Raw genomic sequence first — 60,948 nt, 5'->3', positions numbered from 1 at the left:
TGGAGTGTGTTGCAGGCATCAAACTTTTTTGTAGTTTTGTCTGATGAATAATTAAATCTGGAAATGAGGTTTGTATTTTATTGAAAATGATCTAAAGCTTTGCTTAGATTTCAAAGAAAATGCAAAACTCAGATCAGTTTGGATTTTCAAACTTTTGGGTTTAAGTCAAGATGGAAATCAGGATCAGAGATGGAAATTATTTCCCTTTACTGGTGGTTTGCATTTTAGGCAAGTTCAGAATTAAATAAAAAGACACATCAACACAGTTTAGAGATCTTAAAGAAACTGTGGCACGGTCTTTAACTTTCAGATCTTCTCATCACAGGTATGTTTTTAGATTAAATATTAACGTTTTTATTATGCATTAGCAATTCAGAAAGTGAAGTAAAGACACTCGGCATATGAAGGAATTGTTTTAAGGCTACTGAAAAAGTAACTTAGGTGATTAATTTCTTTGATTTCTTGGATTAATTTTAGTTGCTTTATTCCACACATTATTTTACAGTGTTGATAAATTCACTTTTATTAAGTACAAGCCCTTTGTGTGAAGTAAAATGTAGTTTTGCTTTGATTTATTATTTTCATGAAATTAGTTTAAGGTAAATTAAGTGTATATTAAAGCTTTACACACATTTATCTTTGTATTTGGGAAGGTAAGTGTTACCTGAAAACAAGACGAAGTGGCATGACATTTTTATAAACCGTTTGTATTAAAACATGGGCAAATAAATCTTACTTTTAAAACATTTAATAAATGATTTAGTTTTATTATCTTAATTCATTTGGAGCTCATCTGATGATAAAAGTATCAGCTACATGAACATTACTGACTAAAAAAAGCAGATTGAGGAGGGAAGTTGTGGTGGAGTCGCACTATTTTGAGCTCTTCAAATGGGGTCACTGGCCAAACAAGGTTGAAACCCTCAGTTTTATTCTTATAAAATTCTGGCTTCAGGAACTTGTTATTCAGTACACTGCCTTAAAAAGTAGTATTTTATTATTATTATTTTTATTATTATTATTATTAGTAGTAGTAGTAGCAGTGTTAGTAGTATTGCCAAGTTCTGTGTTTTTTTTATGACTACAAACTTTGGTGTAACACATTGGATTGTTTTTATTAATACACATCAGCTAATAACTTCCCTACCTCAGAGTGACCGTTGGTATGGCATTCCCCTTTGTAGCAAACCGAGGAGCAAACTGAGCTAGGCAGTGTGGCTGTAGTTTTATATTTTCTTCAGTTTGTGATTAGATGAATCGAGCGCCCAGATATATTCAGTCTATTTTATTCCTAGGTGGGTTTGTATTTTTCTTCAGCTCTGTGCTTTTTATTAGTCAAATCCTGTCAAATTTCGAAAGCTCATTTGATTTTCACTTTGTTCTGTGGACAGTCTGTACCACCATGCTTGAGCTCACAAAGACAAGTAACTAAAACAGCCAATGCACAAATTATTGACTCTCAGCGTAATGACTCAACAGGGCATTGTTTTTTCACTTGTCATTTTGACTGTATATGGCTTCATTCTAACTCTAGTTAACATTATTTTTATTCTATACTAATTTATTTTTACTTAATATAACTTAATTTAGACTTTACAGTCTAAGTAGTAGTGCAGCTTTGATATATTCAATATCATTTTCATGTTCACACATGCTGTATTTTTTATCATCCATTATGTTATGATTTCTAGTCATACAATTTATTGTACATTTAATTATTGATTCATGTTAAAGTTATCAAAATGATAATCAGCGAATCTGATGTAAAGCTTTCTCTGTAGAACCCCACTTTATAAAACAGGCTTAATGAGCAGCCTGAACAGAGAAAATTTCAGTTAAGATTAAAGATCTCTCTCACTAACCGCTTATCCAATTAGGGTCGTTGGTGGCTCACAGTAGCAAGGCACACAGTAACACCCTGGATGGGATGGCAGTCTATTGCAGGGTAGACACAGATACAGACACAGACACAGACAAACACACAGACACACACACAGCAATTCAGTGTCTCCTATTAACCTGACTGCATGTTTTTGGACTGTGGGAGGAAACCGGAAACATATAAATTTTATACTTTAAATGTCACAAAATATATTTTCTGCCATAACTTTTAATAAAGCTATTTAAATAAATTATGAATGTCTGGGATTTTCAGACGCTGCTCAAAGAATTTACATTTAAATTTAAAAGGTACATGTAGTTTCTGTTGAAATGAAGAAAACAGGTACTTTGCATACAATTTCAATTCAAAGTTTATTCATTTCAGCTCTTCTCACATGCACGAGCTTAGTTTTACTGTGGTGTCTATAAAAGAGGGAAGGTTTATTTAAATCATGTTATACGTGGCACATGAACCTTTGGTACCATGCAGTGTCACTGATCTCTCTTTTCACTGGTTAATATTTGCTATCATTGGTGGACGGAGAAGATGTTTTGGGTCAGTGCAGAGATGGTTTGAGCATGTGCAGTGGAGGGATGAGAGTTCTGTGAGGAGAAAGGTGCTGAGGAGGAGAGGAAGGACAAAAAGTAGATTTATGGATGTCGTGAGGAAGGACATGTAGGTGGCTGGGGTGAGAGAGGAGGATGTTCAGGGCGGGGCACGACGGAGACGGATGATCCACAGTGGTGGCAGGAGCAGCCAAAGTCTAATTAACAAAAAGTGTCATTTCTGTTCCATGGGTTTTGTATTTTACTGCATTACCATACATATGTGTTTATTCCACAGAATTAAAAGTGAACATTAAAAGCACCTCTGGTCAAATGCAGTACCTATGTTGTTGTTTTCTGAAGTAAAAGAAAGTACTTTGACATGTGTATGGTGGCATATGCAAATGTTTAGGCTGGATTTTCATTGTCCTGATGTCATGGCAGTTATTCAGTTCTGAGTGGATGGTGAGAGGAGGAGAACACGTCAACACTATAATAAGTTCTGGAATAAAATATTGGTATGAAACATCTTAACATCCTAACATTACACAAAGCTATTATTTTTCTATAATGTCAGTGTTTTAATGACAGCTCGTAGAACGTCTGGATCTGAATTTGAGATAAATTGATGAATAGAAATTCTTGTACACTACACTAAACCTTATATGCCTTATCTAACTATTATCGGCTCAGGGGGCTTTGTGGCCCTTCACTTGATAAATCTTTCTTGTCATCAACCACTTTAACCTGGTCAGGGTTGCGGTGGGTCAAAGATCAGCGATGCCCCCCCATCACCGCTTTGCCGGCAACTTTGTTGAGGAAGCATTTCAGCACGCAGGTGGTTCCCACAGGGACGCAATTCAAACGCGCACCTCAAACAAGTAGTTCTCCATCAAAACAGTGCAGTAATATACTCAACATAAGTTTCAACCACCAACACAATTACACAAGAAGTACAGTACTACTACTACTTAGTGCTACTAACTACTACTTACTGCTACTGCTACGTCGTGGCGCATTACGAGTAAAGGCACCAACGGGCTCTACACGTTCCAGTGTTGCCAAATTGGGCGGATTTTGTTGAAAAACAATTTAATAGCAGTTAAATAACACTTCTATTTAAAAGAAAATATTCCGTTTTAAGAAGCTCCAGCATTGTAGAAGGCTATTAAAAGTAAAGTCAATTTTCATTGCTGATTTGGCTTAATAGTGTTGGTCAGTCTGTGTCATATTGTTAAAAGAAAATTAACATTTGTTTTCACGCTAGCATGTTCTGGGGTTCAATTGAGTGTCATCATTACACACAAGTTGGCAGCCAAATGTTATATGTTATGGGGTTTTTTTCAGTCACTTGCTCTGTAAAGCTGAATATCAATATTGAAACTGAAGCGCATTTAAAAAAGCATCAAAGCTTTTTTGAAAAATTATGAGGCCGACCTTAAAAAGTAGATCAGGATGACCTGTAGACTAAAACAGTAGATCTCAAGCCATGAAAGTGTGTAAACCCCTGGTCTAGATTTACAGAATGGAGAGGTATTTGACAGGGATGAAAATAAATGTGATAAGACTTGAACTCTCACAAATGACTTTTTTTTGGCACAGATTCAACTTTATCTCTTTTTGCAAATGTAATTTCCTTTTTTTAAATAGCGGACTGGTTAAAGGTGCAGTTTAGTGATGGCAAAACTGGTTTGATAAAGTCACGTACAACAGAAATGACTGATATAAAGGTCAAAGGAACATTAATGATCTGTAAAGTTATATCAACAAAGTTAAAACTGGCCTATTTTTGTCAGCTTTTTTGAGGGGGGGGTGGCGTGACAAAAAAAGTTTGAGAACCACTGCACTAGAGGAACTGTGCCATGTGCTCAGTGCTTCCATGTTGCTCTATGAATGGCAGATAGAAGAAGAAATTAAAATTCCTGCACCTAGTACCTGTTTGTTTTATTAAAACTCTGGACAATTTGACAATAAATGAATCAAGTAACCTGAATTCACTGTTTCTTTAATTTTCTGTTCTTTCTTTTTTCCTCCACAGTTTCTCATCAGTCATGAAGCTGAATCTTTTATCAATCCTCCTACTGAATGGTAAGAACCTTGTAAAGAAATTCAGTAGTAAAAGGAATTTTACATCACAACTAACACAGCAGTTTGTAAAACTCAGAGAGCTTTGTATGTTTCTCCAACTACAAGGTGAAAAGACGTAGCCGGTATTAATACACGTATCGGGGGCATGATAATCTCAGCAAGTCATGACCTCAGCTTTAAAACATCAGGAAATTCAGTCAAGTACTGTTACTGCATCTGTTGTGGTTTTTCAAACCTTCAATTCTTTTAAATCAGTGATTCTGCTAATTAGTGCTGAACATTTTCCTCAACTGAAGCTGTGGCTTTTAACCTCTGACAAAACTTTCAAGAGTCTCATATCTGGCTAATCTCTTACCCCACTGAGTGTCCTTGGCCTCTAGGCCCTGTGTCTTTAGTTTTATTTTGCCCTTATTAGGCATGTTCAATTATTACGAGCTCTATAAAGTATATTTTATCTTATTTTATGCAGTCTTCTTCTTTTTTGCATTACATTGACTGATCAGTGTATATACTGATCGGTTTTAATATTTTGATAACAGGTTTTGCTTCAGTCGTCCTGTCTGTCCAGCCGGTTGCTCCAACTTTCTATTTAATAAAGCAAGCACTGACATGGCCACTTGCAAGAAGCTACTGCAAAGCGATGTACACCGACTTGGCTCCAGTCAAGACCTACAATGATGTGTTGAAGATCAAGCAAATAGCTGCAAGCCAAAATTGGCCATATCCCAGTTGGATTGGCCTGTACAACGACATCGACAGCTGGCGCTGGTCCTTTCATGACCTCTCACTGTCTGCTATAACTCTCCGAAAATGGAAAACAGGAGAGCCTAATAATTTGAAGGGAATTGAACAATGTGGTGTAATAAACAGTTTGGGGATTTGGGCTGATTATCCATGCAGCGAATTGAAGCCCTTCATCTGCTACAATGGTGAGTCAAATTCTTTTGATTTTATGATTCAGATATAATTTATCAGACTTTGATTTTTCTGTACTTAGAGTTTCCATAAATTTGACATGCCCAGGTTGCCTCAAGTCAAAAGTTTTCTTTAAATTTGTGATTGACGTGTTTCATGTCACTGGATTTCAGTTTCCTGATTTGTGTCATTTCACAGCTGTTCCTTTTCTTTTAATAAATGATTATAGCACTTAAATTATATTACAGAATTATCATCAGTATATGGCCAAAGTATTATTTCTTTCTATCAATTGATCACATGATCAAATACTTTTTTTTTTTTTTACAGCTGAGTACCCTGGAGATAGCAGGTTTGTTGGCATCACCAGTCCTCAGTTGAACTGGACCGATGCTCAGACCTACTGCAGAAGTTTTCACACAGATTTGGCCACAGCGCTCGACGAAACAGAAAACAATCTTTTACAGCAGGTAGCATCAGGTCAAGGCAACTCTTGGTTTGGTCTTTACAGGGACGCTTGGACTTGGTCTGATCACACCAAAGCTCAGAACATCTACTGGACTCCTGGACAGCCTGATAATTATTATAAAGTTGAGAACTGTGGAAGGTTTGTGGGAGGATTGCTTGATGATGAGAACTGCACATCTGCACATTATTTCTTCTGCCACTACAGTGAGTAGTTTTTTTAGCTTTGTTGTTACTGCTGCAAATCCTTTATAGTAACATTTATAGATCAGCTAAAAATGCTAAAAATTGATGTAAAAATCTGTTTAACAAAGTGTTGGAGAGTGTAAACTCTTAGCTCATTACTGCTTTTGGTTTTATTATGAAGATATGAGTGAATCAACTTCAAGTAATTTAATCTGTATAATCTCTTTAATTTAAAATTACCAAATTATTTTAATACAACCCCAAATCAGAAAAAGTTGGGACAACATGGAAAATGCTAATAATAAAAAAAAAAAAAAGTTTGTTACATTTACTTTGACTTTTATTTGATTACAGACAGGATGAACCTGAGATATCTCATGTTTTTGTCTGCATGGTCAACTTAATTTCATTTATTAATAAACATCCATTCCTGCATTGAAATGAAGTTGAGCAGACAGAACAAATATCAATTTGCTTCTAGAGTATAACGAGTTAAACAGTCATAACTCAGAGAATCAGCTCATTTGTGTGATATATTGTATGATTATCCAGAATGTAAATGAACCACTAGTAGAGGGATCTCACATGACTGCCCTTCTGTCATTTCATACTAGAGTCATTTAAAAAATACTGAATGATTTGTGTTTATATATTTTCTTCCTCAGTTCCACCAATAAAAATAAAAATGGTGAAGCTGCAGGTAACGTCTGATCAGAATGTTTTTGATGCTGCTGTACAGTCGTCAATTTTGGCAAAGGTGAGTCTCATCGGGGCTCTAAAACATTGTGTGTTTTGTATTACGCCGTTGTAAAGTGACTATGCCAATATATAAATCAAATTTATTATTAACATTTTTAAAATCCTGCTTCTTTTCTTTAGATTGTGCAGAAGCTGGAGGAACATGACATGTTGAAGAACACCACAGTGACATGGAGGGTTCAGCCTGATGGAAACATTTTCTACAAGAAAAATGATGATCTGTAACTCGTACATTTCTTTTTCACGTAACACTGGTACATAACTGACCTTTATGTAGAACACATCCATCATGTCATGTGGCTTTTTATTTAGTGCAGTAATTAATGTTAATGTTCTTAATACTAATAAACAAACACTAATACTACATGGATACTAATGTAAGACATTCTGTATCTTTTGATGTCTATAGAAATAAATTAGCACAGATAAGCAGAGGTGCTGCATAATGTCACTACAACTTGCAGTCTTATCCAACTGAAAACCAGAAAGAGAGTGAATAAAGGATTTTGGAGGGTTTTCTAGCATGCTTTCTGTTGGGTCCCTGCTTTACTGTGGAACTGCTGTAACTCTAACCTCAAGTTGTTATAAAGAACCTGTTAATGAAGATAAGTAGCTGTATGGAGCAATAAGAAAATGTTAATAAAGCACTGAGTGCACTGTGATTAAAGGTTGATTTAAGTAGACTTAGAAACGTCTAAGAAATAAAAACGTGTTTAACCGAACATTCTGTCTGTGATTGTGCACACGTCTTGTAAACACTATATGGTCGAAAATGACCACGTCTACCTTCCATTTCATCCCAATAATGTTCTGTTGTGTCGAGGTCTGGTCTTTGTTTAGGCCACTGGATTTCTGAACATCAGATTTATTGAACCATGACTTTACAGACTCTGCTTTGTGCACAGGGGTACAGAGTCGTGCTGGCACAGAAAACCCGCTGGCACAGAAAACCCGCTGCCACAAAGTTGGAAGCATACAAACCATACTAAAATAATGGTTCTGTCCTTCTGCCATTAACATTCTACTTGTTTTTTTATTATTTTAATGAGTTAGCAAGACAGACATCAGGAGTCAGTAAAACTGCACTCTAAAAAATAAAACATTGGGTCAACAAAAAAAATTAAGGCAACATTTTGCTATATTTTTTTGAGTTATGCCAATTGCTCGTAGAATTACGTTGACCCAACACAATATTTTAAATTACACAAACTTAATAACTGTCAACATGAACAGATATTGTTGATGTTATTTAAAAATGCTTTTTACTGAATTATGAAAAGCTAATCCACCAAACCTATAATATTGTGTTGGATCAATGTAATTCTACCAGCAGTTGGCATAACTCAAAAAGACTAATGCAAAATGTTGCGCTTTTTTTGTTGGCCCAATGTTTTATTTAATATTCATTTAACTTAAAAGTTGTTAATTTTAAATAAAACATTGGGTCAACAAAAAAAATCGAGGCAACATTTTGCATTAGTCTTTTTAAGTTATGCCAACATGACCCAACATCCTGTAGCCTAATATCTCTAAACATTAATTTGAATGTTTGTTAGCATTGCACTGAATTTGCTGAATGTAAAACAATTTAAACAATAATACAAGAACATGGAAACATGAATTATTACCAAAAATCATTTATTACAGAACACATCTACTTTTAACAAATCCCATTAATGGACAACAATAAAAACTATGAAAAAACAAATTCCACATATCAGTCTGTAAAATTAGTATTTGAAAAATGATATGCATTAAACAAATGAGTAATGTTTATTGTTTAGTTCATTTTTTACCCAAAACGCAAACACGTAATAATTAGCTAGCCAACCTTAGCATAGTTGTTGGCTACTTTTGCTACACAAACATCGCAAAATAGACTAGACAAAAAATAAGTTTTTAACAGCTCACCAGGGAAATTTTATGTCAATGGAAATATTTTAATCCATGCAAAAGTCAAGTTTTACTCAGTTTATAACACCAAAAGGTGTGTCGGTCTATATGCCAGGCTGAAGAAAAGCTGGCTAGCTAGCTAGCCAATTTGCATAGCACTCAAACTCTCTCTTTCCCGCTCTCTCGCTCTTGTAGTTTGTGCCTACCGACCTGCACCTGCAAAGCGGGCAAATTATTCAAATCACAAAAGTGAAATCTGTAGATATATAGGTCCAAAAATGTTTGTAACGGTTAGAACGCTCGCCTTGCTTGTGAAAAACTCGCTCCACAATGAAGAAAGCGCGGCTTGAGAACACAGACCGTTTCTGTCCGTGTGGGCGGGGCAAATTCAAACTACTGAGAAAATTAAGTCGTACAATGTATGTATTTTATCGTACAATGTAAGCTGAATTTTGTTCTTTATTGTTTAATCAAATATCTTAAGTTCAGGTGATTCATTATAGTGTGTTGAAACAACACTTATAATTTGTGTGTTATCAGAACTCAATAAAATAAAAACTGCAAGTAAAAAATTTTGTAATATAATGTAACTTGATTTTTTATCATACAGCAGTGCATATATTTAAGTATTGGCTAAAGGCCATCTGAATTACTTTTTAGAGTGTGTTAAATGCTTGATAACATTCTTATAATGACATTTAAAGCGTTCATATATGTGTAGAAAATACTTAGTTCCATAAAACACCTTGACGGTGTGGCTTGGACACATCGTCAGTGATGAACCCAGGGTTCATCAGACACCCTCACCTGGGCGACCCAACCGAGGGTGAGCAGTCCCCGGTTTGTGTCCAAGCAGCGCGCTACTCCATACATCTCCCCTCTTGATCCACAGCCACCTTGAGGCTTTTTCGGCAGCCTCACTCATGTTTCTGGTGGCGTTCTAGCAACCCTTTTATGCCAAGGAGCTTGAATGCCCGGTGCACAGATTGCCCCAGGAAACCCCTGCAGCCCACCTCAATTGGTTCGCAGCGGGCTCGCCAGCCACTCTCTCTACAGGCCTCTACCAGCTCCAGGTATTTGGCCTTCTTATGCTCGTGGGCCTCCTCCATCCGGTCTTCCCAGGGGACTGTAAGCTCCAGCAGCACTACTTGCTTAGTGGACTCAGATGTTAAGACCATGTCAGGCCTGAGTAACGTCCTTGCAATGCGCTCTGGAAACTTCAGCTGCCTCCCAAGGTCCACTTTCAACTGCCAGTCATGGGCTGTGGCTAATAGCCCAGTCGAGACCTTGTGTGCTGCCTGAGGTTTCTCCCCTGCCCTGATGAAGGTGATGTTGTGCCTTGCTGGGAGCTGATGTTTCCTCTGCTGGATTCCAGTACAGATGGCGTCAGCTACTGCCTTCAGCACCTGGTCATGGCGCCAGGTGTACCTCCCCTCTCCCAGGGCTTTAGGCAGCAGCTACCCGTGCACAGTGGACATACTGGTGTTTCTGCTAGCCCCCAGCAATGCTGCTTAGGCTCTTCGGCAGGCTCAGCCACCTGCGCAAGTACTGGCTGATGTTGCGCTCGAGGCCCTCCACGATGGTTATTGGGACTTTGTATTTCAACAGTGGCCACAGGAGTCTCGGCAGGATACCATGTTGATATATCCATGCCTTGAACTTTCCTGGGAGACCTGACTTATCCACTGCTGATAGCCAGTTTTTCAGCTCCGCTTGCGTTGACTGGACTGCTGCCTTGTCTCTCAGAGTGCTGTCGAAGGTCTTCCCCAGACTCTTGACAGGCTTCTCCGACACTGATGGAATGAGGACTCCCTTTAAGTTGAAGCGATACTTCTCCACCACTCTACCTTTCCTCAGGACCAGAGACCTGGATTTGGCTGGCTTGAACATCATTCTCGCCCATGTGATGATCCTTTCTAGTCCCCCAGGAGCCAGCGGCATCCTGTCACTGTTGTTGCTGTGACTGTTAGGTCGTCCATGAAGGCTCGAATCGGAGGTTGGCGAATGGCCGATCTGGACAGGGGGCCCCTACATTCCACTTCTGCTGCTTTGACCATCATGTTCATCGCTAGGGCAAACAACACCACTGATATGGTGCAACCAGTGATGATACTCTTCTCTAATCGATGCCATGCTGATGTTATTGTCCCAGAGGAGAATCTCAGACTAAAACTGCTGTAATAGTCCCAAATGAGTTCGTTGATCTTCTCTGGTACGTGGTATGTTGTCAAAGCTGTTGACACAAGCTTGTGAGGAATGGATCCATAGGCATTGGCAAGATCAAGCCAAATGACTGCCAGGTCCCCTCGGTTTTCCCTTGCCTCCCGTATCAACTGCGTGACCACTGCTGTGTGTTCTAAACAGCCTGGCATGCCTGGGACTCCTCCCTTCTGCACTGATGTGTCAATATAGGAATTCCTCAGGAGGTACTCAGTTAGCCGGTTAGCAAGAATCTTGAAAAAGATCTTGCCTTCCACGCTGAGCAAGGAGATGGTGCGGAACTGTGAGATATTACTTGCGTTCTCCTCCTTGGGTATCCAGACACCTTCAGCACATCGCCACTGCTTCGCTATCTTCCCCCTCCGCCATACTACCTTGATGAGTCTCCACAGCCTCTCAAGGAGTCTCGGGCAATGTTTGTAGACCTTGTATGGTACTCCACTCGGTCCTGGGGCTGCGCTGGTCCAAGCAGCTCTCACTACGTCCCTGACTTCTGTCAGGGTGGGCTCTTTAATGTTGAACTGGGTGGAGGGTTCTGGTGGTATAATCAGCTCTCTACAGAGGGGCAGATCTTCCTCTCTCCTGCTGTCACTGTATGTGTCACGGAGATGTTGATTTATCTCCTCTTCTGGGCAGGCCAGGGTCCCGTTCCGCTTCTGCCCTAGCAGCTGTTTAGTGAATCCAAAAGGATTTGCTATGAAAGCAGCGCGCTTGCGAGCCCTCTCTCTGCCCCTTTTCCTGTGGCACTCAGCACGTCGGAGGGAAATAAGCTTCTGTCTTAGGATGTTCCTGAGCTCTGTAAGGGCTGGCCTTTCCTCCTCTCTTGCCTTCCTGTATTGCTGTTTTAGGGCCTTCATTTCTTTCCTGAGCCGGGCGATCCTGCTCTCACGCTGGTTTGGCCTTGCGGTGTTCTTGGCCTTTGGTTGTTTAATGCCAAATCTCTCAGCGCCAATACTGATGATTAGAGAAGACATCAGCTGGAGTCGCTGATCGACTCCCCCCCCCCTGGATACTGTTTCTAGGGTAGCATCCACGTCTTCATCCAACTGGCGCCACTCAGTCTCCTTATGTGCGGCAGGCCATAAGACCCGACGATGTTCCGATGGTATGCTAGGTGCAGCATGTAGAGCGTGGAGGTTCTGGGCACTGTGGGGTTGCTCCGGGACCTGCTCCTCCTCCGTCTCACCAGGGTCAAAGCTAGACATTGGCTCTGTGCATTGCTCAACTTGCTTCCTCCTTGCGCAGCCCATCCTGGCCTGGAGGATCCTCAGGCCTCTCAGGTTCTTACACACCTTGCCACATAAACCGTCCGTTTGGGACACTTACAATATAGGTAAGTACATTCATTGCAAACTTTACAATTCTGCTTTTGTTTTGTTTTGTTTGTTTGTTTGTTTTATATGAATTTTAACGTCATGTTTTACACTTTGGTTACATTCATGACAGGAACGGTAGTTACTCATTACACAAGGTTCATCAGTTCACAAGGTTATATCGAACACAGTCATGGACAATTTTGTATCCCAAATTCACCTCACTTGCACATCTTTTGACTGTGGGAGGAAACTGGAGCACCCGGAGGAAACCCAAGCAAACATGGGGAGAACATGCAAACTCCGCACAGAAAGGAAGGTTCGAACCCAGGACCTTCTTGCTGTGAGGCAACAGTGCTACCCACTTCGCCACAGTACCACCCCAATTTTGCTTTGGCGTATGTAATTAAATATTTACATTCACACAAGAACTACATGTGCAGTGTACCAGCAGGGTTGTGCAGAGTTGTGCAGTGCTACATGTAGTATAAACCAAGTTAATAAAAATGTATAAACAGAATGATTGACAAATATGTTCCAACCTCTGTGAACGTCTCTGTTTTATAGTTTTACATTTATGTTCTTATTACATCTAATGAAGCACAAAAGTCTGGCATGTTCTCCTATTTTAATGGGTCAGAATACCACTGACCACCAGTCACATCTCACAGTAAAATCAGCTAACGTTAGCCAGAGCTTTGTCTCAAGGGTTTAGACGTTAGCCAGCGTGCTAACCGCAGCTAAAGGTTAGCATGCTAATCGTCCCCTATCTGAATCACGTTCTATGGCTGGACGATTTTTAACCATGGTGACCAAGCTACCTACTGGCAAGCTTGCTCACTGAGGCGACAGACTGAATGACAACCGAAACAACTCTAGTAACAGGACAGATCCATAGATGGCGATATTTTACCAAAAATACACTTAGGGACAATGATTTCTCCAGTCCAGCCAGAGATAGTGAGGAAAACTTTATCTTCGGAAAGAAATTGGTGCCTTTGAGAAAACACCCAGGGTTTGAGCCCCATAAGTCACCCCCTTCCCACTCCAACTCTTTAAAAAACATTGTTTTTCAAGTCACTTTCAACAAGAAGGAGCAGTTGACACTGTAGTATTATTTCTGTCACACTGGTGCTTTGCAACAATGACACTATCAAAGCCATAGCCATGAACTGAACACTGGGGGGCAAATTCACCTTGGTGTGGGATAAATTGGGGTCTCCTGCCATTCTAAAACATTCCTGCCATCAATAACTGATGTTATTCAGCACTGACGAATCCTAATACTATGCAAAGCTAACTGGAATATGTTTATTTATCATTTTTACATCAGTATATTGGGAGGGGGCATTGGGGCATTTTGAGCATATAAAACAGCTTTGTACTGTATACTGTATATTACAGTACATATTTATGTGTTTTCCCTTTATCTCCCAACCTATTCATATCCAAATACCCAGTTATATCTCCCCTAGTGCTGCAGACCCCTACCCTGACCAAGGAGGGCAGTACCTAACACACCCCCTCCGACACGTGTGCAGTTGCCAATTGCTTATTTTCACCTGCATGATGTGCGTTTACACGAGAATCAGTATCGCATATGGAGAGTCACACACTGCTCTTAATTATTTACCATCTCTGTGCAGGAACAATCGACCAGTTAACTACACAAACCAAGGATAACTAATTTAACCAAACCCATATCACCCCTGTCAAAAATCTGGTGATGGTTAAAACTAAACACAGTCCATTTTCTTTCACGTCACTGTAAAGAAATTCCACGTATCAGAACAATTCATTTACATCTTAAATCTTTCCAATTTGTTTGAAAATGGAAATCAGAAATGAAAATTATTCTCAATTACAGGTGGTTTGCATGTGATGTCTGACATGAGCTGAATTCAGCAGATACATCCATTCTGTACAGAGGTGCGACACGATCTTTAACCTTCTAACAGATTTTTAAACCTCAGGTATGTTTTCATATTAATTATTCTATTAAAGGTTTTTTTTTTTTCTGTAGTATCAGTCCAAAATTCTAAGAAAAGTCTGACTGAGTAAGATAAAAAAAAAAAAGTGCATGGCCTATGAAGACATTTTTTAAACTGCTGGCAAAGCAGCTTGGATAATAGTCATGAAGCTCTATAAAAGAATACCAGAGTTTGTAAAGCTTGTATTACGGCAAATTGTGATTCATTTAAAGTTTGTTTTAATACTAACTGTCTACTTTTTAAATACTTTACTGCAAGATTTAACATTACTTAATGACCTGGCTGTATTTACAGTTGTTGTTATTGTGAAAATTTGACAACTAAAATAAAATGAAGCAAAAACCCTCCATATACATGTTTAAACCTTTGACTGGTAGTTTTGAATTAAAGGTGTCTGACTACCGTCAACGTACCTAGTAATTCAGTTTATTGTAGGTGTCTGATTAGTGTGTAAGTGTGTGTATTTAAGAGTAATTCATTGTCTACTTACAGAGCTTATTAGGTGTTTTGTAACTTAAAAAAGTTTATTAATTGTCTCAAACCTTCAATTAAGACAACAGTATTTAGTACAGGGCTCAAAAAAGTACTCAACCCATTCTGGTGTTAATTTAAGATTATTTATGTTTTATTTATGTTATGTTTTTTTTAAAGATTTAGGTTTATTATTTATCCAGGCTTATAAATGCACTTGGTTTAAAACTTAACTTCTTAGTTGTGGAACTCTTGTCATAGAGTATAGAGAGATAATGACACGTGGTTTGCCAAAATTGTTATGGTCTAAGACCAACTGGACAGAAAGATGGAACCACAATGCAGAGAATAAGACTAAGACCAGGTACGGGGCGATAAGTTTATTAACAACAACTATAGCAAATACAAGGGAGGTAAAGGAACTGGTAGAGACTGGATGGGAACAGGGAGCTGACTGGCGAGGCTGGAAACACGGCAAGGGGGCCAGGAGGGCAGAGCCGGACGGACAGGCAGGACGAGACAAGAAGCTGGTCGACTGAATCCGGACAGTCAGGACAGGAAGGTCTTGGCGGCGAGGAACCCAGCTGGGAGGTGGTACCACAGAGTTAAGCAGGAGGTAGGAACTGAAACAGGCAAAAAAAACAAGAGCAGTGAACAAACCAGGAAATACAACAGGCATGGGAGCCTAAAGGTAGATTTAGCATTTCGTGCTTCAGCACAATACCAGCAACATAGCGCAGACGATCTGGCAAGGAGTGGAGAGAAAGCTGCTGTCTTTATGCACTGCTTAACGAGGAGGTAATGAGGATCAGGTGAGAGGTAGCAGTGGCTGGAAGATCTGATTGGTGCTCTGAAGACAACTTGCTCCACCAATCGATCCCTGAAAGCCCGCACACGCCCACACACACACAACACACTCACAGAAAGGGACCGGGGTAAAATAACAAGACTTGGGGAAAATGGAGAGCTAAGGGACGTACTCTAACAAAAATATTCCTCCATTAATGTGTGTTTTAAAATGATAAAATCATGTGTTGAGACATGTTTTAAAAATGTCTATCAACCTATTCACAACTGATTGCTTGTTTAAGGTAGCAAACCTCAACCCTTTTTTTTCTTGTAGTGACTTTGCCCTTTGTTAATGCTCATTATAAAGTCTTATATAAAGTTTAGAACAGGTATTTATAATTATCTCCCAAACAACAGTTTATGAACGGTGCCATTGTTGGAATTTGGAATACTGTGTCTGTAATATTTTTTAAGACTATATGAATTTTTAAGTAATTTTATTTTTTCTTAAATTTCCCAGCTAAATAGTCATGAACCTAAATTATTTTCTCCTCCTGTGTCTGACTGGTAAGAACCAATTTTTAAACGTTTTATTTATTTATTCATTTTCAAATAATTAAGAATTTTTAATTTTACAAATTTATTAAACAAAATGTATTCTTGTATCAGCAATATTTCCACAATTAAGTTTATATGCAAGATTATATTTTATTTAGTTTTATTGTAATTGTATCACCCTTTTATTGGCCAGGTGATGTGTGATACATGTTTTTCATCAGTACATGTTTTTCGTCATGTGCCTTTTACTTAACAATGCTAGTTAAAGCAAACATGGTGCATCTGACCCCAACATGAAGTGCAAAGGGTCAGAATTTTGTTGTGAATAAGATATTTTACATATTTTTACTTTTAGAGGGCTTCTCTTTGCATGCTGTTCTCTAAGCCAAAAACTATGTAAAACTGTTTGACCCTGTGTGCAGTGTCTCCTGCGTTTCAGCAGTTTCCAATTCATTTTAGACCTTTTCGTTAGTGGCTCTTGGAGATCACATGCCCATCCAAACAAATTTTCTCTCAGTAAAGTTAGTTTGTGTTTTCCTCCTGACACGGCAAAGAGACCATTTTTGTATTTTTGTCATGAGTGCAGTTGAACTAGTCCTACTTCACCTCTCAGGTGGCGCAGCGGTAAAAAACACACGCTGCAACCAGAGCTGGATTCCAGATACATGGTATCGAAAGCTGGTTTGAAGCTGGGCGGCTGTATGAGCAACGATTGGCCGGTTGCTCAGTTGGGGGGCGGGACAAAGAACCGGAATATGGGTCTCTCTCTGTCAGAGGCGCCTGCACAGGGATGAGGAAGAGTGCTCTTAGGGTGTGTCTCTTCGCATGCAACGCTGGGTGGCGCCAATGTGCGGGTGGCAAAATGCATCTGGCTTGCTGCTCATATGTCGGAGGGGATATGGGTTAGCTTCAATCTCCTCGGTTAGGGCAGGGTTCGGCATAGACAGAAAGAAAGCACGATGCAAATTGAACAATTGGATGCGCTGAAAGGGAGAGAAAAAAACTAGTCCTACTTAACTAGTCCTATTTACCTAGTCCTATTTAGTTAGTTATATTCACTGATGGTTAATGAGGTGGCCATACCACAAAGTAAAATGACATTATATAAATTTTACACCAGTAGATTTTCAGTGTTTATGTTTCTTACATTTCTGACCGAGCAGATTCTCATTAAACCTCCACTGATCTTGTGAGAGAACTCAAACCTCTAATAGAGTTTTGTTCTCAATAAGGTTTTATAATGATAGATATCCTATTTACAATAACAGCTGTAAAATCGCTGTTAACATTTGCATTTTATTAAATATTTAATCTCCAGAAATCATCCAGTTGAACCTATCACAAGTAGGAGTCTCTCGTGTGAAACTCATCAAGCAGAGCTTGACCTGGTCAGATGCTATAAGCTACTGCAGGCAGAATTATTACGACCTGGCTACAGTGAAGACCTACAGCAGCTTGGTAAAGCTCGGGGGAACAGCTGCACTTGAAGGTATAACAGAACCTATCTGGATTGGACTATATAATGATGTTAACTCATGGCGGTTTTCTTATAATGAGGCTAACATGACTATAAAGAAGTGGGGAACAGTAGAACCTAATAACTGCCATGCAAACGAAGCCTGTGGTACAATAGTTTCAGGAGGAACCTGGGAAGATTATCCATGCACAGAATTAAAACCTTTTATATGCTACAATGGTGAGTAAATATTTACCTTTATCTCTATAAAGCGCTCTTAAAATGTCTAAGAGGTACAAACCTGTTTCCTACTCGTTGCTTCCTACAGGTTTGTTGAGTGGAACTGGCAGGTTTGTTGGAATCCCTTTTCCTTACTTGCCATGGACTGCTGCTCAGATTTTCTGCCGAACGTTTCACACAGATTTGGCCTCTTCAATGGATGAAACCGAAAACAGCATCTTATCTCAGATAGCATAATTCCAGGGTCGCTCTTGGTTTGGTCTGTACAGGGACACTTGGAAGTGGGTGGATGACACCAAAGCTTCATTGCTGACATGGTACCCTGGACAGCCCGATAATTATTATGGTGATGAGGCCTGTGGGAGTATTTGGAGTGGACTACTCAATGAAGAAAGATGCTCGAATCTACACTACTTCTTTTGCCATGTCTGTAAGTTTTGTTAAATACAGTGTATCACAAAAGTGAGTACACCCCTCACATTTCTGCAAATATTTCATTATATCTTTTCATGGGACAACACTATAGACATGAAACTTGGATATAACTTAGAGTAGTCAGTGTACAGCTTGTATAGCAGTGTAGATTTACTGTCTTCTGAAAATAACTCAACACACAGCCATTAATGTCTAAATAGCTGGCAACATAAGTGAGTACACCCCACAGTGAACATGTCCAAATTGTGCCCAAATGTGTCGTTGTCCCTCCCTGGTGTCATGTGTCAAGGTCCCAGGTGTAAATGGGGAGCAGGGCTGTTAAATTTGGTGTTTTGGGTACAATTCTCTCATACTGGCCACTGGACATTCAACATGGCACCTCATGGCAAAGAACTCTCTGAGGATGTGAGAAATAGAATTGTTGCTCTCCACAAAGATGGCCTGGGCTATAAGAAGATTGCTAACACCCTGAAACTGAGCTACAGCATGGTGGCCAAGGTCATACAGCGGTTTTCCAGGACAGGTTCCACTCGGAACAGGCTTCGCCAGGGTCGACCAAAGAAGTTGAGTCCACGTGTTCGGCGTCATATCCAGAGGTTGGCTTTAAAAAATAGACACATGAGTGCTGCCAGCATTGCTGCAGAGGTTGAAGACGTGGGAGGTCAGCCTGTCAGTGCTCAGACCATACGCCGCACACTGCATCAACTCGGTCTGCATGGTCGTCATCCCAGAAGGAAGCTGACGCACAAGAAAGCCCGCAAACAGTTTGCTGAAGACAAGCAGTCCAAGAACATGGATTACTGGAATGCCCTGTGGTCTGACGAGACCAAGATAAACTTGTTTGGCTCAGATGGTGTCCAGCATGTGTGGTGGCGCCCTGGTGAGAAGTACCAAGACAACTGTATCTTGCCTACAGTCAAGCATGGTGGTGGTAGCATCATGGTCTTGGGCTGCATGAGTGTTGCTGGCACTGGGGAGCTGCAGTTCATTGAGGGAAACATGAATTCCAACATGTACTGTGACATTCTGAAACAGAGCATGATCCCCTCCCTTCGAAAACTGGGCCTCATGGCAGTTTTCCAACAGGATAACGACCCCAAACACAACCTCCAAGATGACAACTGCCTTGCTGAGGAAGCTGAAGGTAAAGGTGATGGACTAAACCCAATTGAGAACCTGTGGCGCATCCTCAAGTGGAAGGTGGAGGAGTTCAAGGTGTCTAACATCCACCAGCTCCGTGATGTCATCATGGAGGAGTGGAAGAGGATTCCAGTAGCAACCTGTGCAGCTCTGGTGAATTCCATGCCCAGGAGGGTTAAGGCAGTGCTGGATAATAATGGTGGTCACACAAAATATTGACACTTTGGGCACAATTTGGACATGTTCACTGTGGGGTGTACTCACTTATGTTGCCAGCTATTTAGACATTAATGGCTGTGTGTTGAGTTATTTTCAGAAGACAGTAAATCTACACTGCTATACAAGTTGTACACTGACTACTCTAAGTTATATCCAAGTTTCATGTCTATAGTGTTGTCCCATGAAAAGATATATTGAAATATTTGCAGAAATGTGAGGGGTGTACTCACTTTTGTGATACACTGTATTTACTATTAGTGATTTTTTTGTAAACGTCTTTCCAGTACCTGCAGATGTTTCTGACCTTTTCTTTTTTATTTTAAAATGTCCCCTAGTATGAAAATATCCATATCAATGCCGGTTTCCTCCCACAGTCCAAAGACATGCAAGTGAGGTGAATTGAAGATCCAAAATTGTCCAAGACTGTGTTCGATATAACCTTGTGAACTGATGAATCTTGTGTATCGAGTAACTACTGCTCCTGTCATGAATGTAACCAAAGTGTAAAACATGACGTTAAAATCCTAATAAACAAACAAACCAGGTTCACATTAAACCACATTAAACTAGTTTGTAGAAAGGAATCGGATATGATTTGCTAGCTTAATCATTATTCATGAGAAAAAAACAAAAGAAATGAATTATAATAGAATAATTAGAAGAATGTAAAATGATCATATAAAATCAAAAAGCAGTACAGTGTAAATTCACAATGCCCTGCTTAAATAAAAACAAGACAAAACTAAATTGTTAAATGTTGGGACGAATGCATGTTTGTGCTATTCTTGTCTCGCTTTCTGCCAACTTTTTCAAGTGTTGCAGCCATTAAATTTAAAATTTGTTTACACGGCCGCTCAGGTGACGCAGCGATAAAAACACATCGAATCTCAACTCTGCCTTGCTGGCTGAAGGATGAGCAGCCACGTGAACAACGATTGACCGGTTGTTCAGGTGGGCGGGACTAAGCCAGATATGGGTTTCTCTCTCATGACTGGTGCAATTATGACCTCTGCTGGCTGATTAGAGGTGCCTACACAGAGATGAGGAAAGAGTGCTCTTAGGGAGTGTCTCTCCATACACAACGCTAGGTGGCACAACACTCAACAATGTGTGGGTGATAAGATGCATGCGGCTGCTGCCCAGGTGTCGGAGGGGGCGTGGGTTAGTTTCGATCTCCTCGGTCAGAGCAGGGATCGGCATAGGCAGAGAGGAAGCACGAAGCAATATGTACAGATTTTAAATAACAGATTTTTTACACTTATTTTTTAAATATTCACTTATTTTTAGATTAATACATTTCACAAAGTTGTGTCAGGGGAGTTTAAAACTAAGAATGTGTAACATGACTCACTAAAAAGTGTTTCACTGAAAATTCAGAACAGTTTGGAAATCTTCAAGAGCACCATCTACAGTGTAAATATCATTAAAAGATTTACAGAATCTAACCTAATATTACTTCTTTTGACAGTAAAACAGTACAATCTACACACTGATTAAATTCTGTTAAGTGTTGTTAAACAAATAAATAACCCCACCCCATGTTCTGATTGGTCGCCTCAAGAACCAATCATTTGCGATGATCACTGTTATGACTTGGTCTGGGTCTCTGATTTAGAAAAAGTTTAATCTAAAACTCTATTAGCACTGGATTAGTATCAGTGTGACTACATTACTTCCCATGGAGCGCAATGCATCACAATTGTCCCTGTTCACTGGGTGAGAACCATGGCTGGATTACTGACCGGGCCAGTGGGGCCAGCGCCCAAGGGCCCTTGAGGTCAGGGGGCCCCGGGGGGGCCCTGGCCCAAAACATTTTGCGATGCCTATCAACATTTATGATACAATATATTTTTATTTCTGAGGGCCCTCCATTTTAAGGATCCTCTGACTATTAGGGACTTTGACCCCAGGGCCTCTTGGGGGCCCTAGCCATGCTTTTGGGCCCTAGCCATGCTTTTGGGGGCCCTAGCCATGCTTTTGGGCCCCTTATGAAAATGGATGAGGCGTTGTGGCACTGCTCTGACTTCGACTTCTGGCTATTAGGGGTCCTAGGAAAGAGGGGGGCATATTTTTAAAGGGCCCTGGTTATGAGAGCCTCTACCAGGGGGCCCTAGAGACGAGCAGGGCATACCATTAGAGGGCCCTTGATCACGAGGGCCCCTGCTATGGGGCCCTTGACTTCCATAGAAGTCGTTTACCATGGCTCCTTGACTTTCTAGGGACCTACAAATTGCCAGGCAAGCTACCATATTTCATATTTCATTCAGGATTAGGATGCGCCAAAACCGCCTGAACTCACTGTCACTTCTGGCCATTGAATCAGATTTGGTCGGACAGCTTAATTTTGATGAATTAGTGGATGACTTTGCAAGAAAGAAGAGTAGAAAGAAACTTATATAAAATAGATTCTTGTGTTAGGGTTAGTTATTGACAGGTTGTTTAATGTATTAATTAATTTATGTTTTTGGAGGGGGGGGGTGCCTTTGGGCCCTGGGCAACTCTTTGCCCAGGGGCCCAGACTATCCTTAATCCGTCCTTGGTGAGAACATTTCTGGCTGTCACCAGAAAAAATTTGATTAATCAGGTTTACTAGACGATGCTAAATGCTAAATCTTCTCTTTGTGTTTTTTATAGTTCCACCAGTAAAGATACAAATAATGAAGCTGCAGGTAAAGTCTGATCAGAGCGTGTTTGATCCAGCTGTGCAGTCGTTTATTTTGGCCATGGTAAGTCAATCCAAACTAATATATATCAAAATAAGATTTTTAGCAAATAAATAACATGTTTTATTTTTAATGACAAATAATTTTTCAATTTTATTGAATTAAAATGAAATCTGGTTTTGTTCTTCAGCTCAGACAGAAGCTGGAGGAACACGGCTTGTTGCAGAATGTCACAATAAAATGGAGAGCCGACTCAGACGGAAACATCTTTAAGAAAATCCCACCGACCACCAACCCATTAGACACAGCCAATCAAGTCTGTGTCCACAAACACTTTCTGTAATTTAATGTTAGTCTTTTAGCTTTATTCTTCCTTAAAGATTGACGGAAAAAAACACTTCTTGATATAATGCCATGTTTAGTTTAATGATTTGGAATTATTTATTGTGATAAGTAGATTAGTTAAGACTTTATTGATCCCCTCAGGGAATTTATAGGCAATTGGAAATGGGGGAATTAATTTTACACTACTGCATGACCTTACTGAATTTTAATGAACGTACTTACTTTGCATTAATTTAAGTGCAATATTATGCATTTTATATAGTTTAGATTTTGCTTTTATACAGTTATTGTAAAACTTGACACTTGTAAGAGGTGTGTATTTCAAGGATTTCTGCAACTTTTCTATTTATCTGACTGTAAAACATTGTAGAAGACAATTCATTACCCCCTTTCCCAAATTCATGAAAGTCCCTTTTGTGGTGGTTTTGGATAACATCTAGTTATACCTAGTACCCATGTCATTGTGTGGTAAATATTGTACCTGTTGCATTCCCATCTTACCCACAAGCGTAATCTAGATATTTGCAAAGATGTGAGAACTATCGTTTTTAAAGCTTTTGTTGTGATGGTTACATGATTTCTTTTACATTTAATGTTAAATGAGTACATGAGTAAGTTCATATTCCATGGTAGACTTTCACTATATAAGCAGCCTGAACAGAACAGATTGTAGCAGTTACAATTATAGATACTATAAGAAGTTGCTATTTAAACTATTTTATAAAAAGCTATTTAAAACTCTGGTGTTTTCAGTCTCTTGTTTCAGTTTGCCCTCAGAACAACTCCTTTGTAATTTAATCTCTAGTGCCATCTGATTTAAAATGCAAATGTCGCTAAAAGCCAGGTACTTTGCATGATCTGTTTTAAAGGCCATACGCTTGCTGGACATCCTACTAAAAAAACACGCACATTATTATAAAGTTTCTCTGGTGCTTGGGTGGCACAGCAGTCTCAAATGCTGGCACACAACAGTGGAGTGTTTGAACATGCCAGCTCAAATCCCATTGTTAATAACCCCGTTGATGACATTTGTTGATGTTTGGAAAGTATTATATTACCTTACATGTGAATTGTAAGAACATATTGTTAGGTTTATGATGAACATTTAACTAAAGGCTGCCATATTAATGATGAACTCCTGTTTACAAAATAAAAATAAATGGCAAACCTTTAAGTATAGAAATAACACTATTATACTCTCAATGAGCGCTTTAGTAGGTGTTCCTTTGATAAATTTACACTCCCTGATTTTATTTGTGGATATTCATTTACTGACTGATCTTGCTCAATACACCTGGTCACCCTCCTGAACCATGTTTATCAATCAAAAGGAACATGTTGTGGGACATCCTCAGCACGTCGATGACATTAACATGGAAATGAATCTGTACTGTGTTATTCTGGTGACAAAGTGACTGAATTTACACAGAAACTGATGGGCTACAGTCAGCAAATGGATACTCACAAAGTTTATCTGTGTGGTAGGTGTAGCTTAGAAAATAATCAAATAATGTACAGGTGCAGTAGGTGTATCCAATACTAAGTGCTCAGCAGATGTATTTGCTTTATTAGGTTTATTTATGTTTAATAAATGTAAACTATTAACTGAAATGTTCATGTCGGTATTTTCATGATATTACCTTTAGACAGCAATAATATTATGATTTCTTCACACGTTATATATGCAGCCGGCGTAAAAGGTACACAGGTACTTGCTCTGAAGATAAACGTGTAACTTTGCGACTTATTGATTTGACTGTAATATCCATAAATATGCACAAAACCAAACTCATATCACCCCTGTAAAAATCTGGTGATGGTTAAAACTAAACACATTCCATTTTCTTTCACGTCACTGTAAATAAATTCCACGTATCAGAACAATTCATTTACATGTTAAATCTTTCCAATTTGTTTGAAAATGGAAATCAGAAATGAAAATTATTCTCAATTATAGGTGGTTTGCATAGTACATTTAGCATGAGCTGAATTCAGCAGATACATCCATTGTGTACAGAGGTGCGACACAATCTTTAACCTTCTAACAGATTTTTACACCTCAGGTATGTTTTCATATTAATTATTCTATTGAAGGTTTTTTTTCTGTAGTATCAGTCCAAAATTCAAAGAATTGTTTACTTACAGAGCTTATTAGGTGTTTGGAGACTTCATTAATTGTCTCAATCCTTTTTTATTTTAATTCAAGATTATTATTCCTCAAGTAGTATAAATGCAATTGGTTTAAAAACTATTTCTTAGTTAATTGTTGGTGTTTTTGGCTATGAAGAGTGCTTGTATTACAGCAAAATGGGACTAAAATGCTTTAAATCAAGCAAAAGTATGTTCAAACTTTTGACTGGTAGTGTTGAATTTAAGGTGTTTGTGCATAATTTAGTAAGAATTGAAGTTTTGGGTTCTGTACACAACATTAGGGCTGCACCTAACGATTATTTTTTTTATCATAATATTAAAGGAAGAGCTTGTAAAATTCAAGTAAAGGAATATAGAACACCTTAATTTGTCATATATACATATACAAATGTTCAGTACAACAGGAATGATGTCTTTGCATATTCCAGCTTGTTTCAAAAGTCCTCCACATGTCTTAGCTTGACCCTTAAAGAGAAACATAAAGCAGATCAGAATTACAGTGATAGTGATCATTACTACTGTGTTGTCAGATATCTCATCAGAAAAAGACTAGGCCTCAAATTTAAATTGCTGTGACAGTGACTGTCTCTTTACCTGAAATATAGAATTAATTTTCTACTTAAAAACTAGACTTCAAACTTAAATGGTTATAACTGGGAATTACTTCATTCTGATGTAATATGTAGTTGCGGTCATCATCGATGAAGTGCTAAGAAATAAATAAACCGATTTGCAGGCTGTAGCGACAGACTGTAATGTTTGTTTAAACTTTTCTCTTCCTCCAACGCGACATTAAACAGAAAAATATAAAACGGGTGAAAAACAATCTTACAGAACGCCCGATGCTACATTACGTTACTGCTACAGCAACGATGCAGAAATTACTTTAATTGGTCAATGTATTTTACTAACATAGGGCGATGAAGACAGAGAATCAACTACTAACAGCGACTACTACTAACGTTAGCTACGTTACTACATGTGTTAATAACCCTAATATATAACGCTGGGGTGAAGAATTAAATGTAAACAAACCTACCGGCATGTTTTGCTGATGTGTTGAAAATGCGCTGCAGGATGCTTGTGCTTTAAATTCAGTGCATAAAAGTCGTACTGCTGTAATAAACCATCTTCACTTTGTGAAGTTTACAGAGCAGCACATTGTTGTATCTTTGTGAAAAACACTCCTAAACTTTAGATGCTCATGTGTGAGTGGCCATCTTTGCGACGCATCGATGCACGTTTTTGCAAATCGACGTATTTTCATAATCGATTAAGTCGACGCGTCGCCCCACCCTACACGACATGGAAAAGTTTCATTGTCTCACGCCTAAACAAAGACAGCAGTATTTAATACACTGCTCAAAAAACTGTTCAGTCCATTTATAATAATAAATTATAGCTTATTATAGCAAGTTTATTTCTCTAATCTTACTAATGCAAATGTTTTAAAAACATTAAAAAAGGTTCAGGTTTTGTTTGGTATTTTTTTTTGACATCTTACTTTACTAGACATGAAATGTTCATGCTAAGAAGCAAAAATATAAAGTTAATGTGTATTAAGGAGGTGAAACTTTATACATACACTAATTTATTATTAACACGCTGTACAGAGCTGGTAATGTCTGACACAACAAACGTTTCCTTTCTTTACTAGGTCATTTAAATCAAATTGCTTGTGGTAGTTTGACAAAGTGGTGAGCCTTTATCCATCTATGCTTGCAAATTGTTTTTGTTTTGTTTATCTTGTGTTGCATAATGCTCGCCACCAGGCAATGGCTCCACCTCCCCCCCAACACACACACACACACACACACACATACACACAGAGCAAGGGTTTGCCGAAATATTTAAAAAATGGTGAAATCATGTGTTTAAACTTTTCGTAAAGTGCTGAACTACCAATGTACTCACAACAGGTTTCAGAACAGGTATTTATAATTATCTCCCAAACAACTCACCTTTTTACTACTCACCTTTTTTCATTTCTTTAAAAGCACTTTGGCTTTGGATCTAACAGGTTTTAACAGATTTGTGTTCTTGGACTGGTGTTTACTTAAACTAGAGTAAGGTAATGTTTAGTACGGAAGCACTTCTGTACGTCGCTCTGGATAAGAGTGTCTGCTAATTGCTGCAAATGTAAATGTAAATGTAACTCCTTTTTTGCTGTTTTCAGATAAATATCTGTAAAAGAGAAGCTGCTTTTTCTTGTTATTTACAGTTTACGTACTGTGCCATTTTTGGAATTTGGAATACTGTGTATGTAATACTTAATATGTAAAAGAGATAAGCAAGAAAACTCTGTAAGAAAGCATCAGTTTATATATTACCTAATGCAGTTTCAAATGTTGTAAGACTCTTATGAATTTTTAGGTAAATTGACTTTTTCCTTAAATTCCCTCATGAAGCTGAATCTTCTTCTTCTCGTGTGTCTGACTGGTAAGAACTCATTTCCAAACTTTTTATTTATTTATTCTGAAACAAGAATGTATCATGATATGTGTTTAAGCACCCATCTATTCTAGAAGGTTTAGATATAACATAGCCACTACATAACACTATATGACCTAAAGTATTTAAATGCTCCTTCTAGTTATCGAGCTCTCGTCCAACATCTCTGCCTTTGTAAATTCATTGTTTACTGAATGGGCACAGATTTACACAGACACACTCCAAAATCTTGTGCAAAGCCCTCCCCAAGAGAGCTGAAGGCTATATTAGCCCCAAAGGGGTAGAACAGAAGTTTGATTATTGTTTGGAAAAATCTGAAGTTGAATGTCAAGTGTTTCCTAATTTTGCTGCTTCCTTCTCAACAGTGTTAAAAAATAATTGTTTGTGTTGTAAGGAACCAAAGCTCGTCTGATCCTGTGTGTAGTGTCTCTCATGATTCAGCAGTTTCTGATTCATTTCAGACCTTTTGTTAGTGGCTTTTGGAGAAGACATGAGCATCCAAACAAATTGTGTTTTTCTCCTGACACGGCAAAGAGACCACTGTTTTATTTTATTTATTTATTTTATTTCACTGTTTTATTTTATTTATTTATTTATTTTATTTCACTGTTTTATTTTATTTATTTATTTTATTTCAATGTTTTATTTTATTTATTTATTTTATTTCACTGTTTTATTTTATTTATTTATTTTATTTTACTGATTTATTTTATTCATTTATTTTATTTCACTGTTTTATTTATTTATTTATTTTATTTCACTGTTTTATTTTATTTCACTGTTTTATTTTATTTATTTTATTTCACAGTTTTATTTTATTTCACTGTTTTAATTTTTTTTAATAATGCAGTAAAACTAGTCCCATTTAACTAGTCCCATTTAACTAGACCTAGTTATATTCACTGGTGACTTATGAGGTGACCATACCACAAAGTAAAATGACATTATATAACTTTTACACCACCAGATTTTCAGTGTTTATGTTTCTTACATTTCTGACCGAGCAGATTCTCATTAAACCTCCACTGATCTTGTGAGAGAACTCAAACCTCTAATAGAGTTTTGTTCTCCATAAGGTTTTATAATGATAGATATCCTATTTACAATAACAGCTGTAAAATCGCTGTTAACATTTGCATTTTATTACATTTACATTTTCTGCATTTTATTAAATATTTAATCTCCAGAAATCATCCAGTTGAACCTATCACGAGGGGGAGTCTCTCGTGTGAAACTCATCAAGCAGAGCTTGACCTGGTCAGATGCTATAAGCTACTGCAGGCAGAATTATTATGACCTGGCTACAGTGAAGACCTACAGCAGCTTGGTAAAGCTCGGGGGAACAGCTGCACTTGAAGGTATAACAGAACCTATCTGGATTGGACTGTATAATGATGTTAACACATGGAGGTTTTCTTATAATGACGTTCTCTTGAGTGACATAACTCTAAGGAAGTGGGAAACAGGGGAACCTGATAACTGGCTAGCAATGGAAGCATGTGCATCAGTGGGTTCAGGAGGAACCTGGAAGGATGGTACATGCACAGAATTAAAACCTTTTATATGCTACAATGGTGAGTGTTGTACAATTTTTACACCTTTATCTCTTTAAAGCGCTCTTAAAATGTCTAAGAGGTACAAACCTGTTTCCTACTCGTTGCTTCCTACAGGTTTGTTAAGTGGAACTGACAGATTTGTTGGAATCCCTTTTCCTTACTTGCCATGGACTGCTGCTCAGATTTTCTGCCGAACGTTTCACACAGATTTGGCCTCTTCAATGGATGAAACCGAAAACAGCATCTTAGCTCAGATAGCATCATTCCAGGGTCGTTCTTGGTTTGGTCTGTACAGGGACACTTGGAAGTGGGTGGATGACACCAAAGCTTCATTGCTGACATGGTACCCTGGACAGCCCGATAATTATTATGGTGATGAGGCCTGTGGGAGTATTTGGAATGGACTACTCAATGAAGAAAGATGCTCGAATCTACACTACTTCTTTTGCCATGTCTGTAAGTTTTATATTTACTACTATTGGTAAAATACTTGAACAGCAGCTTTGACCTCACTAGATAACTTTTAGACAACTAAAGACATTCATGGCGTCATGAATGGCCACTTGAAGGCCCATTCACGCTAGAAATTTGCCATTAACGTTGCTTTTGTCGTGACTGGGGATTGACGGGGACTATAATAGATTAAAAAATTTACAAATTCAGCTAAATCCTCTGTTTGTGTTTTGCCTCACACAGTTCCACCAGTAAAGATACAAATAGTGAAGCTGCAGTTGTGGTCTGATCAGAGCGTGTTTGATCCAGCTGTGCAGTCGTCCATTTTGGCCATGGTGAGTCAATCCAAAGTGCACCAAAACCAAGGACCCAAAAGACACAGCTTTACTTGATGATGTATTTTTCCTCTAATGTGAATGAGCTTTCACCACTAATTTCTATGATGCTAATAGTTTTGCCCATATAGTGTGTATTCTGGTATTTTTTGGGTTTCATATGTGAAGTAGATATTCTTAGCAATTAAATAACATATTTTATTTTTATTAATCCATATTTTTTATTTATTTATTAATAATTTTATTTGTAGAAACAATCATTTTTATTGAATTGTTTAGCTCAGCCAGAAGCTGGAGGAACACGGCATGTGGCAGAACATCACAATAAGATGGAGAGCCGACTCAGATGGAAACATCTTTAAGAAGATCCCACCGACCCATTAGACACAGCCAATCAGGTCTGTGTTTGTACCCTGTAGGTTGGGAGCACAGCTGAGAACTAATAATCAGCTTCAAACAAACACTTTCTGTAATTTAATGTTAGTCTTTGAGTCTCTGTGGAGGAAGTTTAACTCCTTTATTCTTTACAGATCATCAGAATAGAAACACTGCAGGTTTTGCATTGTAATACTACGTTTAGTTTATTCATTTAAAATAATTTATTGTAATAGGCTATATAAAATAGGGGAATACATTTATACACTACTGTATGACCTTGCTTTTAAATTGTAATGAACTTACTTTGGTTGCATTAATTTAAGTGCAATATTATGCTTTCTATATAGTTTTGATTTTGCAGTTAACGTAAAACTTTACACTTGTAAGAGGCGTGTATTTAACAGCAGTCAGCAACTGTTCTTTTTTTACTGTAGACTGTAAAAGACACTTCATTACCCCCCATTATTGTCATCGTGTGGTAAATATTGTACCCGTTGGATTCTCATTCTACCCACAAGCTTTTTGATTTTCAATAAAATGAATGTAAGTAACTATACGGGGTTGATTTTACATACTTTTACAGCTGAGTTAGATATATTGCATCAGTATATTAAAGTTTAAAATGTATTTTACAATTTGAAAATGATCTAGATATTTGCTAAAAATGTGAGAACTATCAGTTTGTATCTCACAGCATTTTGGTTCATGTCGAATAAATACTGCATGTGCAATAAAATCAATATTAGTGATAATATTAGTCTTATCACTCATTTGGGCAGCACGGTGGCTAAGTGGGTAGCGCTGTCTCCTCACAGCGAGAAGGTCCTGGGTTCGATCCCCAGGTGGGGAGGTCTGGGTCCTTTCTGTGTGGAGTTTACATGTTCTCCCCGTGTCTGCGTCGGTTTCCTTCCACAGTACAAAAACATGCAACCAGGTTAATTGGAGACACTGAATAGTCCTATAGGTACCTGGCCACTAGGATGCATAAACCAGTGCATTGTAGTGCCGGTCCCAAGCCCGGATAAATAGGGAGGGTCGTGTCAGGAAGGGCATCCAGTGTAAAAACTGAGCCAAATCAAAAATGCGGATCACGATCCACCGGCGACCCCTAACGGGAGCAGCCGAGGACATAGCGAGTCTTATCACTCATTTGTTGTGATTTTAGGTTGTGTTTTTATTTAATGTTTTTCATCATCAGATCATTTAAGTTGTTGCTGTGTAGCTTTTTGAAACTGGCGTCTCTTGTTTCAGTTTGCCCTCAGATGCACCTCTGAACAAGTCCTGTGTAATTGAATCTCTAGTGCCGTCCGATTTAAAATGTAAATGTCGCTAAGAGTCAGGTACTTTACATTTACATTTTCAGCATTTAGCTGACGCTCTTATCCCAAGCGACTTACATTATACAGTACATTATACAAGCAATTGAGGGTTAAGGGCCTTGCTCAAGGGGCCAACAGTGGCAACCTGGCAGTGGTGGGGTTTGAACCAGCAACCTTCTGCTTACTAGTCCAGTACCTTAACCCTAACCTTAAGTGCCCTTACATGATCTGTTAATTCAAAGTTCAAAGTGTGTGTGTGTGTGTGTGTGTGTGTGTGTGTGTGTGTGTGTGTGTGTGTGTGTGTGTGTGTGTGTGTGTTAGTTTCACTCTGGTGCTTAGAAAGTTTAATTAGGTACCTAATCTATTTGGACAAAAGTAATGGTGTTTGAACATGCCAGCTCAAATCTCATTTGTAAAAAACCTCGTTTATGACATTTATTTATGTTTGAAGAGTGTCTGTACTAATAAATGTATGTGGACTCCTGATCATGAACTTGTAGGATTTGTTTGTTTGTTTATTAGGATTTTAATGTCATGTTTTACACTCTTTGGTTACATTCATGACAGGAACGTTAGTTACTTATTACACAAGATTCATCAGTTCACACGGTTATATCAAACACAGTCATGAACAATGTTGCACCTACAATTCACCTCACTTGCATGTCTTTGGACTGTGGGAGGAAACCGACTTTATGGACGTCTTTCATGCACAGGAAAAGGACACAAATTTATCATCAGGAAAAACAAAACAAACTGTGATCTCGCAACACAGAATCAGGATTTGTGTCAAGTCAAGTCATGTCAATTTTATTTATATAGCGCTTTTTACAATAGACATCGTCTCAAAGCAACTTTAAAGAATCCAGGACCAACAGACCAAAAACCACTGTTGAGCAAGCCGAATACACATCTTGTGTAGGTAGTGTAGAGGTTCTGTGAGAGCTACTGCACCGACAGCATCATAACAAACTCTGCAAGATAAACAACAAAAATGCAGTTTCAAAAATGCAGCATCACTTTTATATGCAAGTGAGTGAAATACTGGCGTTTTAAATAATCAGAATGAACAAAAATTGGCATCTATTCTTTATTTGTTCCAAAAAGACTCCAGATTAATGTTAATCAGGTCAACTTTAAAGTGTTAAGCAACTCGGTTCAAATTATGCGCTGTGGACTCATCCTGTCTATAGTCAAAAGCCTTTGACAATTTTAATCACAGATTATAGCCTGTACCTTTGTAAGTATTGTGTGTTGGGGCCGGTTACCATTAAAATCCACAGTGCCGTCTCCATTGAGGTCCATCTCCTTTAGAATTTCCTCCAACTCTCCTTTCTTTAGCTTTTCACCCAGTAACGTCTTAACTGCCTCTTTCAACTCATCCAAGGTTATTTTACCATCACCGTCTGTATCAAACTAACACAAGGTGAGAAACTATTGACTATTAATTCATTTATTCAATCTTTATCTAAGAAAATATTTCATCCAGCGGTCAACAGTTTCCCCAACAGCTTAAACAAAAGTTGGTATAAAAACTACAAAAATATAGTGTTGGCCGCTCAGGTGGCGCAGCGGTAAAGCATACGCTGTTCACCAGAGCTGAGATCTCGAATACATCGTATCCGGCTGAGGCTGAGCGGCCACATGAACAACGATTGGCCTGTTGTTCAGATAAGGGGCGGGATTAAGCCGGATGGGGAGTGCGGTAGATGGTGTGGCTCTCCGTACACAGCGCTGTACTGCACTGCACTCGTCAAGTGTGGGTGATAAGATGTTCGATTGCTGTGCACATGTCGGAGGGGGCGTGGAGCAGCCTCGTCCTCCCCAATCAGGAGCAGGGACCAGCATTAGAGGATGATTGACGGGTAGAAATTGGATGCGCTAAAGTGGGAGAAAAAGGGGAAAAAATGTATAGTGGTGAAATTATCTTACATTTCTCTGTTTTCCCCCAGTAAATTAAGGGAAACATGCTTGTTTAATATCCACTTAAATTATGTCAAATGGTGGCCAACCCCAAATAATTCCTGCAGTATCATTTTAGGCAGAAAGTTTTACAATAAAAGAAGAATTTCTTGAGGGCACTCGAATGGTGCAGCAATAAAATCTTGGTGGTGCCGTCGGCCGGTCGGGCATCTGCATGGACATGATCATCTTGTGTCTAGTAAGGAATGGCTGGAACAGCCTAGCCATTGGGAGGCGCACTTGTCAGTGTGCTTTCAATGCCGCACCCAAACCTGGATAGAAATAGGAGAGTTGGGTCAGGAAGGGCATCCAGCGTGAAAACTGTGCCAGGTCTGGTATGCAAACCAGATCAGCTGTGGTGACGCCTGATCACGTCCTTAAACTCCACAGAGCTTTTGGCGAATGCAAAATCGAAGCACCACCCGAGGAAGTGCGTGTTAAAGTCGCAACTCGCCTGTTTAAAGGAGCACTGAAGTTCTTTCAGTCCCAACATGTGAGCGGTCTCCACCATCATCCTTGGTCCCATCAACTCGCAGAAATCGTCAAAATCCATCAATCCACCCACTGTAGGATGAGCAGAACACATTTCGTTACGTTAACACCCAAACAGACACACGACAGTCACGTGCTGGTCTACACGAACAGAAAAAGGAAGTAAAAATGCAAAACAGCTGGACACTCACACCTCATTTTAATCTGCTGGATGATTTCCAGTAGCTCCATCTCAGTGGGCATGTAACCCATCGACCTCATACATTCTGCAAGGTCTTTGTAATTTAGATACCCGTCCTGATCATAGTCGAACTCTTTAAAGGCCTCCGCTAGCTCTGTACGATAATACAACCAAGAAACACTTTAACACATTAGACCTTCATAAGCAATACATGAGAAATACATAGAGCAATGCTGAAGGCTCAAAACCAATTTTTTTATTTTATTGTAGTTTGATAATGCTCAAGAATATATACAGGTACATGTGAAACATATATATAGACAGCATGGTGACACAACTTATAGAGTAGGGGCCACATAGCAACACAACATTCGTCCTTTCTGTGAGTAGCTTGGCATGTACACCTGTATATTATTTCAGGTTTATTTCTGGTACTTTGGTTTCCCCTCACTTTTAAATACATACAGTACGTGGATTGGCTACTTTAAATCACCCCTAAGATAATGAATGCATGTGAGTAAATGGAGTGTATGTGTGTTGCCCTAATGGACTTGTGCCTTGAGCCTGGTGCTCCTGGGTGGATTGACCCTAAAACACTGTCCTTAAAAGTGTAGTTATGAATGACTGAATATTGGAAAATACAGAGAACATGGCTTGATGTTCTGTATGAGTTAAAGCTGCCTGTAGGAATCCGCCACTGGTAAAAGAAAATATGCATTTTGTGGCTACATGCATTTAAAATGAGACTAGACTAACGTCATGGGTTGCAAGAGCAAGAGGAAATATGGAGGCCATGCGACCAAGTTCAGTAACATTATATCTCTTTTACATTATGTATTAATAAATTGTTTTATGTTTTTAACCCAACAAACTGAAGTTTGTTTCCAATAATTTATTAGTCCCACATTGCAGAAATCCTCTGTGTTTGGCATAAGAGTCTTATAGCTACTGCAGAATTTTTGTTTCAAGAGAAACTACAATGCTTATAAAGGTGTTAATGATAAAAACTAATAAATTAATTTATAATGTTCACTGGTGTGTATGAGGTACTCACCATCTAATTCAGGTTGAGATAATTCTCTCTCCTAATGACAAAATGAACAAATAAAAGTCATTGTTGTCTCTAAACATGAGTTTAACAGTGTCATAATTCATTTATTATTATTAATTTATTGCAGTTACATGTTACATATTCATGGGCGGCACGGTGGCTAAGTGGGTAGCACTGTCCTGGGTTCGATCCCAAGGTGGGGCGGTCCAGGTCCTTTCTGTGCGGAGTTTGCATGTTCTCCCCGTGTCCGCGTGGGTTTCCTCCGGGTGCTCCGGTTACCTCCCACAGTCCAAAAACATGCAGCCAGGCTAATTGGAGACACTGAATTGTCCTATAGGTACCCGGCCGCAAGGATGCATGAATAAGTGCATCGTAGTGCCGGTCCCAAGCCCGGATCAATAGGGAGGGTCGTGTCAGGAAGGGCATCCGGCGTAAAAACTGAGCCAAATCAATAATGTGGATCACGATCCGCCGGCGACCCCTAACGGGAGCAGCCGAGGAAATAGTGTTACATATTTATGAAGGGTGAAAAAATAACAACCTGGTTTTTTAATTATCCATTTCAGCCAATTTACTTGGCTAGCCAGTTTAGCTCATTCATAACAGCCAGACTTGAATCCTACTCTGTGTGTCAAGTAGTTACCCTAAAGTTTCTACAGGAACACCACTTCTAAGGCTGCAGGACTCACAGTAAGATTTAATAACTCCAAAAGAACTGAAGTGAGTCTATGTTGGAGTTAACTTAGTGACACATCATTCAGAAAGTTACAAAAGATCCCAGAAAGAACTGCAGATGCCAGAAGTCTAGACGTCAGCTAGGGTTTGATAAAAATGGGATTGTGGGAGGGTAGCAAAAAGGAAACCACTGCTAATCTGAATCGAAAAAACACATGGAAAAAAACACATGGGAAAAAACACATGGGAAAAAACACATGGGATAAAACACATGGGAAAAAACACATAATATACACATGGGAAAAAACACATGGGAAAAAACACATGGGATAAAACACATGGGAAAAAACACATGGGATAAAACACATGGGAAAAAACACATGGGAAAAAACACATGGGATAAAACACATGGGAAAAAACACATGGGATAAAACACATGGGAAAAAACACATGGGAAAAAACACATGGGATAAAACACATGGGATAAAACACATGGGAAAAAACACATGGGATAAAACACATGGGAAAAAACACATGGGATAAAACACATGGGAAAAAACACATGGGAAAAAACACATGGGATAAAACACATGGGATAAAACACATGGGAAAAAACACATGGGATAAAACACATGGGATAAAACACATGGGAAAAAACACATGGGATAAAACACATGGGATAAAACACATGGGAAAAAACACATGGGATAAAACACATGGGAAAAAACACATGGGATAAAACACATGGGATAAAACACATGGGATAAAACACATGGGAAAAAACACATGGGAAAAAACACATGGGATAAAACACATGGGAAAAAACACATGGGCTTTAGACGCCTGCAATCAAGTCATGAGCCAAACGCTGCATGTTCTGACGTAATTCTCTTTGAGTGTAATTAGCAGAGACATTAAGCGCCGCTAATGAGATTTTATTACAGACCTCTGAGAGGGATTACAGATGAACTCTCTCTGTTTACACGTTGTTGCATAAACACACACTCACACACACACACATTTTTTTTTAAATCAGGGACATTAATCATAATAGAAAGTTAATCTGCCTTTACTGCAGCCACCACTGGTTTGTTGGAAAGATGCATTTTATGAAAGTGGTTTATAGTATGTAGGTGTAGGTAGGTGTGTGTAAGTGTGTGTGTGTGTGTGTGTGTGTGTACCTGTCCAAACACACTGTTAAGAAGGTTGGTGTACATTTTGTTCATGGCCTCCTCACTGGATTGTTTGCTCTTGTTTTTTTGCGGTGTTTTTTGGATGAATTTATGAGCAGCTCCATCAGTTAAGGCACTGTAGAAAATTAAGGTACATGCAGATCTCAGTCATTCGTTATCAAAAGCTAATTCAACATCAGACCTCAGAGGATCTTGGATATTTTTTGGAATTCTCTCACTCTAACAGCTGGCAGAAAACATCGTGTTTTAATATGTCTCATTAAACTAAATTACACTTTCCATTCTACAGTGGGACACGTTTTGTGCTTTGTACTCATAAGTTGTACGTCTTCACACATTGGCCTTGATAACAGAGGAGCTTCTAACACCAGTAAAAGTGGTTTTGTCTTAATTAATGTCTGTGTTATACTACAAATGCAAATGAGTATTCTAGGGATAGAACAATGCTGTAACTGTACCTGTCTGCGGAGGGTGCTCTTTCTGCTTTCTGAGCCATTCTACAGCAAAAAAGGACAACAACTGCATGTACAATTATGAGTCAAAACATTTGGACCAACCTCAGTTTGCATGTTGAATGCAGCAGATATGATCAGCATAAAAACCTGACTGACTTCAAGAGGGGCTGAAGGATTGGGTTGAGGTATCGATAAATAATAATCATAATTCAAACAAACAGAGAAAAGCTAGATTAACATCGGACTAAAGGTCTGCTGTACAAGATAGAAAGAAAGTCTGACTAAAGTCTTGGGCGAATTAAGACAAAAGTGGTTTTCTTATTGGTTTCTTAATTCTTTCCAGCTCTGTTTTTGTTTTTTCTTAAATTGATTCACTAAAGAACAGTGTTCCATGTACTTTTCAGGAATTCCAAGCTTATCAGGCATAACATTATGACCATCTTCCTAATATTGTGTTGGCCCCCTTCTGCTGCCAAAACAGCCCTGGACTGGCAGGGACTCCACTAGACCCCTGAAGGTTTGCTGTGGTATCTGACACCAAGATGTCAGCAGCAGATCCTTGTGAAGTGGGGCCTCCATGGATCAGACTTGTTTGTCCAGCACGTCCCACAGATGCTGGATTGCATTGAGATCTGGGGAATTTGGAGACCAAGTCGACACCTCAAACTCATTGTTGTGCTCCTCAAACCATTCCTGAAGCATTTTTGCTTTGTGGCAGGGCGCATCATCCAGTTGAAAGAGACCACAGGCGCCAGGGAAGCATCTCCATGAAAGGGTGAAGATGGTCTGCAGCAATGCTTAGGTAGGTGCTACGTGACAAAGTAATGTTCACATGGATGGCAGGACACAAGGTTTCCCAGCAGAATATTGCCCAAAATATATCCCACCCACTGCCTAACAGGTGCCGTGATAAAGAGATAATCAGTATTCTTCACTTCACCTGTCAGTGGTCATAATGTTATGCCTATAGTCGGTGTATAACTTTATAAAACTGTCTACACCACCAAATAATTATGTAAAGATTTTTTTCAATGAATGTATAAAGGTTTTTTTGGGTGAATAAGTACAATTACAATTTCCTAAGCTTCCACGATAGTGGTGTCCCTTACGAGTGTATGTACACGCTGGAGTATCGAAAATGTCCATCGTTCCTACCTTCAGCTGATGAAACAGGCCTCAGAGAGAGGAATGAATAATAAAAACGTGATTGTGAGGTTCCTCTTCAGTGCCACTCCACTGAATAACAGATCAAGCTTCTTTTTCTCCTCTCTCTTCCCTGATCCTTACCTCCACATACATCCATCAGGAGGTTAAGAGGTGATTACAGGGATAAATGGGATCAGATCATCATGAGGGGCTGAGGACTCGTGGCTGGTGTGTTAACTTACCGCATTGAGCTCAGTGATTCCGGGGAAGCCGGACCTGCGACTCTGACCAGGTAAAACATGAAAATTAATAAATAATAATAATAATATTAATAATAATAAACACTCAACTGCTTAACTAATAGAACTTGACCGTTCCCCAGCGAATCATCCAAAACAACCCAATCTATATCTAATATATCTATATCTAATCTAGGGCAAGCCGTAGCCTAGTGGTTAAGGTACTGGACTAGTAATCTAACTAATCTACCAGTTGCCATGGTGATGGTGGACGCTGGCGCATTTGGCTGCCGCTACCGTTACCGTATTTTACCGTATTTTACCGTATTTTATTGTATTTTTATCGTTTTTCGTTTTCATCTTTTTACACACCTTGTGGATCTATTTCTTTTATGTTACTTTTGATACTTTTATTTGTGCTTTTGATACTTTTTGTTCTTTCTACTGTACATCGCGTCTGCGGCCGGTGGTGAACGGTGGATGAGTTTTCCTGGGATCGGCACGATGTTGAACTATTCCGTTGACCAGCTGAGGAAGTTCAACAACTGCACTACTCCATCGTGTATTTCAGTCATCAAACAGCTTGGACTCCTTCGCCGGCCTCGTTATATTCACAGGGGCTCCCGGAGAAAGCTTGTTTATCTTCGAAACGGTAACGCTATTCCATCCTTCTGGTCAGCCGTGCGCACTGTCGCTCCGCAAACACGTCATCAGAGCGCTGCTGCCTTGCACACCAGTAGCGGTGTAGTCTCCATGACAACGCTGTCCACGGAGTGGGATAGGAAACGCGGAGTGGACTTAGCAAATCTCCGTTCTCTTCCTCGTTCCTCACAGCCAACTACACAACAATACCACTTGAAAATGGCATTGCTTAATGTTCGTTCACTCAACACAAAAAGTACTGTACTTAGTGAATTTATATCTGACAGTGAACTAGACTTTTTCTGTCTCACTGAAACTTGGCATAAACCCTTGGATTATTTTATGTTAAATCAGACCACGCCAATGGGATACTCGTATATTGATGAACCTCGTATGGAAGGGCGAGGTGGTGGTGTTGCTGCAGTCTATAGGGATGATATTAAAATAACCACTTTGTCTTTTCCTGCTGCTCTTTCTTTTGAACACCTGGCTTTCAAGTTGTCAGGGCCTACTCCTCTGGTCACTGCTGTAGTTTATCGTCCGCCAAAGCCAAACGCTTCCTTTCTCTCTGACTTTTCAGATTTTTTAACCCAGCTTAGTGCCCTCTCATCCTCTGTACTGCTTATGGGTGATTTTAACATCCATATTGATGACAACAACTGTAAATTTGCCAGGGAATTTTTGGAATTGTTACAGTGTTTTAATTTCACACAACATATACATTTTCCAACTCATAAAAAAGGTCATACTCTTGACCTTGTCTGCTCTACTGGTGTCCTAGTTCATCAGCCGTCCAGCCATGACCTTACTGTCTCTGATCATTTGACAATCATCATGGACATTGAGGTCACTAGGCCCATCACTAGAGCTAAACGTAAAATATCCTTCAGGAATCTTCAATATATCTCTCCCTCTGCTTTCTCAGATTCTCTTGTTAAAAAGATGTCTGTCTGTCCTGTACTGTCTAGTAATTCATCTGACCTTGTCGATTACTATAATGACATACTCGCCTCATGTCTTGATGAGCTGGCTCCTTTGAGAACCAAATTTGTTTCATTTAGTCATTCCGCACCATGGTACACAATTGAGCTTCACCAAATGAAATCCCGTAAACGCCAGCTTGAAAGACTTTATAAGAAAACCGGTCTAACAGTACATTATCAGATTTATTCTGATTATCTTCAACATTACAAAGACGCTCTTACGGAAGCCCGATCCACTTACTATTCCGAACTCATACATGCTGGATCAACAAATCCTAAGACTCTCTTTTCCACAATAAATAAACTTCTCAAACCAGTTGACAATACTACCAATTCCTTTACAGTTGACAAGTGTAACTCTTACCTCTCATTTTTTCAAACAAAAGTTGAGAATATCCACAATTTTCTGACAGTTTCCCCTGTCATCTCTGTTTCTCCGCCTATCTCATCTCAATTTATTACCCAGCCTCTGTCTCAGTTCTCACCTGTGTCTCTTTTGGACCTATCTGAGATCTTAACAGGGATGCGAAGCTCCACTTGTGTTTTGGATCCTGCTCCATCAAAACTTGTTAAGGGTTGTTTTCCAGTTATCTCATCACTTATCACAGAGATAATCAATTCCTCTCTTAGTTCTGGCTCAGTCCCTCAATCACTCAAATTGGCTGCTGTTACTCCCATACTTAAAAAACCTGGACTTGACTCTAACATTATGAGTAACTTTCGGCCCATTTCCAATCTTCCATTTCTGTCGAAAATACTGGAACGTGTTGTTGCCTCACAGCTCAAAGATCACCTAAATTCCAATAATCTATTTGAATCATTTCAGTCTGGTTTCCGCCCCCAGCACAGCACTGAGTCAGCCCTCCTCAAAGTCACAAATGACCTTCTTCTTTCCTCAGACTCTGGACAAATTAATATTCTCGTCCTCCTTGATCTTACTGCAGCTTTTGACACCATTAATCACTCCATTCTTCTGTCCCGCCTTGAATCCTCTGTCAACATCACTGGTACTGCCCTTTTGTGGTTAAGGTCATATCTCATAAACAGACAACAGTTTGTTAATATCAACAATTGTAGTTCTGCCATTGCTCCACTGTCCCAAGGCGTTCCCCAAGGCTCAGTGTTAGGTCCCCTTTTGTTTATTCTTTATATGCTCCCCCTTGGTGACATCATACGTCGGCATGGTTTACATTTCCACTGCTATGCTGATGATATTCAGCTTTACATCTCCTCCAAATCCATTAATACTGAACTTCACTCCACTCTGACAAATTGCATCACTGAAATGAAATTGTGGATGAAAGCTAATTTCCTCAAATTAAACTGTGAAAAATCAGATATGATCATCGTAGGTCCTACAACCCTGGCAAAAACCACAAAAAATTTTCAAATTACCATTGATAATGACACTTTGTCTCCGTCTTCTAACATCCGAAATCTTGGTGTAATTTTTGATAGCAACCTCTCTTTTGACCGCCATGTAAATCACATCACCAAAACTGCTTTCTTTCATCTAAAAAACATAGCACGTCTACGTCCATCACTCTCTTTTTCTGCCGCCGAAACCTTGATTCATGCTTTTATTACATCCAGAATTGATTATTGCAATAGCATCCTTTATGGTACATCTAACAAAATCCTAAAAAAACTTCAGTATATCCAGAATTCAGCTGCTCGCCTCCTTACTCATACTCGCTCCCGTGATCATATTACACCTGTTCTACAAAAACTTCATTGGCTTCCCGTTGCTCAACGCATTCAATTCAAAATTCTTCTATTCACTCACAAAGCTCTCCATAATCAGGCCCCATCCTACCTCACCGACCTGCTCCATCAGCACATTCCCTCCCGTAGCCTTCGCTCTTCTGAGGCTAACCTACTGTCCATACCCTCTAGGACCAAGCACCGGACCTGGGGTGACAGGGCCTTTTCCATAGCTGCTCCATCTTTATGGAATGCTCTCCCCAAACACCTACGAGATTGTCCTGACCTGTCCAAATTCAAGTCACTTCTCAAAACTCATCTATTCAGAGTGGCATTTAACTTGTAACAACACAAAATAAATGCTTTTATTTTTGCTATTCTTTTTAATAGTTTTTATACTTAGATCACGACAGAAATGTGAAGTCCTAGATCCTAAAACTTGTAAAGTTTTCAGTTTCCTGATTGCATGTAAATCTGTCCTGTTTCTGTCTAATTTTAAGAAATTGTTCTATATTTGTTGTTCTCTCTCATAATTTAGCTAATTTTTAATGAACTGTCTTATGCTGCTCTCTTTGTTTTTATCTTAATTATTCTTGATGTTGATGTACTATTTTGATTTTGTACTATGATTTGTATGGTGTATGTACGTATTTGTTTTGATTATTTGTCTTATGTAAAGCGTCTTTGAGTATCTTGAAAAGCGCTATATAAATAAAATGTATTATTATTATTAGTAATCAGAAGGTTGCTGGTTCAAGCCTTACAGCTGCCTAGTTGCTGCTGTTGGGCCCTTGAGCAAGGCCCTTAACCCACAGTTGCTCAGACTGTATACTGTAACTGTAATGTAAGTCGCTTTGGATAAAAACGTCTGCTAAATGCCGAAAATGTAAATGCAATGAGTTTCGGCCACAATTGCTAACAGGTGTAATACATCTATCATATTGTTGTCTTTTATGTCTTTTAGTTTAGTGTTTTAATAAGGTGGCCGATGAGTGTGTATATTTACAAGCAACAACTTATTGGGTTTGGGGTTTTGTTATATCCTGCGATGATACCCTCTGCCCACTAGGGCATTGTTAAATCGCTGTGACAACAGTTCACTACAGTGGCGTATTGCTGCCATGCAAAAATATATACAGTAAACATACAACATACAACATAATCTGTTCACGGCGAGTGCTTCCATCTCGCCTAGCTTCCATCCAACAGGTTCTCCCATCCCTGCAGTGAACCTCTGAAGCTCTTTTAGAGTTTTTAGCCTAGTTTTAGCAGACGGCCACTTCTAGGAAGGTTCAAGTGTGTGCCAAGCTTCTTTCATTTCAGAATTATTTAGGTCATCGTGGAACTGGAAACACTCACAGCTTTAGAACTTTAGTTTTAAATCCCTGATCTGATTTATGCTTTATACCACAATTTGCCACCCAATTAAAACTGAGTTCTAGACACATCTCAAGGTAAATTAAAGCAAACGAGATTTTAAATATTTTTTTAGTACATCTACATTATTATGTTTGATAGATTGTAGATTGATGGCTAAGAAGTGCAATTATATTCACAACAAAAAAGTGTGTAAAAAGTCAAGGGGTCTGAATACTTTGTGAATGAAGGGATGGCGGCGCGTTAACACGCAGCGGCCGCTCTGGGGTCGAAAAACGGTGTTTTTTGTTGTTTTGCAGAAAAGTTTGTAACTTTTGTTTAGGACAGTTTTGTTTATAAACGTATGGAAACCACTTTTGACTCGGTTTACAACCGCCATACACTGCTACAATTGAGAAAACAGTCAGAAACCAACCTGCAAGATGATCTGCGGCGAACTCTGCATGAACTCTGCCTACTTCGCGAACCAGGCCTGCAGTCCTCGGAGTTCCCTGAAGCAGGTGACCGGGGGAGGGGGCGCCGCAAGCGGTGCTCGAGGAAGCAGAAGCGTGGAAAGCGAGCCGGGGTCCGTGCTAGGCTAAAAGCTAACCCAAGCCGGCCGGCTCTACCATCGTTATTCCTCGCAAATGCATGCTCTGTGGAGAATAAACTGGACTGTATCAGACTTCAGTGAACTACCCAATGTGAGTACAGGGACTGTTGTGTTTTAATTTTCACTGAAACATGGCTTAGCGACAACGTTCCAGACAGTGCCATTCAGCTAGACGGGCTAGCATCGTATCGCGCCGATAGAAATGCAGCTCAGTCCGGTAAAACACGAGGAGGAGGCGTTTGTGTTTACATTAACACCGAATGGTGCAAGGACTCTGTGCTTGTTGTGGCGTACTGTTCTCCGATGGTGGAATTTGCTATTGTTAGATGCAGACCTTTTTATTTACCACGGGAATTCACCAGCGTGCTTATTGTCGCGGTGTATCTTCCGCCCAGCGCGAACGCGAAGGAAGCATTGAGCGAACTTTACAGAGCCATCAGCGAACTGCAGACCATTCATCCAGACGGACTGTTTATTATCGCTGGGGATTTTAATCATGCAAATCTCAAGTCTGTTCTCCCTAAATTCCATCAGCATGTGGACTTTGCTACGAGAGGAGCGAACACGCTGGATAATGTTTACACAAACATTGCCGGTGCGTACCGGGCGGAGCCCCGCCCCCACCTCGGATACTCAGACCACATCTCTGTAATGCTAATTCCAGCATACAGAGCACTCGTCAGGCGCTCCAGACCTGTACAGAAACAGGTGAAAACCTGGCCAGAAGGATCCATCTCTGCTCTTCAGGACTGTTTTGAGTGCACTGACTGGGACATGTTTAGGGAGGCTGCAACATACGGCGATTACACTGATCTAGAGGAGTACACGACTTCAGTGACCTGCTACATCAGCAAATGCATTGAGGACGTCACTACCACTAGAACCATCACTTCCAGACCCAACCAGAAGCCGTGGATGACTCCAGAGGTGCGTGCACTGCTGAGGGCCCGAGACTCCGCTTTTAAAGCAGGTGACCAGCCGGCTCTGAGAACAGCGAGAGCCAGACTGTCCAGGGTGATCCGAGAAGCAAAGCGCGCACACGGCCAGAACATCCACAGCCACTTCCAGAACAGCGGTGACACACGGCGCTTGTGGCAGGGCATCCAGGCCATCACCAACTACAGGACGACCCCACCCGTCTGTGACAGTGATGCCTCCCTTCCAGATGCGCTGAACGACTTCTACGCTCGGTTCGAGGCGCAGAACAACATGTTGGCGAGGAAGATGATCCCACCTGGTGACGACCAGGTGCTTCGTCTCTCCACAGCGGACGTGAGGAGAACTCTGCACGGAGTCAACCCACGGAAGGCTTCTGGACCAGACAACATTCCTGGCCGAGTGCTCAAAGGATGTGCAGACCAGCTGGCAGATGTATTCACTGACATCTTCAACATCTCCCTGAGCAGCGCCATTGTTCCAACATGCCTCAAGACGACCACCATCGTACCCGTGCCAAAGAAGTCATCTGTGTCATGCTTCAACGACTATCGTCCCGTAGCACTCACGCCTATCATCATGAAGTGCTTCGAGAAACTAGTCATGAGGCATATTAAGACCCTACTGCCTCCCACCATGGACCCACTGCAGTTTGCGTACCGTCCTAACCGCTCAACGGACGACGCCATATCCACTACACTTCACCTGGCTTCTACACACCTGGACAGAAAGAACACTTACGTCAGGATGCTGTTCATAGACTTTAGCTCAGCATTCAACACCATCATTCCTCAGCATCTAATTGGAAAGCTGAGCACGCTGGGCCTGAACACCTCTCTCTGCAACTGGATCCTGGATTTCTTGACTGAGAGACCTCAGTCCGTCCGGATCGGTAAGAACACCTCCAGCACCACCACACTGAGCACCGGCGCTCCCCAAGCCTGTGTGCTCAGTCCACTGCTGTTTACTCTGCTTACGCACGACTGTACAGCAATGCACAGCTCGAATTCCATCGTTAAGTTTGCAGACGACACAACTGTGGTGGGACTCATCAGCAACAACGATGAGTCAGCGTACAGAGAGGAGGTACAACATCTAACGGACTGGTGCCAAGTCAACAACCTGTCTCTGAATGTGGATAAAACCAAAGAGATGGTCATTGACTTTAGAAAGACACTAAGGGACCACTCCCCACTGCACATCGATGGCTCATCTGTTGAGATCGTCAAGAGCACCAAATTTCTCGGTGTTCATCTGGAGGAGAATCTCACCTGGACCCTTAACACCAGTTCCATCACCAAGAAAGCCCAGCAGCGTCTCTACTTTTTGAGAAGACTGAGGAAAGCTCATCTGCCACCCCCCATTCTCACCACGTTCTACAGAGGAACGATCGAGAGCATCCTGAGCGGCTGCATCACTGTCTGGTTCGGAAATTGTACTGCGTCGGACCGCAGGACTCTCCAGCGAGTAGTGAGGACAGCTGAAAAGATCATCGGGGTCGCTCTTCCATCTCTCACGGACATTTTTAACACCCGCTGCATCCGCAAAGCTCTCAGCATTGTGGACGATCCAACCCATCCATCACATGGACTTTTTACTCTGCTCCCGTCTGGGAGACGATACCGCAGCATCCGGACTAACACAACCAGACTGTGTAACAGTTTTATCCCTCAAGCAATCAGACTCCTAAACTCAGTACTGTAACAATTTCCTCCGGAAATTTTCTGCTGCCACACACTGATCTGTATTGACTGTTACTTGCATTTTTGACTATGTTACTTGTATTTTTGCACACCTCCTGGAAATGCACAATAATTTCTGCACCTTACTTGTATTTTGCACCTTATCTACTTTTTAGGCACCTTATCTGCATTGCCAATTTTACGCTGCTAATGTACAACATGTCACTACCTCATGAACCATTGTACCATCTATTCACCATCATGTACTAACACTTGTCTTTAGTCCTGTCTTCTAATTACTTGTTTAGATTAGGGATAATTAGGAATATCTTTTGTAGTTATTTATTATAGATTTTTTGTATTATTGTTGTAATTGCACTGTTTTGTATTGTCTTGCACTTTTTGTACCGTGTTACACCGTGATCCTAGAGGAACGCTGTTTCGTTTCAATATGTACTTGTATGTAGCTGAAATGACAATAAAACCTCTCTGACTCTCTGACTCTGACTCTGAATAATGTACCTTGATATACTCACTAGTGACCACTGTTGCATAATCTGATTATTTTTATACACTGCACTGTTTAAAAGCAGATGAAACATGAACTTTAAGGTAATGTGCTAGATATTTGTGTTGACTTGTGGAGGAAAATAAGGAAAGCTTGTACCTGTGAAAAGCGACAGAGGTTTCGGTAGGAAAATCTATTTAAATAATGCTCTGTAGAAGCTGACGCCTCCAGTATTTGCTGAGATTTACATTAACATTTGTGGCATTTAGTGATTTACAATTATGACCGAACACAATTTGAGCTATTGATAATCAGGGGCCCAGCATTGGCAATGTGGCAGCAATGGGATTTGAACATTCTGATCCATCTGATTACTAGTCCAGTAATTAACGTTGTTCACATTGTCGCATGCATGTAAAGTCACCACATTTACATTCAGTATTTGCATGTTTTATAGGTAAATGCTTTGCGACTTCATGCTCTGTATTCATCAGGTGAAAATTAAGTTGGTGTTAAAGCAGAATGTGGCAACATTTAAGTACTCGGATACAGAGAGGAAGGATCTGAAACATCCATCATTATCATTATCATCAATACATCTGCAGATCACAGGTATGTTTCCATGTTGAAGTCTTTATTACAGCTGAAGTCTAAAGTTGTGGAAAAACACACACGCTTTTAATGGCTGTGCTGGAATTTCAATCATTTCTGTGACATATTGTTTAAATATGTATAATTTACTGGAACAATTTGACTCTGTGCTTGTTTGACGATTTGTTCGGTCAAAGATATACATAAAGCAACTTGTATCATTTACCATTTAAATAAAAATCACTTTATCCTGATCAGGGTTGTGGTGGCTCTGTGTCAGGGTACATTAGTGTTTTCCTGGATTTCTAGGTGGTAAATAATGCACTTGGACACAAAAATGGTCAGAAATGGGAAGAGTGTCGTTCCAAAACATGTCAAACTAGATTTTCCTAGATTTGTTTTTTTCACACAAGATGTTGGTGAGTTGTGAGTTTACAGATTTTATGGTCACTACCACCTTTACTAAATCTCAACGTGTTTAAAATAAAATAAATGTAATTATTAATTAAGTATTTAATTTAATTTAAGTATTTATTTAAGTATTAATTTAAGTATTTATTCCCTTTTGTTTGACACTTTTGTCAGTACATCACAGCTACATCACTAGTGTGATAGTTTTTCGGATACAGAAGGCCAGACTCCAAACAAACGACTGTAATTTGCAAAATGTGCAAAAATACTGACGACAAACAAAAGGTGGCAACACATCAAATTTATTTCATCACCTAAAGCAAAAGCACCCGCATGAGTACGAGGAGTGTCGGTCACTGCGTGAGTCCGAGAATGATGTGAGGCCAAAAAACTGTGTCAGTTAACGAACATAGAATACACAGGTTACCACACAGGTTACCACACAGGTTACCACACAGGTTACCACACAGGTTACCACACAGGTTACCACACTGGTAACCACACAGATTACCACACAGATTACCACACAGGTAACCACACAGATTACCACACAGGTTACCACACAGGTTACCACACAGGTTACCACACAGGTAACCACACAGATTACCACACAGGTAACCACACAGATTACCACACAGGTTACCACACAGGTAACCACACAGGTTACCACACAGGTTACCTTCTGAGAACGTTTAAAACACAAAAGCGCTGAGCGGAACGCATTCCTTCGCGTATGAGCATGTAAACTGAATCACTGAGTCAATGAGTCATAAACAAGTCTTTTCAGAAGAATTATTTATTGGAATCGAATCAGAAAACTGTGCTCTTATCTGTGGTAAAGATTCATTCATTTTGCTCAGTTTGTGGGTAAAACAACTCCGATTCAAGAATACCGGGCGGTGGCCTGCCATTGTACTATAAGTTTACGTTATATCGTATCGTATCGTATATAGCCACTTCTCAAAAGCATATTGAGGTATGAGTTTACGAGGTATGAGGTATCGCCCAGCCCTACTGGAAGTCATGATCAATTTAATGTACATTTAGTAACATTTGTACCTTAGATTTCCTGACTGTCTGCAAAACAAAACTTTAAACTTAAAAAAAGTGTTCTTCTTCCGCTGAATCACCTGATGACATTGTGGCACTAGGTTTTGGTGCTTGGCAGGATTTTTAGCAGACAAGCAAGGGTATCAGTTATTCCCATTTAATAGTAAATAAAAAAACATTTTTAGTGATGTCCACAGTCTAATAAGCTTTAGATTGTCATGGGTTTAAAGGCTACCGCCCAAGGAAGAAGCTCTTGACAGTAGTTAGTTATTGGTCTCAGGAGCAGAAGCTTCTTTCTTGTGCTGGATCCTCTAAGCCCATGTTGATGTAAAGCTTGCTTGATTGTTTACAGTGTTGCTCCTTTGACATTTGACTACCTGGACACATGTCTGTCTCAGCATAAGGAGACAATTTGAATTTTCTTTTTCCAGCCTTGGCAAAATACCACCGTTCAGAAAAACTGAGTAACAATACATGAAGCAACATTTTTTTTTAATTATTCAGGAAACAAAGCTGTTTAACATTTTTAGGTTTTCACAATAAAATATAAACATATAAAAGAAAGAATGGGATGAAATTCCTAACAGCAACTGAAAGACTTGCAAGGTGTAAAAACCGGGTTCATATTTCAGATGTTGGATTAATTAATTCATTTCATTTAACTTTATTCTGTTTTCATCCACAGCTTCTCATCAGCCATGAAGCTAAATCTTTTATCAATACTCATACTGAATGGTAAGAACATTAAGACATTTTGTAGCAGAAGTGATTTTTGCATCATACCCAACCCAGCAGGTTTGCTCATGCAAATAGTTTGTATCTGAAAGTAAACAGAGATAGTTAACAGAATACACTCCTCTGAGAAGGCTGGCCACAAGATTATGGCATATTTCTGTAGATCTTTGTGTCCATTTAGTTAGAAAATCATGAGAAGGCCGTGCTAGCAATAGTTAATCCAATTCCTTCTAAATATCTTCAGTACAGTTGAGGTGAGGGCTCTGTGTAGGCAACTGGAGTTCTTCCACACTTCCAAAACTTTTTAAATCATGTCTTTATGGACCTCAGTTTGTGCACATAACAAGAAAGTGTCTTCCAACACCTTTTAATAATTAAGCAGCAATTCACAAACATTCATTCTAGTAAAAATAATGCAACTACACAGTAAATAAAAATGTTTCGTTTTTGTTTTAAAATTGTGCCACCAGGTTTTGCTCCAGTCGTTCTGTCTGTCCAGTCAGTTGCTCCAACTCTGTATCTTATTAAGCAAGTCATGACATGGCCAAATGCAAGAAGCTACTGCAAAGCGATGTACACCGACTTGGCTCCAGTCAAGACCTACAATGACGTGTTGAAGATCAGAGATGAAGCTGCACGCCAAGGTGTGACATGGCCCATTTGGATTGGCCTGTACAATCAGATCGACAGCTGGCGCTGGTCCTATCATGACTTCTCACTCTCTGCTATAACTCTCCAAAAATGGAAAGCAGGAGAGCCTAATAATTATAATGGAAATGAACAATGTGGTCTAATAAACAGTTTGGGGTTTTGGGGTGATTATCCATGCAGCGAATTGAAGCCCTTCATCTGCTACAATAGTGAGTTAAAGTCTTTTAATCTTATGATGATTCTGACATAATTTATTGGCTTTTAAGTTTTCTACAGATTTTACACGCCCAGTTTACACAGTTCAAGTCAGACATTTAAATACAGCAGTAACTGACTTGTTTTTCATGACTATAATCAGGTTTTTATTTCCTGTTTGATTTCTTTTCACTGTTTCTTTTTCTGTGACTGAAGGATTGGAACTCATCCACCACATACCTAAATTATTGTTTATTTCTGTAAATTGATCACATAGTTGTTGTTTTTTTACAGCTAAGTACCCTGGAGATAGCAGGTTTGTTGGCATCACCAGTCCTCAGTTGAACTGGACTGATGCTCAGACCTACTGCAGAAGTTTTCACACAGATTTGGCCACAGCGCTCGACGAAACAGAAAACAATCTTTTACAGCAGGTGGCATCAGGTCAAGGCAACTCTTGGTTTGGACTTTACAGGGACGGTTGGACTTGGTCTGATCACACCAAAGCTCAGAACATCTACTGGACTCCTGGACAGCCTGATAATTATAATGCAGATGAGAACTGTGGAAGGTTTTATGGAGGATTGCTGGATGATATAAGCTGCACATATGGACATTTTTTCTTCTGTCACTACAGTGAGTTTTTGTTTACTTGTTTATTTGTTAAATCCTTTGTTCGTCACTCCTGTCTACGAAGCTAAATCTGATTATGCTTATGCACTGGTTATTGTGTATTGTAAGAACCATATTCCAAAATTGTTACAGCCAGTAATGTTCAAATAATCACATTTTACTGAGCTGTGTCCAAGGGAGGCAGGGCCGAAGGGATTCCACTGTATAAAGAGTTTGTGGAGTTAAATGTGAGTGAATATAAGTATAATTTTTACATTTATGGCTATTTCTTTGGTTTTAATTTGATTGTGTATTTGCTTTTATACTTAAATATATATATATATATAAGAAATAAAATCTGTAATTTGTTACAGACTAAATTACTTTTAATCTCACAAAAGTGACCAACTCGATTTTATGTTGTATATATAAACAAATGTTTAATTTGATCTCTGCAGCATACTCAAAAAAGTTGGGATGGGGCAAAATAAAAGTGTAATGTAATGTAATGTAATGTCCACACACTGGTGCGCTATTTCTTACATTCGAATTGTTGTGTCACTATTTTATTTTCTAAACTGAGGCTTAGTTTTCAGCCAAAACTCTTTGGGTAACTCTCAAGGGTTAATCAGAGGAGGCAAGTTGAGCCTCAGGTCCCAGTGATGGGATCACATTTCATAATTAGCTTTTCACACTGTTCCATTTTGTGGTGGAGAAATAGGAACATTATGATTAAAAAAAAACTTTAGAAAGACAGAAAAAAAGACATCCTTTATTTGTCATATATACATATACAGTACAATGAAATTCTTTCTTCGCATATCCCAGCTGGTGTTGGAAGCTGGGGTCAGAGCGCAGGATCAGCCAACTTACGGCACCCCTGAAGCAGACAGGGTTAAGGGCCTTGCTCAAGGACCCAGCAGTGGCTACATAGCAGAGCCTGGATTTGAACCGCCAATCTTCCGGTTGATAGCCCAAAGCTCTACCCACTAGGCTACCACAGGCCCACTGTGGTACTGTACTTACTGTACAGTGGTACTTACTGTACTGCTCAGTAAATTTCTTGTCCTCGCTGAGTTGTGGATCTTTCTTGATTAAATTAGATTGTAGGTACAAACAGCAGAAATTAAGCTCCTCCAACAGGTTAATGAGCTTGCACTCCATGATATGCGGAAAGCTCAAAAAGCAGACAGAGCCATGAATGCAGATGAGCCACTGAAACTAATTGCAGTGCCAAAAATTAGATTATTTCTCTTACTAAAAATTACTTCTACGATTACTATTTAAGATGTCTCAGTAGGTCTAGTCACTTTACATTCTTCATGGGTCAAAAGCCTAAATAAAATAAATCTCTTCGTAAACGGCTCAGTAATATTTAAATTCTGACCCTGTTGTGGAGGTGTACTAGTATTCCCCCTGGTGGCTGTAACAAGGTCTAGGTAAACTGTACGGATCACATCTCACAACAAGCTTGATTACTGTACATTTTTGTGGTGTTAAAGCAGAAGCTTTTTTGTTGGCACAAGCTGTACACCCGTCCCAATTATCCATTGATTAGTTTGTGTAGCCGTTGTGTATTCTTTGTATTTTTTCAAGCATTGTTTGTTAGTAGCATCTGTCTGGTTCCATGACTTTGTGTTCTCTATACACGGCGTTGCTTTGCTTTATGTTTCTGGCTCTCCAATCCAGGCACTCCAGTCATTGCCAATCCCAGTTGGCCCACCACTCCTATCTATGTTTGCAGCTGGCCTTTCAGTCCCATCTTTAGTTCTGTTCCAGGTCCCATCTGGCCCTCCAGTCCCGTCACTGGGTCGATGACCCAGCCATCTCTCTACCCCTGTCTCCAGTTCTATCACCAATCCTGGCCAATTTTGCAATACAATCTCCAGTTCATGTTACACTTATACTACAGTATATTATACTACAGTTATTTTATGTCCTTATAGCATGTTTAAAATATACTGAATCATTTTGCCTTCCTCAGTTCCACCAATAAAGAGACAAATCATGAAGCTGCAGGTGACGTCTGATCAGAACGTGTTTGATGCTGTACAGTCGTCAATTTTGATGAAGGTGAGTCTGATATTGGCCTTTTTTTTTTTTTTTTTTTTTTTAACAGCTGATTTTATTACATAAAAACACAGTTAGTAAAATATCACAGTGAATAAAAATGTGCATTTTAAGCCAAACTGCTGATTAAAGCAGAGAATTATCATGGCAAAGTCATGCGTGACATTGTTTTTTTAATTGAATGATGCTTTCTTTTGAAGCAAGACACAAACTACCAATCGAAGCAATACATGCAGAATTATCTGTAGTAAATTTCTGCTCCTGTTCTTTAGATTGTGCAGAAGCTGGAGGAACATGGCATGCTGAAGAACACCACAGTGACATGGAGGGTTCAGCCTGATGGAAACATTTTGTACAAGAAAAAATGATGATGTGTAACTTGTACATTTCATGTGGCTTTTTATTTAGTGCAGGTTTATTTTAGTGATTAAAATAATTGTAAATTCTTTACCACTACTTATGGTGGATTCAGATTTCCCGGACGCTAATCCACTGTGCCAGTGATTGAAATGTCATTGTTAATAATGTGTGTAAGAAGATATAGACCATAGAGATAAATCTCAATATCTGAGATATTTAAAAAATCTGTAAAATATAAGAATCTGTGATTTGACTTTTAAACGGATGTTTCCACTGTCTGTCTGTCCATTTGTGATGAGCTTGGGTTCATTACTGCATATAAAAGATGTATGTCTTTCTCCTTGTGTAATATTCTCAGGTTTTCCCGATGCAGTGGTAGACTGTGTTGAGTTACAATGGTTTTCTAAAGTACTTCCAAACTCCTGTGTCTATATTCAAAGCAGTTGCATGACGGTTTCTCTAGCAGTGCCATGTACATTCAACAGTAGTTTCCAGTCCTGCCCTATACAGACTGAGATTTCTTTTCCCCAGAATCACTTTATTCTTTCTTATACTGACCTTCACTCTCTCATACTGCAGAAATAATCTATTAAATCTCTTTGTATATGTATTTATTAGATTTGTAAATGATTAAATAAATGAAAGCTTTTAATTGAAATGTTTATCTATTTATTAAAGTAGTAAATTGTTAAATAAAAGAAAGCAATCAATTGAAATGTTTATTTAGTCATTTGTATGATAATGCAAATGAGAAAGTGTCGTCACTACCAGGTCTATATATTTTGGCTGATCTGTATTGCGCATGCGCGGATCAAGCCTTCCCATTGTGTACAGCGCACATGTTGGTATGTAAGAACTCTCGCTTAACATAATATTCACACATTTTAATAACACACAATTTAACGTGTAACTTTGCGGTCGTGATTACAACCCGAAGCTTTCTGAAGCACTAAAGCATCTTCTATCTGTAAAGAAAAGGTTTATTGTTTGAAACTTCATGACACAATACGCATTAGCGGCATCTAGTGGCCAAGACCACAAAGTGCTTCGAGTATCAGGTAGACAAGGGATCCTTATTGCAGCTTTTAGAACTGAGTTTCAATGCATTAAAACATGTTAAAATTGTTGTTTTAATAGAAATATTCGTGCACGTCTTTAAAATCTAATTTCTGTGTTGGGTACAAATATCCAGGGTTGACCAGAATGCTTAGAAAAGTAGTGATGTCTGGATAATAGAATGTATTCTGTAACACAGTCATTTATTCAGACTAAATTAGAGTAAACACAGAACACATCTTGATAAAACACAGTGGTAAAACAATTCTGCTGTTATTATTATTACATTCAGACTGTTACAGGATGACACCTACTGTCATGTATTCGTTCATTCATTGTCTGAATCTTTGCCACCACTTTATTCTACAGGATTCTGGATTCTTATGGGATTGACACTTTAGTTTCAGTTTTTTCTCCGCTACATTTAGTTCGTTCTTCCCATTTTATCAAAAAGTAGTGTGTGTGTGTGTGTGTGTGTGCAATGAAAGTGCAATGAGAGGTGGAATTCAGTTTTCTTATTATATAATTGTTTAACAAAAAACCCAGCCTTCATTAAAGTTTATTACATTAATAAAATTACTTTTTATTCACCTAAAAGCCGTAGTGAGTTTTCACATGCACATGATTAACTAATTAACAAAATCATTTAGTCGTCAAAGCATATCGATGATACATTCACCCTATAAATCATGACATACTGCTCTTCCCTACATGAAAGTAAATAAGCTGCTTTATAAGTAAAAGGTATCGGTATCAGTATCGGCGATACCACTACTTTATTCTTTTCAGGGTCACGGTGGGTCCGATTCACTGGGCAAAATGTATCCAAACACCCTGGACAGGTCGCCAGTCCATCACAGGGTAAACACACACACACACACACATGCACACACACATGCACACTGTCACACTTAGGACAATTTGAGTAGCTCCATGTCAGTAGCTGCATGTCATTGGACTGTAGGGGAAAACCCACACAGATACAGGGAGAATATGCAAACCCCATGCAAAAACATCCACACTACTCCACCTTGAATAAATTATGAGTCTGGTTCCTCCCAAGGTTTCTTCCTGTAATTTTAAGGGTGTTTTCCCTTTCCACTTTCGCCCTTGGCTTGCTCAAGATGGGTTTTTGAACTGGTGAACCTGGATGCTGTAAAGTTTCATTGAGACAATGTTTATTGTAACAAGCGTTATACAAGTACATTTGACATTTGAAAATTGATCAGTCAGGAAGGATAAGGAGAGAGAATTTGTCTGTGACCACCTGTAAACAATTCCTTTTTGGTGGTTGTCTTGCTGTTGCCTCTCCGATGCACCTGTTGTCACTTTCATTTGTACCAAAGCAGGTGAACTTAAATCAGAATCACTTCTGATATCCCTGAAGTTTATCTGACTGTGTCATACTGTGATTAATTGTTCTCTTCATTTTTTTGACAGTGTATATACAGTATATATATATAGTACTTTGTGCAATATGATGGGTTTAATTAGAGACACCTCTTTGTATCCCATTTCAAATTTTACCACCTCTGTTGTAGCTGGAAGGAAGATGGTCATTGGTGCAAACAGCAATTCAATGTCAGACCAATTTCGAATTTCAGTAAAATTCACCAATCATATCTTTCCTCTAAATGGGTGGGCTTTTGTTGTTTGTATTATTCTTTATCTGGTGCAACAGTATTCAGTACACTGCCTTAAAAAGTATTCTTTATTATTATTGACACTTTGTATGATTTTTATCGATTTGACTATACAAACATTTCAGGTAACACATTGGATGATAAAGTTAGAAGGAGCAGCCTGAGCATTTTGATTGTGATTTGATTACGATTCATTAAATTGATCTACAGGATGTGTTTAGTGTTCTGAACCTTTAGTTTTACTATTATTAGATCTCTTTCATGTTTTGGAGGCTTATTTAAGTTTCATGTTTTTGTGGCCAGGCTGTGCCATACTTATAGACCTCACAAAGAAAAGCATTCTGATGGTTTTGTTTTCTTCTGAGTAGCAGTTCAGCTTTGATATTGACAACATTTTTTATTTTCTTCATGTTAACACATGCTGTATTTATTTTATCCATTCTGTTACAGTTTATTAATACGGTGATACCATTTTCAAAATCACAAAGTTTAATGTAAACCTACGTATATAATGTATTAAATAAAGCAGATAACGAAGGCATTATGTACCTGAACAGTGCACATTTATGCAGTTTTGAGTAGATACACTTTTAAAGGTTGAGGAGAAATGTGTACAATTATTAAAAGATCAGGGCTTTCTTATTTAAACTGTCACAAAAATGCTTTGTCCCATGGCTAACTACGTAAACTCGGGGGTTTTCAGGCCTCTCTCAGACGTATGTCTATGTAAAGTAATCTCTAGTATCCCTACTAATTTAACATGTAAATGATCTTTTGGAACGAACTGGAGGTGGGTAGTTTGCATGGTTATTTGTTTTCCTTTTCTTCTTTAAAGCTTGCACACAAGAAGACTTTTGCCAAACAGAATAATTTGAGCAAAAATGCTCAAAATATAATTTAATTTATTTTGAAATAATGAGTAAATAAAATATAAAACACTTAAATGTACTTTATTTTAGTTCTCATTATTGTGTGAGCTTAGTTCTGCTGTGGTGGCTGGAAGAGAGAAAATTTGTTTACGTCATGTTACACGTTACAAAAAGCGCTGTGTGCATTCATGCATTCATTTCTTCAGTCTTGTTACATATAGGCCATAAAGACCTGATTTACGGACTGCAGAGCTTGTATTCCATTCAACAAGCTCTTCCATCTCTGCAGTGGACTTCTGAAGTTCCTTTTTTTGTAGTGACTTGCTTCTTTTTTACTTTCCTGACCAGTATCCTACAAGACCTACAAAGCTAACACTTGTAGCTTTAGATGCAGTTTTAAATTCTTGCTCTGATCTATGTATTATACCTCAATTTACCACCGAGTTCTAGTCACATCTCAAGGAAAAGATTCAAGCAAACAGGATTTGTATTAATAATAACAATAATAATATTAATAATAATAATGGTTAAAAAAAACTATTTTTTAAGCTATTTTATTAATTTAATACCAAAAAATCACAAAATGGTCTAAATAATTTCTAAATAAGGTATCTTGTTATAGTACGAAATTAGGGAAACATGCTGCACCATCAGACTGGAATACACTGCAGAATGTTTTAAAATTGCAGGATTTGGTGAATTTAAGTTATTTTAAAAACATGTTTTTGAATATAGACATAGGTAAAACGGTTTGTAATTGTTTTAAATGAGCATTGTATTGTCTATATTATGTATTCATGTTTGTCGTATGTTGTTTGTGTAAGTGTAACTATGTACTATGTTGCTGCTTATCTTGGCCAGGACTCTCCTGCAAATGAGATTGTAAATCTCAGTGAGATTAATTTCCTGGTTAAATAAAATAAAATAAATAAATAGTCACCCGTGGTTGTATAATCTGATTATTATAGAATCTGAAAAGCAGAAGGAATGTGTACTTTAATGTAACATGTTGAATATTTGTTATTATATTTAAATAACGTACTGTAAGCTTTTTGCTGAGGTTAGAGCTGGATTATCACGTCTACTAAATTATATCTTGGGTTTTTTTTTACATTATCTCATGTAAAATGCATGTAAAGAACAAAATGTCTCTTTATTCACATTCAGCATTTGCAGTTTTTAATTCTGGTTAAACTGAATGACGTGTTTTAGTGAATATGGAAATGATGTTCTAAACATGTAAGCAGTGATCTAAACCAAATTCGAGACGCAGCTTTTACCTTCAGCTTTCAGATCTGTGGCTCACAGGTATGTTTCCGTGTCTTTATTATAGCTGCAGTTATAGACAGGCTTGTTTTAAAGTTAGTGCTGGCTTTCAATGATTTTTGCAACAGTATTTTTAATGTGTCTAAATAATTGGAACATGGACTACTTTTTACATTCATGTCATATTAACAACTATTATTATTATTATTATTATTATTATTATTACTTTCTTCTCTACACTCGATTTTAACCATGTTAACAATAAGCCTGTATTTAGTGCTTCAGTCACCATAAGTGCTCAACAAAGGTTTATTAAGTGTTGGCAAATGTTACATCTGGATAAATTAAATATGGTCCTTTACTCAGTTCCTGTTTGTTTGTTATTTGAAGTTTGTAAAGCTGTAAAAACGTTTTTCAATAGCGGTTTGAAAACTTCGATTTGTGTTATTAAGGTTTTTGTAAGTAAAAATCAAACAAACTAACCAAAACAACTTCAAGGCATGATTGACCTCAAGGCATGAGTGAATCTAAGTGTTTTTCCTTTTTCAAATGTAGGGAAATCAGTCTGCTTTCATGCTGCTTTCATGTTGTCTCTAGGTTTTGGAGCTTGTTATTTTTGCCATTTAAAATAAAATAAAGAAAAAATAAAAACTTAAATCCATAATACCTCAAAATGAGTGCATTGTAATGGAACCTTTTGGTAATTGTGATGAATTTAAATGCTAATAGGAAGAAACTCTTGCCCAATGACCAACAGCCTAAATTTTGACACACGTCAGTTACTGGTTACAGGATCAGGAGCTTCTTTCTTGCTTGTGTTGGATCCTCTAAGCCCATGGTGATGTAAAGCTTGCTTGATTGTTTACAGTGACACTTGTTTTCCGGCTGCTTTTAATTCATGGCAGACTTGCCTGGACATTTTTTCTCTTGGGTTTTCTTTTCAACCTTGGCAAACACTGTAAAAGTAAAAACATGATTGTGTATCTGTTTTTATTAAAGTGCTAGACAATTTTTGCAATAAATGAACCAAAAGACCTGAATTCACTGTGTTTCATTACTGTGTGATGATAATAATAATAACAAGGTTTAATTAATTTCTTTGGGATTAATAAAGTATATATCTATCTGTCTGTCTTGTCTGTCTGTCTGTCTATCTATCTATCTATCTATCTATCTATCTATCTATCTATCTATCTATCTATCTATCTGTGTCTGTCTGTCTGTCTGTCTGTCTAAGATACTTTTTATTTCATTTAACTTTATTCTTTTTTTCTCTACAGCTTCTCATCAGTCATGAAGCTGAATCTTTTATCAATCCTCCTACTGAATGGTAAGAACATTGTAAAGGAACTCAGCAACTAACCCAGCAGTTTGTACAACTCATGCAAACAGTTTTTATCCAAAAAGACACCTGTCCTTATGCTTATTGGATATCCCCGAACCATTGATTTCAGTATGGAGTTGCTTTTCTACGGTGGCCGAGAAGTGCAAAACAAATTAACATTTTAGAAAACAAAATTATAAAAAAAACAAAAACAAAATTACAAAAAACAAAAACAAAATTACAAAAAAACAAAAACAAATTTACAACAAAACAAAAACAAATTTGCAAACGGCTGATCTGACAGAAAGGGTAGGTACTATTTACAGGAAGTGCTTGTTGCTTACCTGCTGTCAATCAAACTGTTTCAGGGGTGAAGTGAACGGAGTTTGTGATGGTAACGCTAAACAATAGTGATGTGCAGATGAAGCCTCATTAAAGCTTTTGAAGCTTTTTCCTGATTGTGCTGAAAATACCTGAGTGGGGGAGGAGGGGGGGTGGTTAGGGTTGCACCTATAAGAAATATAACAGGTCTTACACCGTCATGAGAACATTATCAAAATGTTTTATTTAGGGTGTTTAACATTTATTATTTTAATTCTTTATAATAATAAGTCAGAACCATATTTTAGGCAGAACAACACACTCTGCCCACTGCGCTACTCATACAGCGGTGTATTAAACAGGTTATTATGCTGATGAACCTGATAAACACCGAGTTACTAAGAATAAAAGCGAATACTACTTAATATAATAACCAAACGCTTTCTAATTCCCACGGTAGCAGCAGTTTCCTTCTGTTTCCTACACATCACCCAGTCTCCCATTGATAAAAATACAGAACAAAGCGTCCTGTATCAGTTCAATACGGAGCACGGCGTTTAGTCTCCAGATAAAGAAGGATTCTGTATTTTACGGGACGGTTTGTAAACCTGGTTCAACTGTCTCTTATATAGTCAGTGAGATAAAACACAGCGCCAAAGCTTTAAATCAGTCCCGCACATTCCTGCTGGTTTAATATAAGCTCCGATACACTGAGTCCAGTGTTACAAAAGTAAAACAGGCTTCAAATCCTCGGTATCAA

At 38.9% G+C, this 60,948-nt stretch overlaps 2 protein-coding genes, 1 long non-coding RNA gene and 1 pseudogene across 5 annotated transcripts; 1 reads left to right on the top strand and 3 right to left on the bottom strand.

The window, feature by feature from the left end:
- Positions 1 to 9,536: 9,536 nt before the first annotated feature.
- LOC134327080 (uncharacterized) lies at positions 9,537 to 12,251 on the bottom strand (annotated as a pseudogene).
- Positions 12,252 to 15,093: 2,842 nt separating this feature from the next.
- Positions 15,094 to 15,531, bottom strand: LOC134326528 (uncharacterized). The gene is made up of 2 exons (XR_010014522.1): positions 15,453 to 15,531; positions 15,094 to 15,351 (listed from the first exon to the last, which is right to left on the bottom strand). It is a non-coding gene; the product is annotated as an uncharacterized LOC134326528 (long non-coding RNA).
- An 11,051-nt stretch (positions 15,532 to 26,582) lies between these two features.
- On the top strand, positions 26,583 to 30,449 carry LOC134326513 (putative C-type lectin domain family 20 member A). Of its 2 annotated transcripts, none has more exons than XM_063008692.1 (6): positions 26,583 to 26,655; positions 27,098 to 27,163; positions 28,363 to 28,749; positions 28,846 to 29,187; positions 29,428 to 29,519; positions 29,799 to 30,449. In XM_063008692.1, exons 2-6 carry the CDS (start codon positions 27,127 to 27,129, stop codon positions 29,901 to 29,903), a joined length of 963 nt encoding a protein of 320 aa, XP_062864762.1. In that variant the 5' UTR covers positions 26,583 to 26,655; positions 27,098 to 27,126; the 3' UTR covers positions 29,904 to 30,449. The 2 variants fall into 2 exon arrangements, with proteins under 2 accessions (XP_062864762.1, XP_062864761.1); XM_063008691.1 differs by having other exon boundaries at positions 26,601 to 26,655; positions 27,133 to 27,163.
- Positions 30,450 to 32,010: 1,561 nt separating this feature from the next.
- si:cabz01076231.1 (calcium-binding protein 2) lies at positions 32,011 to 37,306 on the bottom strand. Of its 2 annotated transcripts, none has more exons than XM_063008698.1 (7): positions 37,229 to 37,306; positions 36,759 to 36,885; positions 34,906 to 34,936; positions 33,862 to 34,005; positions 33,633 to 33,742; positions 32,453 to 32,632; positions 32,011 to 32,190 (listed from the first exon to the last, which is right to left on the bottom strand). In XM_063008698.1, exons 1-7 carry the CDS (start codon positions 37,264 to 37,266, stop codon positions 32,179 to 32,181), a joined length of 642 nt encoding a protein of 213 aa, XP_062864768.1. In that variant the 5' UTR covers positions 37,267 to 37,306; the 3' UTR covers positions 32,011 to 32,178. The 2 variants fall into 2 exon arrangements, with proteins under 2 accessions (XP_062864768.1, XP_062864769.1); XM_063008699.1 differs by having other exon boundaries at positions 32,485 to 32,632.
- Between the last annotated feature and the right edge of the window lie 23,642 nt (positions 37,307 to 60,948).

Source organism: Trichomycterus rosablanca, chromosome 14 (genome assembly GCF_030014385.1).
Source record: "Trichomycterus rosablanca isolate fTriRos1 chromosome 14, fTriRos1.hap1, whole genome shotgun sequence".
Lineage (NCBI taxonomy): Eukaryota > Metazoa > Chordata > Actinopteri > Siluriformes > Trichomycteridae > Trichomycterus > Trichomycterus rosablanca.
Note: the sequence above shows the minus strand (reverse complement) of the source record. Positions and strands in the feature narration are given on the sequence as shown.

What these genes read in the sequence shown, in the direction of transcription:
- LOC134326513 (XM_063008691.1), top strand. Translation starts at nt 26,629, where the DNA reads ATGTACTCACAACAGGTTTCAGAACAG. An exon ending in TCTTCTCGTGTGTCTGACTG is followed by an intron (nt 27,164 to 28,362) that starts GTAAGAACTCAT and finishes TTTAATCTCCAG; the next exon opens with AAATCATCCAGTTGAACCTA. An exon ending in AGTCGTCCATTTTGGCCATG is followed by an intron (nt 29,520 to 29,798) that starts GTGAGTCAATCC and finishes TGAATTGTTTAG; the next exon opens with CTCAGCCAGAAGCTGGAGGA.
- si:cabz01076231.1 (XM_063008698.1), bottom strand. Translation starts at nt 37,266, where the DNA reads ATGGCTCAGAAAGCAGAAAGAGCACCCTCCGCAGACAG. An exon ending in AGAGCACCCTCCGCAGACAG is followed by an intron (nt 36,886 to 37,228) that starts GTACAGTTACAG and finishes AATTTTCTACAG; the next exon opens with TGCCTTAACTGATGGAGCTG. An exon ending in CCAGCAGATTAAAATGAGGT is followed by an intron (nt 33,743 to 33,861) that starts GTGAGTGTCCAG and finishes CTCATCCTACAG; the next exon opens with TGGGTGGATTGATGGATTTT.